The 72,089-nt window shown below is 35.5% G+C and overlaps 1 protein-coding gene and 1 pseudogene across 7 annotated transcripts; one reads left to right on the top strand and one right to left on the bottom strand.

Moving 5' to 3' along the window:
- The first annotated feature begins 19,088 nt into the window (after nt 1-19,088).
- LOC147401606 (uncharacterized) lies at nt 19,089-40,105 on the top strand. Of its 7 annotated transcripts, none has more exons than XM_086442935.1 (13): nt 19,094-19,360; nt 20,255-20,308; nt 20,530-20,798; nt 20,871-20,945; nt 21,237-21,295; nt 21,425-21,560; nt 22,972-23,068; nt 23,472-23,535; nt 24,706-24,804; nt 34,933-35,022; nt 36,903-37,057; nt 38,510-38,611; nt 39,664-40,105. In XM_086442935.1, exons 3-13 carry the CDS (start codon nt 20,546-20,548, stop codon nt 39,809-39,811), a joined length of 1,278 nt encoding a protein of 425 aa, XP_086299061.1. In that variant the 5' UTR covers nt 19,094-19,360; nt 20,255-20,308; nt 20,530-20,545; the 3' UTR covers nt 39,812-40,105. The 7 variants fall into 7 exon arrangements, 6 of the variants coding, with proteins under 6 accessions (XP_086299062.1, XP_086299061.1, XP_086299058.1 ...); XM_086442932.1 differs by having other exon boundaries at nt 19,095-19,360; nt 20,255-20,405; nt 23,469-23,535; XM_086442931.1 differs by having other exon boundaries at nt 19,096-19,360; nt 23,469-23,535.
- A 4,237-nt stretch (nt 40,106-44,342) lies between these two features.
- Nucleotides 44,343-45,506, bottom strand: LOC147401605 (NDR1/HIN1-like protein 6 pseudogene; annotated as a pseudogene).
- Between the last annotated feature and the right edge of the window lie 26,583 nt (nt 45,507-72,089).

Below are 72,089 nucleotides of genomic sequence, written 5' to 3'. Positions count from 1 at the left end.
ATTACTCTTTCACTTCGAGTAGGTAGAGTAGAACTTCCTAAAAAAGAAAAAATTAGTTCATTACTCTTTCACCCTGGGCAGGTAGAGTAGGACTTTCAAAAAATTAGTTTATTACTCGTTCACCTAGGGTAGGTAGAGGAAGACATTCAAATTTTGCTCAGATTATGCTCACTTTGCTCAGATTATGCTCAGTTTATGCTCAGATTATGCTTAATTTTTTTTCTCAATCTTTACTCAGTTTCACACAATACATACACTCACACTTGCACTTTTTAGTCAGGGAGAATTCTCTAAAATTCAATGATCTGACACTGTCAGTGAGAGCTCACGCTCAAGGACCTGAAAACTTTTTAGTTCGGGGAGAGCTTTACCCTCAAGGATCCGAACACCCCGACGAATTGCTAAATCAGGCTGCAAAATGAACTGTCATTAGCTTTGGCATTCAGATATCACACTATCTACCAAAATAGATTTGCTATCTAGTTTGCTTCAACCCTCTGCCAAAAAGGGGCATCTATAGACACCCAATTTTTGCATCTGCTTGATTAATCAACTCGTCAACCCGATCGCAATGATTCCCAATGATAGATGTGTATTCCATTGCTTTATTTTGCTACCAGATATGTTTAAGAAATCCAGATGAGGTATCTCAAACTGGCAAAACCTTAGAAACCACGCTACGCTAGGAAAATACGACTCCAGAAACATAAAAATCATCATCTTGCAGACCAAAAAGAAGTTTCACGATAAAAATCACTAAAAATGATCAAATTACCAAAATACCCCTAACATTAAAATATCCCTAGAGCCTACATTATGCTTAGAAAAATCCTTTCAAGCATATAAAACAATAAATCAGAATTAAATAAATCATTTCGTCAATTTTCACAGAATTTGCAAAATTACGAAAATGCCCCTCATAAAGTTCACGACCATTTCATACAAAAAAATTCATAAATGACACAAACCAATATTTCCATTGAATTCCTTACAAAAAATCGATTCCAAAACATCTTAGAACATTAAAAATCGACTTAAAACGTGAAAAGTCCTCTCTAGGGGCAAAACGGTAATTTCACAATTTTCATAATTAAAAATTTCGAAATTAATAAATAAAATATTAAATAATTAAAGTGAAACATTAATGAAATTAATTTAAAATTTTAAATTAAAAAAAATCGATCAATCGGACTCTTATGGAAAATTGTTGAGGGTTCGTGAGATATTTCTTGAAGGACCCCTCCATTTGGGGGTCCAAAGAATTAAAGATATAATTAAGGAGGGTTCTCCAAAAAATTAAAGTCAATCAAGCAAGACTAAGGTCAAGGTATTAAAGTCAATCAAGTGAGACTAAAGTCAAAATTAAAGTCAATTAAGCAAGACTGAAGTCAAGATATTAAAAGTCAATCAATTAAGACTAAAGTCAAAATATTAAAAGTCAAACAAATAAGACCAAAAGTCAAAATCATAATAGAGTTCTAACTAAAAAATAATTCTAATTAAAACACTATTCTACCTAAAACAATTCTAACTAAAACACAACTCTAATTAAAAGAACTCTACTTAAACACTAACTCTATCAAAATCAATCCTTAAAAAAATCTATAAATAGATGCGCTCACACCTTATTTTCGTATCAAATCATAAACCCTAAGAGAAGTAGGTCTAAAAGCCCCTTAGCCTCTCATAAACCCTAATTTTGGAGCCCCAACTCCTTACCTAACATCCCTCCTTCGATTTTAGCCTAAAGAACACCTAAAAGCCCTCAAAAAACACTTCAAAATCCATTAACAAACTCGAAGAATTCAGATCAAAGAAAGAAGAGATACCTTGCCTCGGAGATCGGAAATCAAATCCGGAGACAGAACGAAGCAAGAAGTACGGTACAAGGAGCAATTTTTGTCGGATCTGAGGGAACAAAGTCTTTGCTATCGGAAAGGTATAACTTCTTATTTTTTTAATTTTATTATTATCTAGGTTTTTTAGCAATGTCACCTATTTTGAAAAATTAGTAGAGACCGATTTTAGCGGGGCGGGGTTGGTGCCTAACACCTTCCAATCCCGTAACATGATCCCCGAATTCAATTTTTTTCTGTTTTAGATTAGTCCTTTTATCTATTTAGAGTCATTGATCGGTTCCTAGACCGTAATAACTAGGTGGCGACTCCCAAACCTCAAGGGTCAAAAGCGGATCCGCGCACCTCGCGAATCGAGGGCGCTTTCACTAGGTCTCGTGTACGTAGAAGAAAAATGGAAATTTTTTCAAAGTCATCGATGTCACGGGTTTAATCATTTATTTAGGGGAGCGACTCATTAGTTTTTTTGGCGATCAATGATTCATCTAATTCATTTTTTTCTCTCTCCTATTTTATAAAAAAATCTTATCGAACGAATTCATCAAATTTTGTAATGGTTAAATAGATGTTTGAATCAACTCATTGACTTTTGAGGTATTTTAAATCAACTTAATTGAAAAAAGTTTGTCATAAAGTTTAACATGAGTTGATTCAATGATTTTCATATAAGTGGAGGTTTTAGATTTAATTTTATAATTATTAAAAAAAATTATGTAAGTTACCTCATTGATTTTTCATACACTTGAAGGTTTTAGATTTAATTTTATACTTATTAAAAAAATATGTGAGTAACTCATTGATTTTTTATACACGTGGAGATTTTAGATCTAATTTTAAACTCATTAAAAAATATATGCGAGTTAACTCATTGATTTTAGTACACGATGAGGTTTTAAATCAAATTTTATACTCATAAAAAATATGTGAGTTAACTCATTGATTTTTTAGTACACGTGGAAATTTTAGATCTAATTTTATACTCATAAAAATTATATGAGTCAACTCACTGATTTTGGTGCAATTGGATGTCACAAAGCTAACTTTTTTCTTTTAAAAATAGACATGAGTTGACTCGGTGATTTTTGTATACATGGCACTTAAATGAGATTAGTTTTGCGTACGAGATATTCAAATTAATTTCAATCTCTTTTCCAAGATTTGCCATTTTGTTGTGTATTAATGCATAATTCGTCTTATTAATGTGTGCCACATATAATTAATCAAAGATCATGACTTTTCATAAATTTCCTAATGCAAATTAACAAGAATATTTTTTCAATTTGGAAATTATGACTGTAAAATTTATTTGGTCAATGAGATGTACAATGATGATGAATTATTTGGCCGATTCAACATGAAAATAATGATTATTGGACCCTAGCTTAACTCTATTCTTTACCTGTTGACCTTAGGATTTTCTTAAATCGTAGTAGAGATCGATTAATTCGATTGGATAAGTTCAGTGTCTTATATCTTTCGAAACCCGTAACTTGACCCCTTGCCCATTTTTCTTACCCGTGAATCGATTCAGATCCATTTTTGAGTTACTTTGATTCCTAGACCTAAATTAGGTGGCAACTCCCCATTCTTTAAAAATCCTCTAATTATCCATTAGATATATATATATATATATATATATATATATATATTTTAGTAAAAAGTGTTGAGGTGCTTTTATGGTGTACATTTACACCCAAACTCTTTGAATGGTGGTGACTCTAAAATCCAAGTAGATTAACTCATATCTTTAAAGATTTCGAAGCTCTTGTATCTACAACCACATTGGCAATCCAACACCACATCCCTTTAGATTTCATGAAAAAACTCATATACAAAAAAATTGGATTTGATCCAAGGTTTTAAAAATAGACGACTACCGAATTTCCACGAAGCTCCAAATTTAAAATTAAAATTCAACTGTGAAAAGTAAAATATTTTTTTATTTTTGTTTAAGTTCATAAAATTGTGTCCTCTACAATTATATATTCTAAGATCATGTTTTTGAATGCAACAAGGTGAGATCAACAACCCTTATTAATAGTTGAAATCTTACTTAATAAAGCTAGTTGGATTCTATTTGATTCACCATTACTCATGGTGTTTGAGATATGAATGTATCAATGATTTTTATAAATATTATAAGTTCGTTTTTAGTTTTCCAACTTAAATTAGAGAGATTATTTTGTCACACCTACTTTTGCTAATGCCACCTCAAGTATGTGTGTGTGTTAATTCGTTGGTGATATACATATGAATTGGTGTGGTGTTAACAAAAATTGGTGGGGCAATAGAATCTCTTTAAATTTAAAAGGTAAGTGATGTAAAATTTATGATAATATAGAGTTGTTTAAACTGAACAAGATGTCATTTTGGATTTGTTCGAATCGGGACATAGAGATCCCCAACTCATCAAACATCTTAGGCTACACCTGGCATCTATTATGTGGTTTGAAACAATCTTGGAGATGTCACAGATACGATAATCAATGGTATCGATTGTGATTTTTCGATGTGGACCAACCAATAGATGTTATATTTCTAGTTTGACAATTTGACGTGGCGGCACCAAAACGGTCAAAACCCAGTTTTGAACATATAACGCCCAACCGTCCCTCGTGAGTCTTGTGAAGGCGAAATCACATGCCCTAGAAGAAGAAGAAGAACATTGGACACGTGTTATACATCTCTCAAGTTATGAGGCATTGATGACGTCATTTTATAACACGTGGGGGCCTTAGGATTCATGGACGGTGTTGTTTGTTGGTTTTGCTCGGCTACTTCTCGTTTGGTTTCCAGGTTCGAATCCCATGCGTCTTGACTCACCAAAACTAAACTACTTGAGATATTTAGGTTTCCCCCCCCCCACGTCATCTTCCAATATATTGTTCCCAAAACTTTACCCTTTGTTAGTAATTTGTAATACAGCAAAATTTTGGATTATAAAAATCCAATCAAATATTTGCAAAACATTAAATATATGCAACATATGCTTTATACATATTTCTCTCTGTCTTGTACATTATTTTCTTAGTATTTTATTAGCTAATTTAATTAAATTGACTCCTTAGGAGTTACAAGTGGTAGGGTGATCAAAATTTTAGATCTCCACTTGAGACAATAATTCGTTAAGGAGAGAAAAAAATTAAAAATCTATTTTCTGTGTTCTCTCAATGAAAATTTAAGACAGAAAAATATGTGTTATATCTTCATTAAAAATACTTTTCTTATTAATTTCATAAGATTTCAAGCCTTAATAAAGGTCGTTGGACTCAAATGAATTATTACATTGAAAATCCAACACCATAATTCTCTATATTTTATGAAAAAATTGAGACTAATCCAAGATTTTGAAAATAGGCTATTATTAAATTTTTATATTTAAAATTAAAATTCAACGATAAAAATTAATTTTTTTTAATTTTAAAATTTTAAATTCATAAAACTTAATCCTCTACAATCCTGTGGCATTGGATAAGTTACTTGGATGCGACAAGGTGCCCTGAAAGCTTATAAGATAGTAAAACTAGTTTGGAGTTTGGACTATAAATATGTACCGTACCACGTAAGGGAGAGAGAACTAAACAAAGGAGTTGGAGACGGATGTCAGCTAGTTTTTAAAGAGCTTCTCTCCGTTGGTAACTCATGGTGAAGATTGACGTCAGGTGGTACTTGAAAATTTTGACTTCTAAACTAACAATTATTGTACTTTTCGATCGAGTAATACATTTATTATAAATATTTAAAAAAAATGTTTACTTCGATTTCTCACTAAAAACCCGAATCAGTCAATTGATTTGGACGAATAATACTTGGATTTAAAAGTACAAAAAATTCATGAATGTTTGACGAATTAAACAGGGTGATTGCACCTAACAAGGCTCTACCCCCCCCCCCCCCCCCCCCCCCCTCCAAAAAAAAAAAAATCAAATGGCACATGTCACTTTACCTCCATGAATTTAGTAAAAGATTAGAATATTTCATGAGATAAAAAAAAAATTATGTTTATTAAATATTTTCATCAAATTTTACAAAATCCAAGTGAGGGATGTGTTCTAGATGCACCCTAAGTTTTGGGGGTGATATCTTAATTCTAAAATCTTTCTTTCTTAATGTCTCATCATCCCTATAAAAGGGCACTCTAAAATATCATAAAGATTGATGATTCAAATCGTTTAGATCAGTCATTCAATTTGTTGATTTCGACAATTCAATTGTTTATCTCGATGATTCATGTTGAAAGGTTGAGATTGATGATTATTGTTGAAACAAGATCAAGAATTTATAATATTTGTTTCGACAATTGGAACAAAGGTTGATCTCAATGATCTAAATTGTCGATCTTGATAATCTGAATCATCGATTTCAACAATTGAAAGGAGGTTAGGGGGTATTGAGAAAGAGAAAGTTTACTAAAGTAATGATCAAGTATAGGAACGTGCCACATAGACATCGTTCCTATGTATAGCAATGGGACACCGTCGTGGATCTGAGTAGAAAGGATACCCTATTTTTTTTTAAAGCCAAAATAGCGTCAATTGCTTATTTTCAAGGTGTATCTAATGCATGCTAGGAGACATGTTAAAACAAACCAATAACTAGAATAAATGGGTTTAATATAATAAAAATATATTTTAATTAATTAATTCAGAACACAATAGAAAAAATATGAGTATGGTTGATTTTGCCGACCCTAAAGAATTGGGATAAGAAATTATGAAAAATGATAGATAAAATTAAAATTGGATAGATCACCGAATGCCAAGTGTATGAAAGAAACTGGCTAGTCTCCAAAATATCAGGAAACCACATGGCGTGCTGATGCGCCACAAGCCCTTCATTAATGGGATCTACATCACTAATAAATAAATAATAAAAAATGATGAACTATTTTGTGACTTGGTCCCATAAATACAATAATTGTTAGATATAATAAACATAGATCTTTATTTAATTAATATTACATAAATAATATAATAATAATGTGAGAATAGTACTGTTGGTTGTATCTTATTTTAAAAATATCCTCCATATCACAAATCTTATGAAAAATTATAAAATTTTACTTATTTAATTTAAACAAGAAAAAGAAAAAGAAAAAAGGGAGTCCAGAATATTGTTAACTCGATTTGGAAGCATAATGAAAAATGATGAAATCCTTATTTTTGTTAGGTTGAACCATGTGATCTTAGGTCTCATTTGACACAAACGTGCTTTGAATCAAAGTGCAAAAAATGATAAAAATAAAGTTTATATCTATATGTTATCAATTATACTTAACCAAACAAATTTATATACATATACTATTATATTTATAAATTTAATTATTTTTCAAGATATTACAATTTTGTGTTGCTTTTAAGGCTGCAGTGAAAGCCACGATAGGAGGCTTAGTGGCACTTAGTCCCACCTCAAAAATTCTCTCTATCACTATAGGTGACTTGTAGGGGACATAAATGACATTTTTTCGAAAAATCTCGCGAAAGACCCATATGGATCCCAAAATCACATGGATTCATTCAAAAATAATTTTATAAAACAAAGTGTGACCCAAATGCGAGTTTTATGAACTAACTCTATGAATGTTGATAATTGTTTATTGTTGATTCAGATTTACGTGAAAACAAAAACCATTTGTTGCGTAATCACTTATTTTTTAGGAAAACAATACTAATTTTCTCCGTGTTGTTATGAGTATAAGTCTGGTTTAGTCAGAGGTTGTCAATAAGGAAATGAGTTCGTTTTTATGGAAATTAAGAAGTACGTTGTACTAAGATATTAATCTCGACTCGTAATTGAGGATAAATGGTATATATGAATCAAGGAAACTAGTAAGCATCAGTGATTACCCAGTCTTGGTCGAAAATGTCCCATGTATTTGATGACAGTGTTAGATATTATCAAGTCAAGGAATTACTAAGGGTTAGACTAAGCCTGTTAGGTTACTTCTAAATAAGGAATCCTATGTGGAATGAATAGTATCGGGGTTACTTCTAAATAATCCTATGGATGTATTACTTTGGGAATAGATAGTACCCAGGGTCATTTACTTTTGGGTGAAAAAGTATTTGGTGTTCGTTTACGTTTAGGCTAGGGAGTGCTAGTTATTTTATGATTGGATCAGGGAGTACCCAGGATGAATTTATTTACTTTCGAGTTATAATAGAAAAGGAAAGTGAGTACATAAAGTAATGTACTTTTGATTTCACATACTAGCTCGATAGGCAAGACGAAAACAGTTGTCCTTGTGATCGTGGGAAGTTTATAGTAATCGACCAACTGACCTTCGTAAAGAAGGTCCTCGTTGGAATTCTAAGCTTTGCACCGTGTCTAGACCTAGAGGAGGGATGAATAGGTAAATAAAAAATCCTTTTAAAACCCTTAACTTATCTAGGTAAGTCAATAGATGAGATAAAAAAACCTAGATAAATTCACCAACCAAGAAGCTAACCTAGGTCTTAAGATTATGCTAAAGCAAGTTAGTACTTAGAGATGCACAAATTTAAATTAAGTCATTTATGGTAAAGCATACAACTTTAAAACATGATGTAGACATTTTGCAAACATTTGATATGCAAGTCATGGCATTTATTCAAAATAAGGGATAAAATATAATCGTAAAAAAAATGCAAGATTTATAGTTGTTCGACAACTTGCCTACATCTACTACCAAGCACCTACTCTAGGGTCTTGGGTTTTTCTAACAAATGAGGTTTATGGTTCACCTAAACCTCATATGATTTGAAAAGAAATCTTCTTCCTCAAACTTGTGGATTTTGTCCCTAGGGAATTTACAACCTAAGGGGCTGTTCGTTTCAATTTTAGAAGCCAGCTCTTGTTGCTTTTTTGGCTTAAAAGCCAAATAAGCCATAGAAGTAGCGTTCGTTTCGATTATTTTGGCTCAAACGAAAATAAAAAAAAGCTGAAAATGAGCTCTTTTCAAGAGTCGTCTAAATGAGGCTTCGATGTTTTGCTTCTGCGTAAAGTCGATCACCGAAAACGGTTTACATTGAATGACTAAAATACCCTAAACCCTCTTTCGTTCTCAACCTTCAACGATGCAGCTCGTCTCTGTCTAAATCCTTTTTGTTCTCTTCAACGAACAGTTGCAGCTCATCTCAATCTAAACCCTTTTTCATTCTCAACCTTGAACCTCTTTCATTCTCAACCTTGAACCTCTTTCGTTCTCAACCTTCAACGAACTGTTGCAGCTCCCAACCGAATCCCTTCCCCGTCTCTGTCCTCGCAGCTCTGTGATTTTTTTCTTACCTATTTCTTTTCGCCAACGTAGAAGTGGATTATATAAGGAAAAACAAAAAGAGGGAAAAAAAACAAATCAAAATCAAAACAAAAGAGTAGCAGATCTAGGGTTTCTAGATCAGTTTTTTCGAAATGATTCTCAGTTGCTACTGTTGCAGAAACCTGTTGAAGGTTGGGAAAGGTAAGTTTTCCAACCTTTTGAAACCCTAGTTTATTTTTTCATTTTTTTTGCTTGTGTAATTGCTTCGTTTTTTTTGCTTCTGTAATTGTTTGGATCTTATTATAAATTTTTTTTAAATTTTGTTTACTAGTATCTTTGATTATTGGATCATGTAAAGTTTTCTTTTGAAATCAGAGTTTGATTGCTAGGAAAGGTAGAAATATTTTTTACCTTATTCTTGTTCGAATTTTTTGGCTGAAGTTTTGAGTGAAATACATGTATAGGTAGGATTTTTGTGACATTGGTGTTATGAGATTCTTTAAAATAGTTTTTTAATAAGAGATAGCAAGAACATACATGAAAAACACTAACACCAATATGGTTTTGGTTAAATGGGTATCATTGACACCCCTAATGAAGCTCAAAAGAAATTGTTTATTGAAATACAATTTTGAATATGAATTTTTCGGTGAAACTAAAGAGGGCTATGGTATTGGATTGCTGCTTAGATAATTCATTTGAGAAAACTGACCCATAGTAAGACAATTTGAGTTGTTTTTTTTATTTATTATTTTAACTTGATTTTAATTAGATTCCTTTGGAATGTTTTCTCCGCCTCCAATAATATTCTTGTATCGTACCGCGGGGACGTTACCCCCGCACCCCCAACCTATTAATTGTTGGTACAGCAATAAAACCTCTTCAAGTATACATTGGTGGGCATTATCATCATATGAGCTAATGTTCTAGATTTTTTTAAAGAAAAATATTTTGATTTAAAAAAATCTAGAACATTAGCTCATATGATGATAATGCCCACCAATGTATACTTGAAGAGGTTTTATTACTGCACCAATTTTCTTATGTAACAACCCAATCAACAGAAATTCATGGAGTGTTGTATGCAGATAGCAATTATACATTTCTAATCCCTACATAACCATGTGGTTTGTAAGAATGAGCTTTTATAGTAGTTATATGAGAGATAATTTGGGTTCTTGGGCAATCAAGGCATATTTTCTTGATGATTCTTCCTGGTAATTTTGAATTATTTTGACTTCTTTTAAAAAAAATTGAATTTAAAAAGAACAACAAAGATTGAAGTAAACAATTTTTGTTGCCTAATTAAATTCTCATAAATTTTGTTTGCTTTAAAGCAATGAATGTTGTGATTAAGGATAGCTCAATAAGAATTGAGTAGTGTTCTCGTTCCTTGATATTATTTTTAGTGATAGCATATACAGATGGACTATCTATTTTTAGCATTTATGCAACTTTCTTTTGGGAACTTATGAATTTTAATTGATCTTGGAGATATAAGTTGAAATGAAATGCATCCCGATTCATTTGATTTGTTTAAGTTGTCAGATGCCGAGACAAAAAGTAGTAGAACCAAAAGAAATAGAGTCAAAAATTGATTCCGCAAGATGGACACCCTATCTTCATAAGATTTGGGTTGATATCTGTGTGGAATTGGTTAAGAAGGGAAAAAGGCCCGGTACTTTATTGAATGTATTAGGATATTCATCACTAATGAAGCAATTCCAGACAACAACGGGCCTCAGTTACACTAAGAAGCAACATAATAATCATTGGGATAAAAGTAAAGCTATGTGGACTAGATAGATTAAGTTAAAAGCATGTAGTGGTGTGGGTTACGACGCTGTTAACAATAAGGTATTAGTGAGTGATGACTGGTGGAACTCTTGGTTGGAGGTAATTTTCGATTAGTTTATCAAATAGGAAAGTCACATTTACCTATTCAAATCCATTAAAGAAATTTATTTATTTTATAGAAAAATAAAATTGATGCACAATGGCGTTATGAGGGACTGGAATATGTTGAAGAGTTGGACATACTATTCGGAGGGACAGTGTACCACCTCCACCACCACCTACACAACTTGGTAGCATTAGGGAGTGTATTGGTCCGTTGGATGCAACAACAGAGATCATCCCTAATAGTGATCGTTATCGATTTACACTGAAATTATTTAGTATGAAGAATGAGTACAGACAAATTTGGTGCATGTTGCGAACCGATGAACTCCGTATTGGATGGTGAAATGGAGGATGATCAAATTAATCATTCTAAATAATATTTGTGTAGTTTTTGATATATATGTTTATTGCCATCTTTCATTGATGGTTATGACTATATCCCACCCCCCTATGGTGGTATGTTATTAACAATATGTATATTTTTTTTAATGTTTTGTGTAGATTAGGTAGTATGCCTGTTATATGATGAATGTTAAACATGTCTATTGTGTTATCTATAATGAAGTAGTATTATGGTTTGAATTTATATAATTTGTAATTGGGTATTTATACAGACTTATGAATTCCGATGATGAAATTTTCACGCACGATGATATGTCCAGTAACGATGATGTTCATGACGTGAATACTGTAGATGATGATCTATCGTTAGATATTTTGATAACAGGTGCTGTTGTTGCAATACAACAATACGCTGACACCTTTATCTATAGGGAACCACATAGGAGTTCTGTTTATACTGGAGCAGATTATGTGTGTCATATCATTGATGAAGAGAGTAAAACGTGTAATGATTTATTTAGGATGGAACGACATGTTTTCCTAAATTTGTGTGACATATTAGAAGGAAGGGGTTTGTTAAAAGTCGAAAGGAAGATCTCGGTCCAAGAATAAGTTGCAATGTTTGTTTATACCGTGGGTCACAATGAAAGGCACAGGGTACTGAAGGCTAGTTTTAGACATTCATTATATACAATTAACAAATATTTTCACATAGTTCTAAGAGGCTTACTTGAAATTTCAAAGTTTTTTATCGTTCTTCCTAATCTCAATGAAGTCTCGATGCATGTACGAACCAATAAAAGATATTGGCCATATTTCAAGGTATTTTCTTAGGTGGTGTTTGTTTCCGCTTCAAAACGCGGATTTCAGTGCGTTTGCGCTGAAAATCTGCGTTTTGATCCGAAATTATCGTTTGTTACAAATTTGCGTCATGAATTTGCGTCACGAATTTGCGTTTTTAAACGCAGATATGAAGAGCTGGTAAAAGGCGCTTTTCCAGTTTGCGTTTGCGGGAGATACTAACACCGAAAAACGGTTCAGCTAAAAAGACCGAAATGCCCCCGAATTTTTCTTCTCTACTTCTCTTCTTCCCTTCTCTGCAATAGAACCACACACAGCAGCAGCTCGTTTTTTCGCACACAACAGCACTCATCTTCTCTTCTTCTCCTCTGTCGATGAAGTGAAAAAGCTCTGTTTGATTTTTTTTAAAAAAGAAAAAGAAAAAATCTCTCGCTTTCAATCATCGCAAATTCATCAATCCAAAAAGAACTCAGTCTCGTCCAACGGATCTTGAAAAGAAATGGATCATACCTTCGAAATCAAGAAACTCTAATGGAATCTCCCTCGTTTATGTTTTTCCTGCATTAAGCGAAGTTAAGGTTCGGTATCGGAGAGTTCGATGTTGTTGCATCCATAAGTGAGATGAGGTGAAGGTTTCTATAACGTTTTCTTGAGATCTCGTTCAACTCGCAAGATCCATAGTCATGAATCGAGGAGTTCGATCTCTCTGTAGATTTTTCCCCTAAAAGAAATAGGAGATTTGTCAAAAACGATTTGAAAGGGGAGGAGTTTTGTTTTGTTTTTTTTTACTTTTTATCTTGACACACCAACTTTTGTTAAACCTCAAGGGTTGAAAAAAAAAACAAAAAGAGAATTAAATGTGTGATCGGACTACAGCAGCCTTTTAGAAGAAGAGGTCTTCTTAAATTGTTTTTGTTGTTGGAAACGTGAAAGACGAGATAGTAAAAAGAAAATCATGTTAAAGTGGAAGGATCAATGGTATTTGATTGGTGTGTGGTGTTGAATTGAATTGCATACGTGTAAACATTTAGATCATAGTTATGTGGTTTAGTTTAAAAAAAAAAAGATGAAAAGATTGGGGTTGATCCCATACATCTCAATACACCAAGACTTTATATGTGAAGGTGCTGTTGATCAAAGAAAATGAGAAAATGGGAGTTTGATCTCATACATCTCAAAGTTACTAGGTTGAGTATGTAATTCAGGTACACAAGTTTTGATTTAAGATACTTTTTGAGGATTGATTCCATGTTACTCAGATATACAAAATTTGAGTATGCATCTTAGCCACTACAAAATATAAATTTGGATACTTGGAGGGGCTTAATATATATATATATATTTAATGCAATTATATATTTATAAAGGTATTTTGATAATTTTTTATGCATTCTAGGTGCATTATCAACATTGCATATTATACAGGTATTTTATTTATCAGGAAAATTTCATATCCATTTTTAAAAGGAGTTGTTGCCGAAATTTCTCTAGAATTATACATTTTTTATAATTTTTTATAGAATTATAAACTTTTTATATATATATATATATATATATATATATATATATATATATATATATATTTGATATAATTAAATATTTATAAGGGTATTCTGATAATTTTTTATGCATTCTAGGTGCACTATCAACCTTAAGGGTATTCTGGTCATTTTACCATAATACAGCAGATTCTAGAAGCTGTATCAAACAATAATTTCCAGATTTTGGTAAACAGCACAGCACTTTTACAAAGCTCTACCAAACAAGTTTTTCAGTGTTTCAGCTTCTAACAGTAGATTCTGACAGCAGAAGCTGACAGCAGATTCAAGCAGCTGAATCAAACGGGGCCTTAGTGATTTTCCTTTATTTATCATTATTTCTAATAACGTCAAATATCATTATTTATATTTGAAATATGTAAATATAAGGACTGTGTTGGGGCGATTGATGGGACACACATTAGTGCACATATCCCGTTCGTGCATCAGAATAGATTTCGAGGACACAAAGGCATAACACAAAATGTTATGGCTACTTGTGCTTTTGATATGACATTTACACATGTCGTAACTGGATGGGAGGGATCAGCTAATGATTCTCGCGTGTTCCTCGACACTATTACGAAGTCATCGTTACAATTTTCACATCCTCCTCCAGATTAGTTATTTTAAAGTTAAGATAAAATGCAATATTAAAATACAATTTCCACATTTTCGTTCTTAATATGTTATTTTCTTTTTTTAAGACAAATATTATTTAGTCGACTCTGGATATCCATTGATGGAAGGATACCTTGCACCTTATCGAAGTGTAACATATCATTTACAAGATTCTAGAAGAGAGTCGAGGTCAAGAACAGATAAAGAATTCTTTAATTATATGCATTCTTCACTTAGGAATGTCATAGAGCAATGTTTTGAAGTTTTAAAGGTAAAATGGTCAATTTTGAAGCAAATGTCACGTTACAAATTCGAAACACAACGAGATATTACATTGGCTTGCATGACACTCCATAATTTCATAAGGAAGCATGCAATTGCAGATGAAAAATTCTTACGTTTCGAAGAAGAACAAATTGTGGAAGATGAAGGGGGTACACCTGAACATGATAATAATGGTGAGCCTGTAGATTGTCGATCTCGTGTTACCATGGAGAGGACAAGGACTGGAATAACTAATGCATTATATGCTGTTTATAATAGAGCTTAAGAGCTTTGATCTATTTTAGATTTGTTCTTAATGAAAATTATATTTCTCTTTTTGTATGACATTGTAATACTTTTTATTTGATAAAATGTGATTTGTGTATGGGATGTTGGAATGTGTATGGGATGTTATGCAGAGGTTGGATTGTGTATGGAATGTTAATGTGTATGTGATGGTATGTGGAGGTTGGATTGTGTATGGAATGTTAATGTGTATGGGATGGTATGTGGAGGTTGGATTGTGTATGAAATACTAATGTGTATGGGATGTTATGTGGATATTGGATTATGCATTATGCAGGTATTTTTTTTTTTAGGAAAATCTCATATGTCCATTTTAAAGAAGAGATGCTGTCGAAATTTTGATAGAATTATAGAATTATAAATTTGGTTAAAATAAAATAATTAATTTTATAATTTTATAATATAAATTTATTATATATATATATATATAGTGTAATTATATATTTATTAAGAGATTCTGGTCATTTTTTGTTATAATGTTAATGGTAACATTTCTCTTAAAACAATTATGAACTATAATGACTTAAAACATATTGATGTACATATTATGTATTTTTTTTAATGTTAATGTGTATTAAATATTGTGTGGATGATAGATTATGTATTATGTAGGTAATTTTTTTATCAGGAAAATTTCATATGTCCATTTTAAAGAAGAGATGCTGTCGAAATTTCTATAGAATTATAAACTTTATAAATTTATTAAAATTAAAAATAATTATTTTTATAATTTTTTAATATAAATTTATTATATTTATATATGTATTTAGTGTAATTACATATTTATTAAGGTATTCTGATAATTTTTTTATATATTATGGGTGTATTATCAACATTAAGGGTATTTTGGTCATTTTATCAGAATCTAGTAATAAAAAAGCTGTCAATCGAACATGCTTTTCTGGCTTCTGTGCTTATGTAACGAACAAACTTCTGCTAGATATGACTTTTCAGGCTCCAGGCTTCTGCTTCTTCTAGAAGCTAGCTTCTGGAGCTGAAGTTGACTTCTGTAAAGAACAGACCTTAATTCTCTTGTGTAGAGTCCTCAAATCTATCAAGAGCTCAGTTTTGACTTGGAACCAAGAACTTTTATATAATGAAAAAAAATTGAAAATAAACTTAAAAGGACTTAACACAACTTGATCGATCTCTTAATTAGATGCTTGAGTTCTTCATGTCCTTGATGTTCTATTCTTCTTTACTTTGAAATCTTTGCTTCAAGAAAATGTTCCATGCTCCATTGAGGTGTTCCAATATATGTGCAAGGTAAGGATGAAAAGATAAAAATGGTCAAAATAAGGTAGGCTTAGGTTGAATATGGGTTCAACTATGGTTTGGACCTTCCATGACTAGATGGTGCTCTCCAAATGTTATGAGGGGAGAGCCAATGTTCTCTAGGCATTGATCAAACCCAAAAGAAGCTAAGGCCTCTCAATATAAAGAAAAAAAAGTGGGCAATGACTATATTTTCGATGGCACATAAAATCAGTTTGGTGGCATGGAAATTTGCAACGTTTAAATTTTTGACTGTTGGGCACTTTCGGTGGAACGAAATGTCCATTCTATGACACCAAATGGACATTGTCTCTATTAACCGAAAATACTATTTTTTCGGTGGCACTTTGGTGCCACTGAAAATATTGTTTCCAGAATTATAAATAGTTATATTTCAAGCATTTTATGCTCCTGGGAATTCTGAAGATTGAGCGGGTTGAGCAATTACATGATTTTACTAAAATTAATTAACCTAAAGATCATCTTGGTGAAGGGGCATAGTCTAGGTGGTCTTCTTACCTTTTTGGTCTAGAGCACACATATGAAACATTTTGTCGAAGTGTCTGACCTTGCGTGTTGTTGTCAATGTCTTCACATGTCTTCTAGTAGAGTAAAATTGACATACACCAAAATCTCAGGATTGACAAAAATAAGGTACTAATACTTGTGATCGTGAGACCCTAGTCAATGGCTAACTTGAGTCATACAAAGGGATAACCACTTGCGGTTAGATTGACTGTAGAATCAAGCAATAACGTTGTAATCCCTCATCAATAAACTTCGGTTCTCCTACTGAGATTGAATTCAGTCGTAAAATCCATAGTACTTATTGATATACAACATCATCATTGTCTACATTATAACGCCTACATCGTGGATGTGTTTTTATTTGTGATTATGAGTTACGAAGTTTCAATTATTTACTAAGAATGTTAGAAGCTAAAACCTAGAAATTTGATCTAGGGAAATTGGTAACCAACTACAATAAGTAACAATGAATTATGGAAAGGTACAAATTCTAAAGAGTTTAGAGTTTATAAAGAGTATTTGGGTTCAGAAAGTCAAGGTAGATTGTTTGAAGTAATGTATAGCCAATTATGGTAAATTTTATGATAATATACATCTATTCGGATTTTGTCGATAAACCACATTATAATTTGTTGAGTTTTTCTTAAGTATTAATGAAGTTATATTGATAATGGATCCAGTATGTTATGATTTTTGCATACTTATTCGTCCATCCTACAATCATTATTGTGTTCCTTTTCTATTGGGTAACATACTTATTATTTACTTATTCTACCCCTCAGTTGCAGGATTTGAGGGTGCATTTTGTTTCCAAAAGAAAAATTAAGATGCTTGCATGGATTTTTGCGCTCTGGAAGATTTTGCAAGAAGATATTTCAAGAGTATTTATGATGAAAATGTTGTTGGATATGTGGGCTGGGTAACCTTGGAAGAACAAGATGGTGGGTCTATAGATATGACTACAAAGTTGTGGATTATAGTGGAGGTTTAGTAGTAATGTTGGTTTATGTAGATAGTTATTTGTAAAAGATCTTAAAGGTTACTGGTTCTTGTGTATTTTGACTATAAATATTGAACTAGTGAATTTAGTGTTTCCCTCTGTGTTTTACCATTCCTTGTGGATTTGATACTATCGAAACCAGTTTTGTTTTACCATCATTAATGAGTCATGTGTCAATTTCTATAATAAGATTGTCAAAATGTTATGTGCTCAGTCATGTCATAGGAGGGGGTGTAACAAATTATTCCTCAAGATGTGCGCGAGAACCTTGACTTGGGTTCAAAACTCACTTTCACTAACTAATTATTGTTCACTAATCTTGTTTCCCTAGCAACAAAAATTATGATTGAATAAGAAGGTTCCAACTTCCAACATTGGTCAAAGTCTACGAGCGATGATATCACGACATGGGTAAAAAAGTCATCTTCACCAACTAATTATTTACCACTAGCTCACTTGCATATAAAAAAAAATTGTTGCAATGGACTTTAAGTAATTATGACATATTTTCTCAATTACTTATCAAAATCCTATCTCTAAATGCATAATCAAAAGTGACATTATTATTCATTTTGCTACTATTATATATGTATTTTGGATATTTCATAAAAAATTATTTATCGACAAAGCAACTCAATGCTAGTTAATTTTTAAAGCGTCAAACTCAACACTTGTTGATATTAGACGCTTTTTATTTATGATAATTTTAATTAGAGCAAATTTGTCATTTTAGTATATATATATATATATTAGAAATTTAGTGAAAATCTATCCTTAAATAAAGTAACTTGATGTTTTTGGATTTTCAAAGCATTGAACTTGATGTTTGTGTTGAGTACAAGGAGATAACCTTGACGTTGAGTGCTCATTGTATTTGAAGTAACTTGGTACTTTTTTTTTTTTTTTTTCCATACAATCCAAATAATCCTATTCAATTTTTTGGGAAACCTTAAAATCCAAAAATAATAAAAAAACCTAAAGAAAAAAAACTATTTTCCTAAATTAACAACTCTTACCAAATGTAATTGGATTGGACTCAAGAAATTACAAGCTAATCTTGATTGTATAGATGGAAAATCAATGATTGAGAAGAAGATATCATTGGGACATACATATATTATGTAAAATCCCAACCATTGGATGTCGTACTTACATATATTTATTTACAACTTCACTCGTATTTCTTTATTTATATACAAATGGTTTGAAGTTTGAAGCTTGGAAAGCAGGGGTGCCATTTGGACGCTATTAAGAGCGCTAAAGCTGTTTGTGTTACTGAAGATTTTGGAACACAAATCTCGAGGATCATGAAATGTTCCGGTTCCTAAGATCGACAGTTCACCTGAGCCGACAGTATCATTTTTATATGTTTATATATATAGCGAGAGATGTGAGAGACTGAAGGAGAACAATTTATTTATCAAATTCACTTCTATTTTGACGTTGTTGAAGCTTTGGAACATCCACACCTCTCTCTCTCTCTCTCTCTCTCTCTCAGTAAATCTCCATTTCTAAGGAATGTTTTTGTCGAGGACTTCTCTTAGTTTCTTGGTTTTCTGAGTTCGATTCCATCTCTTTTGTTAAGAAATCTTAGGGAATTCTGAATTTTACTGACTTAGACGGCGCTTTGGAATCTACGTTTGAAGCAAAAGATTTGATGGGAAGTTTTGGTTATAGGGTTTTAGAGAAGGTAAGAGAAACGGTTTCATGGCGGAATTTCGATAAATCGGATAGATTTCAGTATTAAAACGTGTGTATTGAGTCACTGTACCAGTAGAATTCTTCCATCGATCGTTTAAAAAAAAAAAAAAAGTTTTGAACTAATTACGTATTTTTTATATTTCAAATTGCGGTATTTGAAGTCGGGAATTTTCAGATCCTGCAGAAGGTTTTTGTCTTGTAGACTTGCTGTGAATTTGAAGTGAGAGAGGGTATATGACCGACCTGTTTGGATCATCATCTTCAAGAGCTAATTTGTTTGAGTAAACAAAAAAAGTTATCTTTTCTTTTCGTAATCCAAACAGGTCCTTAAGTCAGATGTCCTTGATCTTATGTTCTAAGCTTTTTCATGCTTCAAGAATTTGTTATTGAAAATCTAATCTTTTTAGTTTTTATTTGTTGGGCATTTGAAGCATGCCTTTACTCTTCGATTTTGATTGGTTCTTTTAGAGATCCTCTTCGACCATTCTAAGTTTTTTTTTTCGAATCGTGTTCTCTTTAGAATACGAAATAAAAGACGTTTTTTTTTCCTGCTCTGACTCTGACAGGATTCTCTTTAGTAAAAACTACTTTTTGAGGTTCTTCATCTTTTGCTTGAACTTGCTTTACTTTTAGTTTTCTTGCTGTCTTCTAAGACGCGTAATGTGGGTTTTTGGTTGGAAGAACCTTTACATTTGGGGGTTCAATTTGCAAACTTTGTTTTAGCTTCTGTTTGCCTCAAAGTAAAGCAACAAAAAAGTTTTTTTTTTTTTTTTCACGGCTTCCCTGTGTTTGGGTTTGGGTTTGTGTGTGTGATTCCCTCTTCTTCTTGTTCTACTTCTGACTTGTGGGGTACTTATATTTATATTTATATTTCTATATGCAGAGATCAAGAGAAGTTCAGCGGACATCTCGGTTAGCCTTCTGTTAAGGAGACAAGGTTAAGAAATCTATAATATTATATCGTATCTCGATAATTGATTGTGATTTTCAGCATTTTGAATTTCAGTTTTCCTCACAGATCAACATAGGGTCATGTGAGTGAGCTTTGTTTGTTGAAAATAATTTTTTATTCATTATTCTATAATGGGTGTGCTTCACTCCCAATAAATCTGTATTTATTTTAGAAATCTTACATTTGTTTGAATTGTGTGATGGCAGAAATAAGTCCCAGGATATGGGATGCTTGGTATCGACACCAAAGGATACCAGTGGGAATAGAAGAAGGCCTGGAAATGTTGGGGAAGTTGCCGTGTTTGTGCCTGGATTACGGATTCCTCAGCCCGTTGACTTCTCTCTGCCACTTGGTGATTGCTTGTCTAAGACTTTAGTGGAGCGTCTCTCTGCTCTTAGAACTCGAATTGTTGTCATGGCTGCCCAAGAAGCACCGAAAACTACAAAACCTAGAAGAAAAACAGCTACACAACACGGTTAGTTGGTTTGTATAGAAGATTCCAAACTCAACAATATTTATCGATCTAAGATGGAATTGTTGTCTGCAGGAGGGTCAACATTGGCTGATCTTCAACAGGCTCTTGAAGACTACTTACCAGTTCTGTTGGGATTAGTTAAAGATGGTAACTCAAAGCCTTACATGAAAAAGGAACCATTTACCATTTTATTTGTTGTTAAAAAAAGATGAATGGTATCATACTAAATGCATAAGACTGGATTATATGTGTGGACATGGTGATTGAATGAAGATAGGAGTGCCAAATGTTGGGTGTTGATTCTTTGTTCGTCCCGATTCTTATATAGATATATAACTCATTTCTGTGGAAAACATGGATATCATCATCATTCCTATTAGCATGTATGCTCTATTTAGAATAAATCATGATGGGTGCGTGGTTGGCTGTATTTTGCAGAAAGTCTGCTACAAGAAAAAGTACAATTTGTTTGGGTTAATCAGGAGGATGATACAGAGGTGGGGATATGATGCATATCCATCATTTTTTTTTTTTATAAATTTTTTATACAGTCGCATTTTATTTTTGTTTTTGAATCTGAATCAGTTTCTGAGACCTGCCTGTGTTGCTAATAATTGTTTTTGCAGGAAACAGCCATCTCTAATACCTGGTATGAGGTATTGTCGGTTTTACATTTGATGGCCATGCTATCTTTATCACAGGCCAATTTGTTACTTCTTCCTAAAACCTCTACTGATGGTTATCAGCCAAAAGTGTCAGAAGGTGGGTATTACTTTTAAGGCTTTATATTGCAGATTCTCTCTCTCATTCATTATGCTTGGTATATTGAGCTATGGACGCATTGTATAATATATTTCTAGGACTAGTTTGACTTATTTGATGTATCTAAAGTACTTCTTCTTCTTAGTTTGCGTCTTATTAATTGTATGGAAGAGTAGAAGACAGAAGTCTGCACCTTCTCCATCAAATGATTTGACATTCTTATTTCAAATTTGTTCCTAATTATGGCTTACTATTTTGGAACCTGTTTGGACAGGTGGTCCTATTTTTGAATCTTCACCATCTGCATTTTGGAACTTGTAGAGGTTTCTTGAATACATTGAGATAGCTGATGAAATGTAGTAAGAATGTCTAATTTTTCTTTGAATTGAATTAGGAAGTCTAGGAGAAGTCAATCTATAAATATAGATGTAAACATGTAGATCTATTAGTTGGACAAGAGTTCTTTTGGGGTTTGAAAACCTTATGAGAGTAGTGGATTCTACTGCCAAACTGGTGGATTCTGGTTCCCCCATCCACATTTGGAATCAGCCCTGTTGATCTGCACCAATTTATCTGAGCGAATTATTTCATTTTTGTATCTTTCGATTTTAATTCTAATGTACCGTTGCTTTGAATTTGTGTTAAATGTTTTATTTACCTTTATCATTTCCTTTGGTTCTAAATGGCTTATTGTAGTTTTTTCTTCTCCTTTTGGAAAAAGAAAAGCTCATTTCCCCTTTCACCTATCATCAATGTATTACTCATTTGCTCCTAAGAGACACGCCCTTGCTACTTAATTAATTATCATGGTTGAGCTTGCAGAAATTATATAGTGCTTATATATATATATATATATATATATTTTTGATAAGTAGATCAATTGTATTAAAAGAAGGACCGGTTGAGGTGACCAGCCAAGGCATTCAATTAGAAATATTAGTAACCAGCAAAAAACAACAAAAAACAACAAAAAACAACAAAAAACAACAAAAAACAAAGCACTAATTTTGACACATAGCATCCCATCTGAATATAAAATCGTCAAAGAACACCCCTTTAAAATTCGCCTCCATTTTGCTCCAAAAAGACATGAGGCCAAGGACCTCCCTGATAATATCTTGAAACCCCGTTACCTTCCTCTTGAATACTCTTCTATTTCTTTCTTGCCACACCACCCAACACATAGCAAAGGGGGTAATAGACCATAAGTATCTTTTCTTACCCACGAAAGGATTTTGGTTCCAGATTTGAAAAAGAGATAAAACTGAGTTAGGAAACACGCATGAGTTAGTTTCCTTCATTTTCTACCTTTGTTCTGTGCAATGTGGAATTAATTTCTTAGCGCCTTTACTTCAACGGATCCTACTACAAGTTGTCATTTTTCTTTTTTTCTTTTTTTCTTTTATAACAGAGAGTAGGCGTACTGCTATTGATGTTTTCTTGAAGGGAGCAGGGTATTTGGATTGTGCTCTCCGGAATGTTCTCCCTCAGGTGCCCCTTGAACTCAGGTTTGTGGTTTGCTCTTTCTATCATCCTCAATAACTTATCAACAAAAAAGTGACTCATCTTCGGTGTCAACCTTAGTCAATAATAGTACCTTTTCTTAGATGTTATTAATATCATAGTTCAAAATTTCGTGCCATTTCAGCGGCACATTCCAGTTTTGGCCAAAACCAGCACGAAACATTGATTTCAAATCATTGAATGTTTCTGTTTAATTTTTTCCCTTGAGTTGAACATTGCACCAAACCAAGATTTTACACCACCTTGATTAGTGTCATTACTCATTAGAATTGGCATTCGTGCCTATTAATCTTGTATGATGTTGGGGGATTTGAGATCATTAAATCATCATCTTAATCCTTCACAAGATTTTTCTGACTCATCTGAGTCTTTCTGCAACTGTAGTAGAGATCTTCCAGTAGATCTAACAGAAGAAGTGCTCCGGGCCCTTTGTCTGCAAGCACTAGGCCAGGTATTTACTTATTCACTAACATCTGTTGATCTCTGTTATTTTTAGTTAATTTATTTTTCTGAGTCTATTTCATCATCCATTGATGTCTTTGTAGTTCAGTTCTTTTCTGATTCTACCATGTTCTTTCAGATTTTTTTTCATTTGATGAAATTAATTAATAGTCTGGTTTATATGAATCGGCCCTGCCCGTGTACATGGTTGACTGCACTTTGAAGTGCTATTTTTGACCCATGTTTCATGCTATATCAGGCATTTATGTTGTCTATTGGTTTTAAAATTGAATGTTTGCATACTAAGATATTTATTATGTAACTGAAGCTCTGGCACATTGGTTAAACAATTTCTAAATCATAAACCATATAGAGCCAAAAGATATCTATATGGACAATAGTAAAATTGCTAGATACACCACATTGTGAAACTCAATGACTACTTCTTGGACAGAGTGGATTCTGTGTTACTGATCTTCTATCACTGTTCTTTTTTGAGATCACTATCTTTTATCACAGTTTTTGAACAGTTCATATGATTTTTTGTTTATTAATATGACTTCTTGAACAAAATTGATACCCAAATGTATGTATTTATGTTTGAGTGTACATGTTTATTAATGTAGGTATGTATCTGGTGTTGGTGGCATATTTTTAAGTATTATGTTCCCCTTAAGATTTAAGGTTCACAATATTGTAGAGATAGTAATCATTCTGAAAATTAATGGATAACTATGAGACATAACTGGGTGATTGTAAGAGCCCATATTAAAGTTATGTCCATTCATGTCAGAATGGGTTATTTCCTGATTGTTTCATCTGATTGAACCATCCGAATACCATTTAAGTGATGGTTCTTGATTTGTTGTCATTTCTTGAAATTTCTATTAAATTTTTTTGCTAGCTAGGGATATATATTCGATTTCTTGATAATTGCTTCTTGTCAATGGCTAAACTTCTAAAATGTCAGCTTCACATATTCCTATGCTAATTCATAAACTTTCTATGATCTCTGTCTACATTTAGCTAGAGGCAGTGTACGTGCAACTTTCTTGATTTTTCAGAAACAGATAAATTGTTGACTTTGCAAATAGATCACAAGTACTATGGGGCATACAAAAACGTTACTCAGGAACTCTTTGACTTTTTCTTTGATTCTTTTCCCCCACATCTGATATAGGGTGTTGATATTCAACTCGGGCTGGCAATTGATAGTACGAAGGCCACACTGGCAGTGAAACGGAGGCTTGCATGTGAGATGGTTAAATACTGGAGTCAGGTATTGATGCATTCACTATTTATTATTGTTGACAGCATCTGACCAATCTATGAGGTTTTTGTACCTCCATTTCTTCCATTCTTCACTACCCTTCATCATATCATTTGGGATCTTCTGGATTTATTTATTAGTTGCATCCAGTGTTTTTAAACGCAAAGGTGTAAAGTTGGGCTTGTCACTAGCCAAAGCCTTGAGGGATAAGTCTCTAGGCATAAGGTATAAGCCTCACGAGCATGCATTTTTAAATATGTAAGTAACTAATTATACAAATAAATTTATAGAAACAAGTTCTTGTAGAGATAAAATCAGGGGAAAACCTCAAAAAGAGAAATGAAAACATTATTACAAATCACAATTTCACATTCTGATGTTTAAATCAAAATTCAAATTCCAAACTCAAACTAAAACTGAACCACATACGTAGCCTCCTACCTCGGACTTTCCAAGCTTCAATTCCTCAAAAACAAAAAATAACGATTAGACTGGAACAATCATTCAAACTAAAAAAAGCATAACATCACTTTATTAACTCTAGAAGAAGCAGAGGAGAAGGTTAACATCACTTTCAACTAGGCTTGTAGAGATTATGGCCAAAATAACTGATTCAAGATGTATTTGTGTGACATTTATGAAAATATATGTTACAACAGGGGTAATTGTGTAATTATAAGGACTATTGTTATGACACCACAAAAACTGAGGGGGAAAAGTTAAACACATCCCTATAAGGCGTGAATATTGGTCAAAAGAGGTAAAAAAGGCATGTGCCTTGTCACACTCCAAACTTCTACACAAATCCCCATGATTTTGTGTTAGTTTTCGAGGTGTGACACACATCCCCACATATAAATTCTGATATTATATAAAATGACCAAATGATTGATTTGATTGTAACATGATATAAAGCAATACAATATACACTTCAATTAAAGAACTAAACAAGAGCGGAAGCTCACATAACCAGAATCACAATCTATATAAACTGACAGAGAAACTGGACACGTATATATATATTAAAAAGTAGTGTCACATACTGTGACAAAATATACAAAGCTGACTACACAAAACTATACAAGTTGAGGTAAACTTATCTCTCAAAACTATATATGGAATCCTAACTCATACTCTCAACCTCTAGGATAGTCATACACAACATCCTCTTGCTCATCATAGACCTCTACATGATCCTCAACATACTCCATCATCACGGGTTCGCTTGCAGGGTGGTAGGATGAGTAACGAGAGTTACTCAGCAGGAATTCATCTTTCAAACATATAGTTATAGCATGCATGATTAATTATTTTAAACATTAAAGCATCCAGTTTTCTTTAATAATAATTATCGAGTAACTAAAATCTTATTAAGTATAATAAGATATCAATTAAACATTTTGATCAACAATTTAAATAAACAGGATTCAGTTATTTCATATACAAAATAAAATATATAATACAAACATGGCTGTGTAGTTGATAAGAGAATCAAGATACACGATTGATATACACCTCAGTCAAGGTAACTGATTGTCCTAATACTTAGCCAGTGTGAAACCCCACCGTTCTTTCTTGATTTTGTGGCTAGTTAGTCAAACCACACTTGGGTGACTATTTATCCGGTTCAGGTTGAGCGTTGACCAAGATCCCTGTACAAGGATCAATTATGTTGGTCATTCGTTTGACTACTGCAGACTTAAAGTGATCACTAACAAGTCCAGGAGAAACTCCCCGCATTTAAAACCAATCTGGCATACAATGTGAACCTTGAAAATCTCTACTCTCTACAAAGACTGCTTTTACAGGCAAGTTCTTCAGTAAAATAGAGGGGAATCTCCCAAATCTCACGAGTGATACTATTTTCTAGGGTGTCCCATACCACCAAGGATACTAGACATCTCAAGTGTTATACTAGAGTAACTAGTCACTTTCGGAATACATAGCTACGAGTTACTCTTTCTAGACATTCATCAACTTTTTACTGAATCACAAAATCATTTTTATAATTTTTTATTTACAACATATTTTGATATTTTTATGAAAATACACTCAAGTATGTGCGATGATCCTCCATTTTTTTCCACTCATATCATGACTCACATGGCATAGCCCAATGGCATCAAATCATTCCCTCACCAATATGACTTACAAGGCATCGCCCAATATCATATAAAAGAACACCTAATGGAGTCACCTCACACATACCCAAACATGTCGGTCCAACCTACCTAAGTTGCTCAAATAACAAATCCAAGATTAATAAAAACTATTACCTAAATCTGAAAGTTTCTGCTCATCACAAAATCTTGGACTGCGTAAAAATCCATAACTTCACTAAGTCCATCATGTCTAATAAAATCAATAATGAAAATCTAAATGTAATTTTCAACTATTATCTTCCCCAAAATTGTTCTACTAGATATATGTTAAATGTAACATTTTTCTGAAACTTATTTTTCAATCCATAATTGAAACATTAGTTTAGAGTTCTTGAGGTTTTAACCTAGATAAAAAACCTGAAATTTGACAAGTTACAAGGCTGGTTTTTGCCTTAAAATTTTTGTTGTTAACCCCCAAAATTCAGAATTCTGATTTTCAGTCTTTGATACTTTAAAAACCTAATTTATTTTCAACTTATATTCGTCCAACTATTATATACTTCTGATTTAACATAGAATCCGTAAAAACAGCAACATAAATGCATGGATTTTTAATGATAAAGTGAAATATAACAAAACTACTACAACTATATATGCGAATGGATAAATTCCTACCTGACTTTTTCCCTCAATGGTCTTTACTATTTCTTCTCCAAAACTCTTAGTGAACTCAGATTCTTTGGCTAAAAAAATCTGATGAAGCTTTGTATACTGAAATTGGTGCTTAAGAACACCCTCTTGAAGCTCTAGTCTTGAGGAATAATTTCCTTTTTTGCTTGTCCTTCCAATTCTTAGTTTATGTTGTGGAAATAGTGAGTTGTAGGTTTAAGGTAGTTGAAAGATAATAGGTTTGTTTCTAATTTGGGCTGAGAAAGGTGAAAAATCTGTTACCTAACATGAATTTTATATTTAGTGTCTTAATGTCAAAATTTGATGTTGTATGTGTAGCAAAATTAATCTAAAAAGGCTTACAACTTCTAACTAAATGACACCTCTCAAGCTAGGTGTCAAAACTTATCTTGACTCAGCATAACCTGGTCAATCTGGTCAATTGAGTCAACTCAGTTTGACTCGGTCAAGTCAAACTTTTCGGTTACCCCAACTAGTTTAATCGGTCTCCGATTTTGATGATCTAATATATTTTTATCAGTTTTTCGAGATGATTCTAATGGTGTACTCTGTTTGCTCCGAATTTGTTTATATAAAAACTCATTTTTTGAACTTCTGATTGCATGTATTTTGAGGTTTTCCTAAGTTTTCTGTTCGAGTTGGGATTTGAGTGTGCTTATAGTCTAAACTTTGTTTCTCGATACCTTCGATCTCAATGGTGAAGTCTGTTTACCCTTAAAATCTTTCTATCACTATTTGGATATTTAATCATTAATCATTCAAAATACTTCATTGAAATTCTGCGAGATACATAACTATTATCAAGTTATTACATGCCTCCCTAAGGCATAATTTTTTCTAGTGCCTCTTAAAGCAATGAGTAAGCCTTTGAGAGAAAAGCGCCTCTCTTTGTGTTCGTAGGACATTTAGTGCCTCGTCCTAAGGTGAGCTTCACGGTGTAAGCCTCCAATACCTTTGAAAACATTGTTTTTATCTGTATTAAGACAACATATCTAGCAAATTATGCCAGCTCAATAGCTTTATATTCCTCATTGTTATATAGTTTTTTGATTGTTTATAATAATTATTTTTTATTTACTCTTGTCATCTAAGAATGCATTGTCAAGTCCCATGTATGTTACCTATTTCATCCCTTCGAGTTCCCTAACATTTTTTTGTGAAGCAAGTGAGGTTAGTGGTAAGTGTTTACAACCATTCACCCCAATAGACCGATCTGATAGGGAAGGTACAACTATGAATATAAGAGGGTCATGGGTAGAACTGGGGCACAATACGTGAGTGTGTGACACTTGGGAGCGGAGGTGGATAACACAACGCTCAACACTTCCCCTCATCCTTAAGGGTGGAAAATTCCTTCAAGGAGGCTCGAACCCATGACCTATACGAACCTAGTGCTATGATACCATGTTTTCAACTATTTACCCCAATAGACTGCTCTGATGGGGAAGATGCAACTATGAATATAAGAGGGTCACGAGTCGAACTGGGACACAATACGTGAGCATGTGACACTCAAGAGCAGAGACAAATAACACAACACTCAACACTGCCCTTCACCCATAAGAGTGGAAAATTCCTTCGAGGATACTTGAACCTGTGACCTATACAAACCTAGCGCTTTGATACCATGTTTACGACCATTTACTCCAATAGGCCGATCTGATGGGGAAGGTGCAACTATGAATATAAGAGGGTTACAAGTTGAACTGGGGCACAATATGTGAGCACGTGACATCTGGGAGCGGAGGCGGATAACACAACACTCAACAATAAGTAAATAGAGGTGTGTTTTGAGCCCAGGTGGTGTTATTAATACTCACATACTTTACCTTAGCAAGTCAGCACCTTTCTTGAGATGATAGTATATACTTTGATCTTTTATGACTTCAAATATGATGAGTTTGGTGGAGTTATTGATTTCATGCCATCAACTCATGCTCGTTGACGTCTCTGTTTTGTTGAGTTTAGTCCCACATCGGACACAAATTGCCTTGTCTCTCTCCTTATAAGCTCTTGGGCCTTTCTACTCATTGCCAATTGGTTTTGAGTTGGACCCCCAAATTTATCATGGTATTCAAGCAGGCCTTTCTTTCCTCCACTTCACCTAATTCATGCCTCCATGTGCTTTGGCCCAGTCCGTCCCCCTTGTGCGGGGGCGTGTTGAGTTTAGTCCCACATCGGACACAAACTGCCTTGTTTATCTTCTTATAAACTCCTAGGCCTCTCCACTCATTGCCAATTGGTTTTAAGTTGGACCCCGAAATTTCTCTTGTTTAGGTCTGGTTTTTCTTCACATGTAATTTTTCCTACTTGATGTACTCTTGAATCCTTGTTTTCTATTGTGCAAGATATATTATTTTAGTAAGTTTGGGATTCCAAATTTTGCCTTAGTAGAGAGCCAAAACAATCTTGAGCAAGTAGAAGAGGAGAAGAAGAAGATTAGGGGGAGAGAGAGAAAGAGGGCCGAACACTTTCTTAATACTAGGGTTCAGTCTCCTCCTATATGTTAAAAATCAACAAATAATAAAGTATGTGGGGCCCATCTGATTACATTACAAAGGCCCATAGGGGCTGTCACACATAGCAGTAATAGCCCTAGGGCTGTCGCATAAACACAAATAACCCTAGAGCTATTAGAAAATAACAAAATTCTAGCACTCCCCCTCAAGTTGTAGCATACATATCAAAGATGCCTAGATTAGTACATAAATAAGAAAAGGACACGATATAAGGGTTTAGTGACAAAATCAGTCAACTGATCATTCGGCTTCACATAGGGGGTGACAATCTGTTTATACATGAGTAAATCCTGAACAAAGTGACAATCAACTTCGATACGCTTGGTGCACTCATGAAAGACAGGGTTGCTAGAAATAAATATGGCAGCCTAGTTGTCACAATACTTCTGCATAGGTAATGAAACATCAACATCCATGTTGCGAAGAAGAGAATGAACCCATAACACCTCAGAATTAGTGTGGGCCATTGCACGCTATTTAGCTTCAGCACTAGAGCGAGCCACAATGTTTTTCTTCTTATTACGCCAAGTAACAAGATTTTTACCAATAAATGCACAGTAACCAGAGGTGGATCGACAATTAGAATGGCTCCTGACCTTGTCATCATCAAAGTATCCAGAAATATTCAAGGAAAAGGAATGACTAAATAGAGACACTTTCTAGAAGCACCCTTTAGATAATGTAGAATACGATAGATAACTTTCCAATGAGGCTATCGAGGGGTATGCATAAACTGACTAACCATTCCCACAACATAAGTAATGTCAGGACGAGTAACTATGAGATATAAGAGCTTGCCAACCAATTGCCTGTAGTCCCAATATCCTTAAAAGCTCCCCCTTATTCATCATCAAGCTTGATAGAAGGATCCATGAGAGTATCAATTGGATGAGATCCCAGAGTGCCAGTCTCAGATAATAAGTCCAACATATACTTGCGTTGTCATAGAGTGAGTCCATCCTTGGAACGTGCAACCTCAATCTCAATGAAATAACAAAGTAGAACCAATTCTTTTGTATGGAATTGAGTGCTCAAATGATCCTTCAACTGAGCAATACCAACAGAGTCACGATCAGTGACAATACTATCATCCACAATAAGAACGACAGTACCTGAGGTGGAATGTCGAGTAAATACATAATGATTAGAGGTGGAACATTGAAAACCATACTAAAGAACCATAGATCTAATTTTTTCAAACCAAGCACGTAGAGACTGTCTCAGTCCATACAATACCTTTTTCAACCTACACACAAGATGTTCTTTCCCTTCAATTACATAACCTGGGGACTGATCCATATACACTTTCTCCTGTAAATCTCCACAGAGAAATGCAATTTTGATGTCTAGTTGGTAAAGTGACCAGTTAAAACTTATCGTGACAAATGGAAGAATTCTAACAGAGTTGAGGCAAATAAAAAGTGAAAAAGGTCTCACAATAATGTACACCTTAATTCTGAGTATACCCTTTTGCCACCAATTGAGCCTTAAGGCGATCAATAAAACCATTAGGTTGATACTTTACTGTGTACACTCAACGACAACCAATAGTGGTCTTCTTGGAAGGAAGAGTGGTGAGATCCCATGTTGGATTATGATAAAGGGCATGTATTTTGTCATCCATAGAAAATTTTCACCCAGAAGAAGTCAGAGGCTGACGATAAGTGCTTGTAACAAAAAATAGTGGACATCAAGAATGCTAAGGAATAAAAAGTTGAGGAAATGCGATAGAAAGATACAACATTAGAAAGAGGTGGTTAATGCAAGAACGAATACCTTTCCGCAACGCAATAGGTAGTGTGGAAGATGAGGGTGTTGTAGGAGGATTTGGAAGATCCTCAAAAGAGGTAGAAGGTGGAGGGTTGAGTGATGCTGAGAGTGTTGATAAACCTGCAAACGAGGAGGAGAAGAAACTCGAAAAGGATCAGTAGGCAAAACGAACTCCTCCGGACGAGAATGTACCAGATCAGAATTGATCTGACAACCCAAAGTGGAGAAAAAAGATGTTGACTAAAAAAAGGTGATATCAGCACTAGTATAAAACCGACACCCTATAAGGTCATAACAATTAAACAATGATAGTCCTTTTGAGTCCAAGAATAACCCAAGAAGACACACTTAACAACACGAGAGAACAACTTATCATGACCAGTTCCAAGAATGTGGACGAAGGACACACACCCAAAGACACACAGAACAAGAGATAAGGACTTCGCCTTAGGATATATAACAAACAGAAAGGTGTTTGGCTACCCAAAACAGTTGTAGGAACTTGATTAATATGGTAACAAGTAGTAAGAACATCATTGGCCTAATAAGGTTTAGGAACTAACATGTTAAACAATAAGGTGTGAGTGACATCCAAAAGATGACGAAGTTTACGTTCAGCGATGCCATTATATTAGGAAGTTTGTGGACATGTAGTTTGATGGATGATACCATGGTCTCTGCAAAAATCAGACATACAGTTTTAGGTATGTTCAAGAGCATTGTCAAAACGAAATTTTTTAACACAGCGTTCAAACTTAACAAATATCTTATTATAAAAAGCTAAGAAAAATTTGGGTAGTTCAGAACAGTCTTTCATTAAAAAAAACCAAGTCATTCTTGAGTAATCATCCATAAAAATGACAAAATAAGAAAAATGAAAAGTACTTTTATTCTGTTAGGACCCCAAATGTCTGAATGGATTAAATCAAAATGACTTAACTGACGACTCTCTAGACTAGGAGGAAAACTACTATGGTGACGCTTGCCTAATTGACAAGGCTCAAATTCTAATACTGAAATATAACTCCATGTGAGAACAGCTTGATGCAACTTCTGCAATGACGGGTGACCCAAGCTATGATGCCACTGTAGAGGAGAGACGACGACACTCAAAGCAGAAATTGTTTCGTCATAGTCCAAAAAATACAGCCCATTTTTTTCATGTCCCGAATCAATCATCTTCTTCGTCTTGAAAAGCACAAGAGGTGGGAGAAAAGGTTACAAAATAGTTTAGTGATTTTGTTAGCTAACTTACACATAGAAGATTAAAAGGAAATTTAGGAAAAAATAAATCAGAAGTGAGGGTCATGGACTTGGTAGGATGAAAATCACCACTCACCAGTGCCAAGGACAGGGTGTGAAGAACTATCAACTAAAAAAATGAGATCTAGATGAATAAAAATTAGAAAGGTAAAGGAGATACCAGACTTGTGAGCACTAGTACCAGAGTCAATGACCTAGGAAAATGAAGGGGATTGAGCAACAACACAAACAAAATTACTTGTATTGACCATAGTTGTTGTGGGAGCAGATGAAGGAGAAGGTAGACTTGAAAACTTCTGAAGGATCTAACTAAGTTGAGTAGTAAATTATTCTAAGACTCAGAAATAATCGGGGGTCTAGAAGCAAATGGTTGAGTGATAGATGCGGATGACGTATTAGCAGATGCATTGTGGGCATGGTCACGATATCCCCATTTGTCCCAACAATAATCCTCGGTATGTTCTGTCTTATCACAATAGTTGCATTTCCAATTGGACCTATTAGTACCACGGCCAAAGACAGTACCACCACACCACGGGTTCCACCATGATTATCACTACGATCACACCGCGAGTACCGCCATGTCCATTATGAGGAGTACCACAAGTACCATCACTAGTGACTAAGGCAAATGACTCCTTAAGAGAAGAAGGAGTTGAGTACGTAAGTGAGGCCTTCTGAAGGTAAGAATAAACATTTGTTGTAGTAGGAAGTTGTTTACTAGCCAAAATCTGATCTTTGAAGATACTGTACTCTGAGTTAAGATTGAACAATAACAGTGCGACTTGAAACTCTTCCCGTTGACATAGCTTAAGTTCCAATTTAGTGCTCAAGAGGTGGATAGAGCAATAGTTCTTCCCAGATACCTTTCATATTGCTGTAATGTTCATTCAGGGGTTTATCACCTTGTTTGGGTAAATTAAAAACCCAATTTCGACCAAAAGAAACTGTCTTGGACACTACCCACCGTGATTAAACCTTCTAAAAGGTCTGAAAAACAGCACCACACTGCCCCAAAACTCATTCACAACCAACCACAGGCACACAGCCACGCCCTAGATACACATCTAAGGTTTATCTTGCACCATCACGGCGAATTGAACTTCTTTTCACCTCAAAATTGCAGAAATAAGGTTCAACTGTAGAAATAAGGGTTTAAGAACCAAAAAAATGGGAGAAAAACAATTTTTTTTGCTATGATACCAAGTAGAGAACCAAAACAGTCTAGAGCAAGTAGAAGAGGAGAAATAGAGGAGAAGAAGATTTGGGAGAGAGAGCACCGAACACCTAATACTAGGCTTCGGCTTCTCCTCCTGTATATTAAAAATCAACGAATAATAAAGTATGTGGGGCCCATCCCATTACATAAAAGATGCCCATAGGGGCTGTCGCACATAGCAGTAATAGTCCTTGGGCTGTCGCTCAAACACAAACAGCCCTAGGGCTGTTAGAAAATAAGAAGATTCTAACAGCCTCATTCCTTACGATTCCCTTGGGATCAATCTTTATATGACTATATTCTTTATGTGAAAATTATAATTTATCTTTATTGACAATCACTATTACATGTTGCCGTGTTTGTCATCATTTTTTTTTTGAGTTGGATTCATGCTATGTATAATTCCCATCATCTGGTTGCCATGTGTATCTATAAAAAGGAACAATTCTTTATCTGATCGAATCATCATCATCAGTCCTACACCTTATCCCAGTTATTTTATCTGATTGAATATGAAGATGTTTTTGTACATTGTAGAGCGCAAGGAAATTACGTGCTTTATTGATTTATGCAGGCTCAAGATAGCATTATGAACCTTCCCTTAGCAAATGGATGGGGAGAAAAACATCAACTTTTCGTCAAGTGGAAACATGTTGAAGCAAAGGTATCATGTGTGATTTTTCTATTATTTCCTTTTTGATCCTGTCATACACTATTTGGATATCTTTATGTTCTTTGTCATTTTTCATTATTCATTCCTTTTCTTTTCCTGATTTTATGATCATTGCTTGCGAGGTATATTGGTTTTTCTGAATGGGTTAAGAATTTTATGCTCCTTGCACTCTATTTTATGGAAACTCTTCAAGTTCCAAACTTGGCATCTGTGACACACATAAACAAGATACCATTTTGTAACTTCGATGAATAGCATATGAGGGACAGGACTTAGTGTTGGAAGCCAATAACCAGGGGCCAAATTATGTCTGTACTCTACATAGGAGAGGGGCATGCAATAACTTAAGCAATGTTCCTTTATTTAAATGAGGCCCCAATTATATGAAACATTACTAATGCATGTGGTGAATATATCCACCTATACATGTCTTGTAAATAACCTCTCTATGACGTGGCATTTCATTCAATGCTACCAACAACTTCAGCGTGGTAGAATATTATGATCTTTTTGTGGAAAATCTGGATTTAATTTTGATGAGACCTTTAGTGTGGTTGAGAATTCATATCCTTTTAGACTTAACAGCAGCTTGAGTAGAGTGGGTAAAGGTGAACTTAGATAAATAAAAGAGAAAAGAGAAAAGAGAATGCTTGGAATGCACATAAGATCTCCCTTTGTTAACCTTCCATGTCCAGGGACTTCACAGGCATGTCATTGTGAAATGTTGGCTGGTGCATTCTGAGGAACCCATTCCTTTTGTATAAATTAAACAAATCCGTTGTCCGTACTGAACTTAAAATTTGTGATCCCTAGAATTTGTTTTCTTTGATCATGTAGCTTTTATCATGAAACAGTTAACTTGTAATTTGATGGAAATAATTAGAGATGGTTCTTGTAAAGTCATTGGGAGGGAAAATATGATATTGTTCTTGACTTGCGATGGTTTGGTCATGTACTTGTGTGCAATGAAGGGTGGTTACATCCCAAGTTAGAAGGAACATACTTGTTGAAGGTTCTAAAAGAGTGACAGGAAGACCTCAAAAGAATGTGGATTGAGATAGTGGGTGCGGATATGATCACTCTACAATATGATGTGAGGGTTTAGACTGAATTGAGTGGAGTAACAAGATTTGTTCAGCCAAACCCAAATATTTGGGATATCGCTTCAACAATGATGATGATGTTGATCTTATGTTTGGACTTCAGACAGATGGGTGCCTATATCAAATGGAAAATGCATCATTTAAGGTCTGAGTGCAAGGCACTCCAAAAAAATGTCCCATAAGCACTTCCAGAATGACTGAATTTGTCATTTTCCATCACCCCTCAACTTCTTTCAAGATCATATCGTCTACTTCTCTAGATGATAAAAGCAACTTGCTTTCCTACTAGTAGAGACATTTGCTGAACCTACCTGTTTATGGTAGTTTGGATTCAAAGTTTACAGATTTTCCATAATAACTGAAGTTTGAATCTATTCTTATTATGCATTTGAGATGTGAATATGATGAATGGAAATTTTCAGAAACTCCTATAAAAGTTAAGCGATTGATTAGTGTTACCTTTCCTTCAATAAGTAAGAAAAATAAAGCTGTTTTCTTGAAACTTTTTGTACAACTTGCTAAAGGTATTTTATTTTTGTAATTTGTTTTTCCTGATATATAATTGAGATTGAACACCTTAACCCACATGAATATTAAGCACTATGGAAAAAGGCCCAATCTTGTTGTTTATGTTTCTTGTCATATCTTTGGTTGTTTTTAACATGTGTGTTTACCACCACACACACATGCACACACACACACACACACACACACGTGTTGCATTTTAGTCAAGTGACACATCCAAATAGGCTTGTATTTATTTTTCAGGCTGCAGCATATTATTATCATGGTTTAATTCTGGATGAGGGAAACACGGAGAAATCTCATGGGATGGCTGTGGCAGCTTTGCAAGCAGCAGAGGAGTTTCTTAATGAAAGTAAGAAGGTCTGTGAGGCTTTCAACACGACTGCTCCTATCTCGAGGTAATCTAACATGTGCATGCGTGCGTGTGTGGGTGGGGTGTGTGTTTGTGGAATTTTGATGCTTTGTGAGTCTACGATAACTATCCAATGCTTTCATCTAAGACTTAGCTGTAAATTTTGTTGCAATTTTATCAATTTTCAGTTGTAATAGAAGAGACAGATAAACTAAGAGAGAATATAATATGCTTAATAGGAGCTATAAGAATGGTCCCTTCCCGTATGCTGTATTTCACATATGGCCTGACCTAGATAGCTCAACTGGTGGGCGACAGTTTGGGTGCTGTACTTTAAATGTTGAACTGGTAAGATGATCTTAAATGCCCGTCTAGAGCTAAAACTTGGTTGGCTTCACAGCCAGAAAAATGGTCCCTTAGCTATTTGTCGGGGTTTGTGGAGGGAAAGAAATGGGAGAATCTTTGAGGACAAGGAGAAACAGCTTTTTATGTCATTGTTGATATTGTTGGTCTTTTGTTTCTGTGGGGCAAACAATTCAGAGCCTTTAGAGGAGTGGCCAACCAATTGAATAGTTCAGACATCAGATCATTAAGTTGGGAAGCCACATTCATTGTAGGGTATGTTGGGAGCATTTTCCTTCAAACTCCTTTGAGTCATCATATTCTTATAAAGTAATCAGTGTTTTAAAACTGGGAAACCTTGATTGGATTATTAGGATATTGCTTAATGTGTATATAGGATTTGGTGATTCATGATGAATTTTAATGTGGGATTTGATGATAATTTTTTGATGTTATGGCCATTAATTTTTCCAGTAGGTGTGTCGTTTTGCTCAAAAGATGTGTTGATGGTTAGACGCTTTTTAGCATCATAGCATGCATAATTATGTGTGGAACATATTATGCTTTTTTTATTTTTTTATTTTTTATTGTTCATGCACAGATAATCAGTAGTGTGTTGTTTTTCCTGAAAATATATTGAAAACTTGGAATTTAATAGATCTTTTTACTTTTTTTAATCATTCCCTCCCCCCCCCCCCCCCTTCTTTTTATTTCTCGGTTTTCCCATTTTTCTGAAGTTTCCCCTTTCTGTTTAAAACCTTAAAACCAACTTGGTGACTCTGTGAAATCCATTGACTGGGTTTACTAACCCCATGCGTGTGTGCTATTTGAACTGGTATACTGCTTGTAAACAATACTCGGTCTACCCGATGGGTTCTTTAGATGAGTGTCGAACAGAGCATAAATAATTATTGCACTGTTTGGTGTAATTATCTTATGCTAGAATGACCCTTAGTAGGTTGCAAAACTTGATCAAGTGATGAGAGGGTCTTTGAATCATTTTAACAAAAGATTGATCAATGCTAGAGAGGAAAATGTGTTCTGAAACCCTGAAGCGTAAAGCTAGGTTTTGATCCTTCTTGGACCATTTTCGTTCATGAGTTGTATTTTTTTCCCCATTTGTTTCAAATCTTTTTAACTAACATTATCCGTGCAGGAATCCCCCTCTTTGGGGAACCATGAAGTATCTCTCTGAGAAGATCCCAAAAGATGCTTCTAGCAAGGTGCGGATCAACCGGGATCTCTACGCTCACGAAAAGTAAGTAGGTTCCATTTCAGAATTAATGCTTAATCTCTTAATTTATCTTTCCATTATTTTCTTCCCAAGCTGGATGGGGGGCTTGGTGAAACCATATCCTATTGTTTGGTGAGCAGCATTTTGTGGTAGTCCACCATTTTTTACAACATGATTTGTAATGATCACATGAAGTCCCTAGTAATTTTGAGTCACGGGGGGGGGGGGGGGGGGGGGGGGGGGGGGTACGGATCACCCATCTTAATTCTCGTACCCTACTTTTTCTCTTAATCTATCCTATAATCTACATTTTGGCATGACCCCATTTCCTTAATCCTTTTAATCACTCAGATTATGAGCTGAAGACACACAAACATGGCCATTTGCTCTTGTTATGTATATACACAAATAAATGTATATAAATACGGATATACAGGTAAAAAGTTTTGTACTAGCTTCGAATTTCTCATCTGAGAGTGAAATGAGACAATGGTCTTGGATGTTTCAGGATTGCTTAGTAGAGAGTCTTGGATTTTCTTCTGACCATGACAATGCCTCAAGATGAGATGCTAAATACATATATGCAGTAAACATGTTGCATGTGTATTCTAACGTTAGCAATGCACATTAGCATAAACATATAGTATATCTATTGTTCGGAGTATTACATTTTCACCATTCTCTTTGTCAGACAATTTATACATCTAATATGAATACTCCGCAAATTATTGTTCAATTGGTCATTCATAGTAGGATGAATTTACATATACATGTTTAATAGGATCGAGTAAGTTATCACATTTTGTATATTGTTTAATATGTTCATATATGCATGAAAGTACAAATGCTTAGATTTTTATATTCTACATGTGCACATTGAACACATGCTTGTAGCATGTTAATGGGTGCATTTAGAAATTTAGCATTGATCTTCTTTAAATATTATTGTGTACATACCTACACATAATTTAGATACAAAATTTCATACATATTGGAATACATACATGCATACATACACATCTGCACGAGTTGCCACTTGTGCTCCTGACCAATTTTATGGGTACTGTTGGTTGCAGGATCATAGAGACAGCACCAGCATTGCCAGATTTCGCTTTGGCCCTGAAACCCGATGAATATCAGCTTCCCCTGGTGGATCCCTCATGGAATGAGGAAACTATTGGGGATCAAGCTGTTTTCAACCAGCTAAAGCCAGAGAGAACGTAACCAAGTTGATTTCTCATATTTCAGCAGTGTGAAGGCATTCTCTATCGTGGGGAAAGGCCAGGTGTCCTCACACTTGTGTATTGATATCCATGTTGACAATCAATTCTTTTCTCTTTTCTTCTTCTTCTTCTTCTTCTTCTATGAGATGAATATGGTTGTGTTGTGTAAATTGTAAATTAAAAAGAAAGACCCCCATTTTCTTCACCAATTGTGGAATAAAATTTATGGCCTTTTCTGTTAAGCCAGTAATTCTGTTACTCTCTAATCCTAATTTTATTTTGACCTTTCTACGTATAGTTTCCGTTTTAAGCTTATGTACCATTTGACGATCCTTGAGATTCACAACACACAAATCCCTTGTATCATCAAATAATCCAGACTGCCTCTGTCACGGGTACGCCAGTATTATTTGCCCATGTTTATTACCATAATCTGACCTATTTTTGCCGTATTATACCAGTTTTAAGACTGTCTCATAGGTTAAATCATAGTTCCTACATGCGTGGTACACAATATGTTAATATTCAACCTTTCTTGCTTCATGGATGACTAGAGGAAATGCATAAAAATTTTGATCCTATATTCCAGTGGTTGAGGTAATGTCATGAGAGTTACCTGACGCACCCAAAACCAATTAGTTGGTTTTGGGTCTACAATTATAGACACGATCAATTTTTAGTCCGGTTCTGGATAGCTATTTTAAGGACCCCAAAAGAATGGGGGCTCATTCGGGTATTTGATGGGTACCCTGCCAGTAAATTTATTTATTTATAACATGTATACAAATAAATCAGTAGTTTAATTAAATACTAACAAAGGAATATCTTGAAGTAATTGTATTTGAACTAAAGAGAATGTGAAGTGTTTAGTTTTTACTTTTTCTCTATGTGAGCATCCATCCATCTTCTAATGTATAATACAATTTCAACAACAAATAAGTGATTGTATTGTAATTTTATATGATTTTATTCTTAAAATTTTGATTTGCTTGAAGAATTCATTGTAGATCTTAACTTTCAATTGAGGAATTAATTACAAGTTAAATTATTACATTTATAAATGATTGTCCATTTTATTTGATACTTATCTATTTTTCTCATTCAAAAAATATTATCTATCTTAATGAAAACTCGACAAGTATCCAATGGGTACTAGGTATTTGTAGAGTCGATTCTAGTTCCAAAGATCTCATGTCTAGTGTAGGCACGTGAGGATTCAAAACTTTTCAGAGTTTTGATCTCATCTACAAATGATTTTTGGAGTTGCAACCATTCAAAGAGCTTGGCTATGAATGGATACCACTAAAATGATCTTTCGAAATTCTTTTTAAGATTTTACTTACTCACTTTTTATGATAAGGGTAAAGGTATACCTAGAGAGTTAGGTAAAGAGGTTCGATTGAGGGACAAGGAAGGTGTTAGGCACCTTGTCCCTCCCATCCATTGATGGTTACCAAAATGATCACAAGTTGAAGCTATAAAATTATTTTATTTTTGTTTTTTGAAAGTAGAGGAAATGATAGAAGTTAAGAGATAAGAGAGCCATAATTGATTTACAAACTAGAGAAATGAGAAAATGAGCAAGCCATACACCAAAGTGTATGCTTGTTGGATTTTTTTTGTGAACTTGGGATTATGATGAAAATCCACTTAGATTTCATCATTTGGGGTTCTCAAGCTTCAATTCCTATCTATGTGCTTCCTTGGGAGTCTATATTTATTGGTTTGATCCATATGTAATGTTCATGAGTTGAACATCATGAAGGGATCAAAACCTTATGCATGAGAATTTTGTCCATCGGAGGACTACTTTTTGTTGACTCTAAAAGTTGGATATAGGGCCATAGGAAACCATATCCTTACTTGTAACATTTTAGAAGTGAGTGTGTGCATGTAATGGCCTTATAAAGAGAAGATTGCCTCCGAAAATGTTGAGTGATTTGCTATCCGCCTTTATTCTCGGGTGTCATATGTTCATGTATTGTGTTCCAATTCGACTCATGACCCTCTTATATTCATAGTTATTCCTTCCTCATCAAATAGATCTTTTGGGGTAAATGATTTGTCAACATGGTATTAGAGTGTTGGGTTCATATATGTCACGGGTTAGAGTCTCCTCGAAGGTATTTCCCACCCTTATGGGTGAGGGGAGTGCTGAGTGACGTGTTATCCACCTCTATTCCTTAGTGTCACATGTTCATGTATCGTATTCCAATTCAACCCGTGACTCTCTTATATTCATGGTTGTGCCTTCCTCATCAGATCGGTCTTTTGGGGTAAATGGTTTGTCAACACAAAGAGAGTTTACTCTTTAACTCTTATGCCATAAGAAAACAAGAAAGTTGTTATTCTAGGAATTTAAATTCCAAGAAAAGTAAATAAACAAAACATCTATACTATGAATTTAAAACTTACAAAGAAAGTAAATGAAATAAAGACATCTAATGCTATGGAATATAAAATGCTCTTAAGGATCTTATTAGAGAGTTATAAGGGGAGATTACCTCACTAGGGGGGATTACACTCTACCTCGAAGCCTTCATTTTAGAATCTAAAGAACTACATTAATAAAGAAAACTTGAAAATAAGGAAACAAATGCTTACAAAGTAAAGAGGGGGAGAGTGAGAATGGGGAAAGTAGAGGGAGAAGTGTGTTAGCCCCACCTTGGTCTTCTTCTTCTTAGGTTTAGTTACTTGGGATGGATGAGTGGTTATTTGGACAGAATTTGGGGAGGTTGGGAAGTTTTGAAAAGAGATTTGGATAAAACTTTAGAACTCAAATTCTTATTTTATTCCATTTTCCCCAGGCATGGGTCTTATTTATAGGTTTTTGGGAGACTCTTGGGGATAAATTTATCCTCAATCCTAGAGTTCGCAATATTCTCACCAAAACCACATAAAATGACCTCATTTACCCCTCATCAAATTGGCTTTAATGATTTTTTACACACCTATGAGTCTAAGCAATCATGATGATTACAAAATAAGATAGTAAAAGCCCACTAGTTTTTAGAGAATTCTCGAGGGAGGTTAAAATGATCTTAGACCCTAGATTTTGAAGAAAAATAGGCCAAATGACAGGTAAATCGATGCTTGATTTTTGTATATTTTTGACTTTCTACCAAGTTAGATTTCTATCGATCTAGGGATAAGAGTGTCTTTGTACACAAATTCTAGAACTTTCTCTTAGGTGGGCAAAATTGTCATAGCCTCTTGTGCTTGGTTAATTTACATTGGACTCAATAGAATTGACTTTGAATTGTGAGAAAGGTTGGGGGCACCTAAGTAAATCACCTCTAATTTGATCATAACAAGATGTGGTTAAGGAGGTAATTCAACTCAAGTGGGGACCAATAATTGACTTGGAGTCAAGATTAAAAGATGTAAAAGTCTAGAAAGGCTATGCTTTAAAGAATGGTGAGGGGCTAATGCAAGGTTATGGATTGGAGGAGAAGGAATTTTCGTGAAAAATAAGCCATTAAGAGGGGGTTTAAGGAGTCATTTTCCCTAAAGCAAATCTGTAAGCACATATGCTCTAACAAACTCCAACTGAATGAGCCTTCGGTTGGGGGTGCTGGAATACAAATTTTGTCGGATTTGTTGACGTACCCAAGGTTCCGTGCAAAAATTTCTCTAGGCTATGGGTACACCAAGGCCTAACTTAAATGAGCTTGAAAATTGATCTGGGGAGTTGGGCTCCACTCGATCCATTTTAAAGATTTGACTTAGGCTTCTCTTTTAACTGAATTTCGATAGTTTCTGGGCTCGGTCCTGATAAATTGGGATGTCTACACCCATAATTGAAGTGGATAAGAACCGGAACTAAGATTTTATTTAAGTTCCGGTTCAAGGTATACGTGGAGTTGACCCTTGACTCCCAAATGTTATCTCCAACTCCATGTTCCCTTTTTTGCCACATGGCCACGAGTACTATTTATAGATTCTCTCTTAAAATTGAAATAATTCTTTTAAAAACCTACTTTTTGAACTTCATTACAAATTCTCCATTCACCAACAATCCATAAATCTTTGCATGACAAGATTAATCTTCTTTAAATCGTTGAGTAAGCAATTACAAAAAGACAATTATAGGGTGTAATGATGTTGGACATTAATATTAATATATTACCCATGTTTTAATTGGATCATTAAGATATTGCTATTGTAATATCTTTATTCTCTTCGTTCACCATCACACTAAAAAAAGAACACAAAATTGACCAAAAAAGTTAAATCTTAATTTATTTATTTTTAAAGTTAGGAAATCTATCTTTTACTCTGATTATACTATTTTGCATCGACACCAGCCTTTGTGACCCAACGTGTCTGTTTCAGACAAAAAATGCTCCAGACCATATTCACTACATAACACAAATAATACCAAATCGAACCAGGATACGATGGTGATCCAATTATAGGTTTGGTTCATAAAACATTGATTTAAATAACAAATATATATATATATATCTCAACAAATAGGATGAAAACATAATATATAGTATCCAATTCTTTCATGGAAAAAATAATAATAATAATAATAAAATTGAACCTATTAAATCCATAATAAAACATAAAATGGTAACTCAAAGCTTAAACCTAAACTTACAATTACTTGTTCTAATGCTAATAAGATTATTAGCTGTTAGGCTATCCACCACCAACTTGCACCCAACCAAGAACCTCACCTTCCTAAGCTTCAACTTCCCAAGTTTCACCCTTACTGGTACATCAACTCTTAGATTCAAAGGTATACTCCCCGTCTGTTGTTGCTCCGTTAACACACTACTTAACAAACTACTTCCATACTGGGTTTCACCTGTTAATGTCACATCAAGCACCGTTGTGTTCTGATGACCCTGATAGAATTTTGGTAGAGACCCTTCACATAGTTTAGTATTTGTGTAATACACACTTAGGCGGCTTCCTTTCTCGTAATATATTCCAATTTTTTTGTTCGGGTTCTTTGAAGTGATCGTTACATCAAATCTTGCATTGAGGCTCATATCGGTGTTGAGTCTGAATTCGGAGATTCTTAATCGATCAATTGAGTATTTTGGAAGCTTTGGTTCGAAGACAAGGTAGAGAACAATGGCCGCTACCACGATGATGATCACTTGGAGTAGAAGTAGGCTTACAGTCCAACACATACACTTGCAACAACAACTTTTCTTCTTTGGAGGTTTTGTGTGGATCACGGGTATAGTACGACGAAATGGAGTATAATATTGTTGTTCAATTGGATCACCTTTTTCCGACTTTCTTGATTCATGAGATATCAAAGGTGTCGTTGGTGGTGGTGGTGGTGGTGGTTCGACGTTCATCAAGGGATGGATTTTCTGATGCTCTGCCATTGCTAAGGATTGCTTCTCTTAATGTTGCTCCCCAAAAATGGCTTGTTTTCTAAGCTCTTTGACAAAAACGACATATAGATGATTTACATGAGATGTCTTTGTTTCAAATAATAGAAACTTATTTGACTTTTTGGTGTTGGGAATGGAATGAGTGAAGAGAAACTCACCTTCCTCACCTAATATCATTAGAGGTGGTTTAACTAAGAACCTGCCTTTAGTATATAATTGTGAGAAACATTAAACTAAATTACTATTCTCAAATGCTTCTTTAATTTAATTGCTTGTATTTTCCTTTTCCTTTACTTGGACAAAGTCAAATTATGTTTCATTCCACGTCAACACCCTAGATGTGTACCACGTGGACAAGCTTACGTCGGGTATTTGGTGCGAGGCCTATCAATGGTTTAACTCTTTTGGACAAGGTAGGGCTGCCAATGGGCCAGGTTTGGTCCTGGCCCATTTATAGGCATTGTTAAGTTATCAGGCCAGGCTCGAGAACTAGGCCTGTCGAGTAGCCTAACCAGGTCCAATAACTTATATTATTATAATATTATTTACTATATATTTTATTTTATTTTAAAGTATTTATCTATATGAATTTTTTTAGAATTGCTATTGGCACCCCAACTTTTATTTATTACATCCCAATTAAAAATAAAGAAAATGGTGAATCTCTCTTTCATGCCCTGAATATGACCAAATTCCACATTCAGTACATTGTCCATTATAATTCTCAAAACATACATTTGTTATTTTTATAACCTATGAACTTATGAATTGGTCACTTTTAATATCTACGAATTCGTAAATATACCAATGAATTCATTGATTATAAAAGTGATGAATTCACTCGAAATGCATGTTTTGGGAATTAAAATGAACAGTGCAACGAACACTAAAAAAATGTGATCTTTAGCGACGGATATTAGAATTGTAGCTAAAAGCCCACAATGGCGATAAAAATACTATCCATCACTAAAAACTAATCAATTTGACAATTATTAGCGACGGTCTTAATTTTCTGTCGCTAAATATTTTTTAATAGCGATGGTTTATTTATTTTCAACACTATAAATATTATTATTAACCTTTTAGCAATGGTTTTGTTAACCGTCATTGTAAAGGGAAATAATTGCGCAACGATCTTAACCCTACACATGTCCAAGCCGGCTAAGTGGTACCTGACACAGATCAACTTATGAGGCCAGATCAGCTTATAAGACGCTGTCCAGCAAGCAGGGTAGGTCAGAACGGAGACCTCCCTAGCCTGGCTAGCAGGGCAGCGTAACGATAAGCAAGGCCAGTCCTGCCAGGAAACAACAATACTGTTGTGTGCATGTAAATCTCGGAGGAGATCTCTGTAGTGAGGGGTCCGATTGGTAAATTGGGGGCTTTTAGGGAATAAGGAGTCACCACCTAGTTTAGGTCTAGGAACCATAATGACTTCGAAATGGATCGAGTCGGTCCACGGATCAGAGAAATGGGTAAGGGGTCAGATTACGGATTTCGGAAGGTGTTAGGCACCGAACCCACCCGATCGAGATGATCGGTCTCTACTACGATTCAAAATATGCTACGGTCAACGGATAGAGACTAAAGTCAAGACTATGGTCTAATCATCATCACCATCACCATCAAATTATATCGAATGTGCTAAACGAATCTCAATGCCAATATTCCACAAATATTACACCATATCTTGAATTCCGTACAAAAATGAAAATATTTGAAAAAACCTTAGTCTTAACCTATACTCCAAAATCCATATGGCAACATGTGAAAATTTTTTGAATAGACCAAAAAAAGGAATTTGCAAAGGTTTTCTAAAATGGAAAATTGAGAACATAAAATTCATAATTTGGGAATTCAAGGAGTTTCTAAATTGAAAATTTGAAATTTCCTAAATTGAAAGTTTATAAAAATATGAGAAGCTCCCAAATTGGAAATTTGGAAAAACAAACTTCCCGAAATAGAAATTTCCAAATAAGAAAGTCCCAATTTAGAAATTTGTAAAAAGAATTTTCCAAGATAGAAAAATTATCAACATTGGCTTTCCCAAATTAACATTTTACAAATTAATTGTCCAAAAATGGAAAATCATGATTTTAGGAAGATTACTAAATTGATGAAAAGTCCATAAATTCCCAAAATGAACAAATTATGATTTTTCAAGAAAGCTCATTTTTGCCACGTGAATTCTTCGAATTTCGCATAGTCCTATGTCCACAAGATCAATAAGTCAACTCAAATCCTTTTGTATAAACAAAATCCGACTTTAAACCCCCAATATACAAACAAATCAGTGAGTCGACTCATGGGACAATTTTATTAAAAAATGATTTTGAAATTCCAATGTATATAGAAATCAGTGAGTTAACTCACGTGGCAACTATACTAAAAATTAATTTTGAAATTCTAATACATATGCAAATCAATGGGTTGACTCACGTGGCAATTTTATAAAAAAATCAAAACTTGAAATCGCAATATACATGAAAAAAACAGCGAGTCGACTCGTGTTAATTTAATTAAGAAAACAATTTTGAAACTTCTAATGCACATGAAAAAAAAACAGCAAGTCGACTTTTGTCAATTTCATTAAAAACGATTGTGGACTTTCATGTACAAAAAATCAATAAGTCAACCCTCGCGCATATTATTAGAACATTGACTTTAAACTTTGGTTTTATGAATGTGAAATGTGCATCCAACCAAGGTCTCCAAAAATTCTAGCACAAAAAAAAATTCCAAGTAATCTACACGTGAAACAAATCATTAAAAAATAATGACTAAGAAATTTACCTTGAAAATATAGTTGTTATGGGTATTCCTTTAGAGTGCTCGAGTGCCCACCAAGCCCTGAGAAACTTGTGAGGAAGACCCAAAGCTAGAAGTTTGTGACGCCAAACGAGATAAGGTAGAGCTGAAAAGAGCAGGTATGCTGGTAGAACGTTTTGGGCTGTTGTTTATGAGGTAAAATGGAGTATTGGGGGCTGTTGTAAGGGCTTCTAATCGATGATTAACATCGCCGTTTGTTGGGGCGTTTCGGGTTATTATAAAGGCTGTTGATTAGAGATTAGGATGGCTAGTGAATGGGGCGTTTGGGGGCTGTTATGGGTTGCTATAATGGCTGTAGGAAAGGGAGGACATGAATGGGACAGCAAAGGGGTGCTGTTTGGGGTTGTTAATGGTGAAGAAGGGCTGTTCTGGGCGTCTAAGAAGAAGAAGAAGAAGATGATAGAAAGTGATGTTGATGAGGGAAGGTGAGACCGAATGGGCTATGAGGGATCAATTTTCAAGAGTTGGTGAGGAGGGTTGGGCACGTTAATGGCTGAAGAGGAGAACTATTGCTGATTTGGGCATGGAATAGGAAGGAATGCAACTGCGAAGAAGAGGAGGAAGAAGGTGATTGACTACTGTTTTAGAGGCCAAAGTTGGGGCTACTGTCAATGGGGAAGGAGATGGTTTGTACCTCCACTGAGTGTTAATGGAGGAGGGGGAAGAAGAAGAAGAAGTTTGTGTTTGGTTGGGTGATGAAGACGATGACAGTGGCTGTGATGTGTGAGGCTGCTAGTTGCATGGAGATGATGAAAGGGGCTGATAGAAAAGACGAACCCGGTAGCACTCCTTCCTCTCCTCTTTTCTTTCTTTTCTTTTTCCCTTTTTCTTTTCTTTTGTTTTTCAGAAGTTTGCTCTTTATGTCCTTGCTGCCGTGTGTGAGTTGTGGGAGCAAAAATTGAAAGAGAACAGCCTCCTCTTGTCCAAAACGTCAGACCTCTCCCCTTTTAAGAGAATGTCAGCATTTCCTCTTGGTTTGTCTCCTCCTTCAAGAGAGAAAGCTCTCTCCATTTATAGCATTCTCTTGCTATTTTTTATTTTATCTCTTTCTCTTTTTCATTTATTTCTTTTCCCTTTTTGTTTGTTCTACTTTATTTGTTTATTTATTTATTCTTTCTTTTATTTGGTTATTCTTTGACCAAACCAAAGAGGGAATATCTCTCTTTTAAAGTTTAGAAAGAATGGGATCATGATCCCACGCTTCACAACACGTGGCACATTGGTAGATTAAATTTCGATTTTTAATTTTGGTTGATGGTTTGGGTTACAATTTTTAATTTTGGTTTGATTTTAATTTGATAGATTAATTGGGTTTCACTTTTAGATCTTGATTGATTGATTAAATTAAGATTTTAATTCGATTGGTTAATTATGTTTTGATTTCGATATTGATTGGTCGATTGAGTTTAATTTAAGCTTGAATTTTGATTTTTTAATTTGTTGATTGGCTTTAGTTGGATTTTGATAGAATTTTAATTCGGATTGATTAATTGATCTTTAATTTGATTTTAAAATTTATTTTTGATTTAATTTTGAATTTTAATTTGAATTGATCTTAAATTTTAAGTTGTCGATTAAATTCTAATTTTAGCTTAATGGTTATTTTCAATTTGAATTTTTTTTATTTGATTGTAAATTTTAATTTAATTTTGATTATTCGAGGTTTTTATTGAAGTCTTTTTAATTCTTTAATTGTGTTTTCCTAAGCGTCAAGGTTTCTAAGAGTCGGACATTGAGGGGCGTTACGCTCATTTTGCGATTTTTCATAAATTCCTTCGATTTCATCGATTTAGGTCCCGTTAGACTCAAAATCATGTTTTGAATGCAACAGAGGTACTTTCAAAATTTTTCGAAGGTTCGAAATTCATGAGGGGTATTTTTGTCATTTTATCAATTTTTGTCTATTTTGGCGTGAAGTTTCTTTTAATTGCAACGTGATTATTTCTAAGTCTCGAGGTTATGTGGTCCTAGCGTAGCGAGGTTTCTAAGTTGTCCAAATGTGTAGCGAGCCTAAGTGTACGTACTTGCTAAATCGAGTGTATGGGGCAGATATCCTAAGCGTGCATAATTCTATGTCGCATGTCGAGGAGAAATAGTAGAATAAAATTAGAAGACAAAGGAAATTGAAGGGAGACTTCTCACAAGCTTTCGAGTTCTTTTGCGCTCATCATTAGGAATCCACAGCAACCGGGTGACGGATCGCCAAGTCAGGCGGATGCAAAAATGGGGTGTCTACAGTTCGATCGATCTAGAACATCCTGATTAGGTAAGCAATCTTGCAGAACCAGCAAAAATCCCATGATTGCAGCCTATAGAGGGGGAAACCCTAGGGTAAGGTAAGAGGTTAAATAACACAATAAACCCTATTGAAAATGGGGGGACTAGAGAGATCGAGAGCTAACTAGTACTAATTAATGTTTCGTTACTTCTCTAACTTGAGCGTCGGAGTGTCTATAGCAGGTACCAAGCCACCGTGAGGAAAGAGGCGCTAGGAACGACTTCTGATTAGTGCGGGTTGAGACTGTCAGAGCCGTCCACTAGATTTCGACCGCACACAATTGGCATCGTCTGTGGGAACACCAGTAGCAAATTGATTTCAGTTGAAATAATGGTGAGATCCACAAGAACAAACGAAGTCAATGTGCCCCCACTAGCAGCTCCGACCGTAGACGCGCATCCTCTGACGATGTTGGAGGCTATGAGAAAGCAACAAGATGAAATGTAGAAGAAGATAGACGATTTGGTAGAATAGAACCGGAACTTGAGTCAACATCTCAACGACTGGCAGCAGGCAGAATGAGATAACATGCCGAAGGATCCTCAGGCGAAAATAAGGATGACCATGCCTCTAGTACAAAAAGAAGCACGCTGTTATTAATCCTCATAGGGGAAGATGGAACGGAGGTTGCTACGGTAGTTACTCGAACTGAACCCGTAGTAGGTTTAACTCGAGAAGAGGTTAGAGAGATGATTAGAAAAATAAAAGGAAGTAATGAAGAGTGTTGACGTGGGCACAACAACAACACAAGCCATTTGGGAAATTCAAAAGTCTCCCTTTTTAATAGAAATTTTAGTCGAAGAGATCCCTAAGAAATTTGTGCCACTGCGGTTTACCCCTTATTCCGGGACGAAGGACTCGGTGGTGCATTTGTTTCACTTCCGATAGATGCTTGCATTGTGGGAAGAGAGAGAAGGGTTAATGTATAGTTTGTTCCCTTCGAGTTTGCAGGGAAACGTTTTGACCTAGTTTCACAAGTTGCCATGTGGATCCATTAGATCATTTAAAGAGCTCTGCATTGCCTTCGTCGCACGGTACATTGGTAATAGGAAAAGTGGAGGAAAGGTTAACGCCCTACTTAACATGATGTTAGGATCAGGAGAGAGCCTCACAGAGTTCACTAGGAAGTTTAGGGAAGAAACAATGTCGCTAGAGAGTTGTGACGAGCAAACAACAGTATTGGCGTTCAAAAACTTCCTATCCTCTAGCTCAAGGTTGTATAGATCCCTCGTGAAGAAGAGGCCGGAGACTTTGAGCAAGTTATTTGAGAGAGCGGAGAAGTACATCCGCTTAAAAGACGATCCTCGAAGCTCAGCAGAAAAGAGCAAGGTCATACATATTGTATAAAAGCTTAGCAAATAGCACCAGTCGCAATGACAAGACAGAAAGAATTCGTTTGAGCAAGATGGGGAGAGGAGAAGGACTGGGACATATTTCACTATGCCTTTTAGTGAAATATTGCCCCTTATTGCTCATGAACCGTATTTCGAGTGGCCTGTGCTGCTTCCTCGAGACCAGATCAATCAGGACGAGAGATATTGTGAATATCACAAGGTGTGGGCGCACATCACGAATAGATGCCAAGTTCTGAGGAGATTCTTGTAGAAGCTGACAGAACAGGGCAAGTTTAGAGACTTGCCCAAGAGATAGAGGGAAGACCTATTTCAAGATAGAAATTATAGGATAGAACAGCTTCCAGTAGAAGGGCAGGATGGAAGGGCAGCTGTGATACATGTTGTCCTTAAATAGGAGAGCAGTAAGCCTGGACAGGCCAGATCTAGTGAACTAGTAAAATGGAGGAAAGCTGAGTATCTGATTCACGTTTTTACAACAAGGAATGGACCTACCAAACTGGAACCTTTTGGAGAACAAACGGTGGCATTTACCGAGAAAGATTTGGAAGGGGTGGCAAGACCCCATTATGATGCGTTGGTAGTAACTTTGCAGGTGGGCACCTTCACGTTAAGAGAGTGCTGATAAATAACGGCAGTTCAGTGGACATCTTGTACGCTTCAACCTTCTTAAAAATGGGCCTCAACAGGAATGTGCTTTTCCCAATAGGAGCATCGCTGATCGACTTCGATGAGAGATCCAGTTAGTCTTGGGGGGAGATAGTGTTACTAGTCAAAGTAGGACCGGTGACCTTAATGACCAGGCTCGTGGTCGTTGAATCAAGTTCTCCGTACAATGCCATTTTGGGGAGATGGTGGATGCACGAGATGAAAGTAGTTCCGTCCACATATTACCAGGTTTTCTGATTCCCCACACCGCAGGGGTTGTGGGGCATACGGGGTAACCAAGTAGTGGCGCAAGTGTGTGCGTTGAATAGGGAAGAATCGTTTAAGGATAAAGTGTAGCAATAACAATTACAATAGGGGGTAACCAAACAAGGTGGACCCCCATATCTGGAAGGTATTCAGATGGTAGACGTAGAAGAGAGAAAACAGATAGGTGTAGGGGCCGAGCTAGAGCCGGAAGAGTTGAGGGATATAGTGGAGTGTTTAAGGAGAAATCGAGACATCTTTGTTTCGTCCATCGAGGAGATGCCAGGGATTAACTCAAAGGTAACTGTCATCATCTGAATGTCGAGCCAACCTTCAGGCCAGTTAAGAAAAACCAAGGAGACTAGTGCCATGGTTCAGAAAAATGGTGAATGATGAGGTGAACAGGTTGATCAGGGTTGGATTTATAAGAAAGGTGCAGTTCTCGAAGTGGATAGCAATTCTTATAGCAGTACCCAAGAAGAATGGGAAAGTCAAAATTTGTATAGACTTTACGAATTTAAACAAGGCTTGTCCCAAGGATAACTTTTCAATGCCAAGGATAGACCAGCTTGTAGATGTGACTTTTGGCCATGAGAGATTATCTTTAATGGACGGTTACTCAGGCTACAACTAGATACAGCTTAGCCCGAAAGATCAGGAGAAAACAACATTCATTATAGAGTAAAGACTCTATTGCTATAAGGTGATGCCCTTCAGATTGAAAAATGCGGGGGTCACCTACTAGAGGCTAGTGACAGAGCTGTTCAGAGATTTGTTGGGAAGAACAGCAGAGGTGTACATAGACAACCTGCTAGTTAAAAATAAGAAGAAAGAAGACCACGTCAGAGACTTAGAAGAGGTATTCTCCAGGATAAGGAAGGTGAGAATGAAGCTCAACCTAGAGAAATGTACCTTTGCGTTAACATCAGGGAAATTTCTAGGTTATCTAGTCACTAAGAGAGGAATCGAAGCCAATCCAGATCAGATCAAGCGTTGTTAGAGATGCCCTCCCCAATGACTCAGAAGTAAGTCCAAAAGCTCGTAGGGAGAGAAGTTGTCTTAAATCACTTTATAGCCAGATCTTCCCATAAGTGCAGGCCCTTGTACCCGTTGTTGCGGAAGAATTCCAGGTTTGAATGGACATATGAGTTTGCAGCGTTCTTGAAATTGAAAAGATATCTCGGCAAGCCACTCATACTCTCCAAGCCAAAGGTAGGAGAAGAACTTGGGGTGTATTTGGCCACTTCCGAGCATGGACCCAGCTCAGTTCTGGTCAAAACTAGGACAACAGAGGAGCAAGCCATTTACTTTTTGAGTAAGACCTTTATAGATACGAAAATGCATTATACGATATTCAAAAAAGTAGGGTTAGCCCTGATCTATAAGGCATTACACTTGCGACCGTACTTTCAGGCACACCGGGTGCAGGTTATTACAAAAGTTCCTCTGAAATTTGTGTTAGGGAAAGTAGAAGGATTAGGCAGAATGGCCAAGTGGGCAGTATAGTTAGCAAAATTTGGCCTCGAATTCAAGCCTAGGATTTCAGTGAAAGGCCAAGCAGTAGCTGACTTCTTGATAGACTTCCCGGTGGAAAAGAAAGTAGACATGTTGGTGGAAGAGTTGGAGCAGGCGGATGACGAGCAAGAGTTGCAAAGTAGATTGGGGTGGAAGGCTTACATAGATGGATCATCTAATTTTGAGGGGTTAGGTATCGACGTAGTACTGATTACCCAAGACAAAACAAGGATAGAAAAGGCCGTGACTCTAGGATTTAAGGTTTCGAATAACGAGGCAGTGTATGAGGCCATGCTGTTCGGCCTCGAATCCTTAGTAGGTCTGGGAGTAACTAAGGCTATGGTTTACAATGACTCGCAGTTAGTGGTCAACCACATTAGTGGGACGTATGAGGCCCAGGATCCTTGGATGCAGCTCTACCTTGAGAAAATCAGAACTACTATACATCGAATGTGAGGAATCAAGGTTTAACACATATCACGGACATATAACAGGCATGCAGACATTCTAGCCTACATCACTACGATGTTGGCTGGACAGGACAAGAGAGAACTACCGTTGAGCTACTAGGAACGCTTGTCAATAGACGAGCTTGGGCTACCTAGTTTGGTAGCAGTTGAAGGAGACCAGGGATGGATAAGTCTGATCCTAGCCTACTTACAGTAGGGGGAGCTGCCCAGCAACCTGAAGGAGGCCAGGCAAGTCAAGAGCAAGGCATAGAGATCCACAGTCCTAGGTGAGACTTTATACAAGAAGTCCGTGGGGGGCCATTCTTGCGATGCCTGGCTCCGAAGGAAGCAAAAAAAGTTTTAAAAGAGATCCACGAGGGTGACTATGAGAACCACTCAAGGGGGAGAACTTTAGCACATAAGGTACTCTCTCAAGGTTACTTCTCGCCCTACTTGCAGAAAGATGCAGTGTTGTAAGTCAGGCACAGTGATAGTTGCTAGAGTGTAGACACCCCATTTTTGCACTCGCCTGATTAATCAACTCGTCAACCAGATTGCAACGGTTCCCAATGATGGATGTTTATTCCAATGCTCTATTTGGTTACTAGATTTGTTTCAGAAATTCAGATGAAGTATCTCAAACTAACAAAACTGTAGAAATCACGCTACGCTAGGAAAATATAACCATAAAAACCTAGAAATCATCATTTTTCAGACAAAAAAAAAATTTCACTATAAAAATCACTAAAAAATTATCAAATTACCAAAATACCCCTAACCTCAAAACATCCCTAGAGCCTACATTATGCTTAGGAAAACCCTTTCAAACACATAAAACAACAAATCGAAACCAAATAAATCATTTCGCCAATTTTCACAAAATTCAACAAAATTATGAAAATGCCCCTCATAAAGTTCACTAACCATCTCGCACAAAAATTTCATAAATGACACAAACTAATGTTCCCATTGAATTCCTTACAAAAAATCGATTCCAAAACATATTGGAACATTGAAAAATGACTTAAAACGCAAAAAGTCCTCTCCAAGGGAAAAACGATAATTTTACAATTTTAATAATTAAAAATTCTGAAATTAATAATTAAAACGGTAATTAATGTAAAGTGAAACCCTAATTAAAATTAAAGTCAATCAAGTAAGACTTAAGTCAAATCTTAAAATCAAGTCAATCATGTAAGACTTAAGTCAAATCTTAAAATCAAGTCAATCAAGTAAGACTTAAATCAAAATCCTAAAGTCAAGTCAATCAAGTGAGACTTAAGTCAAAATCCTAATCAATCTAATAAGACCAAAGTCAAACCCTAAACCTAATAGAATTCTAGTTAAACTCTAAAACTACATAATGTAATTCTAATTAAACACTAACTCTATAATTCTAATTAAATACTAACTCTATCTAAAAAGCTCTTAAAAATTCTATAAATAGGGGTCTCTACAATCCATTTTCGTATTCAAGAAAAAATTCTAGAAAAAGTAGGTTAAAAAGACTCCCCAACTTTTTCAAAACCCTAATTTTGAAGTCCTAACTCCTTACTTAACATCCATACTTTAACTTTAGCTCAAAAACCCCCCCAAAATCCTTCTAAAATACCTAAAAATCCATCAAAAAATAAAAAACACTCAGATTTAGGAAGAAGATACTTCATAGAAGATCAGAAGTGGATCCAGTGACGGAAACAAAGTAAGGAATCACAAGCAAGGAATCTCTCCACCAATTCTGAGGGAACCATTGTTGCGATCATCAAGGTAAACTTTTTATTATTTTTATTTATTTATTTTAGGTCCTTTAGCAATGTAATCTTCTTTGGGCAATAGTAGAGACCGGCGTTAGCTGGGCGGGGTTGGTGCCTAACACCTTTCAACCCCGTAACGTGATTCCCAGACCCGTATTTTCTTTCGTAGATTAGTGTTATTTACCTTTTAGAGACAATGTTTGGTTCTTAGACCGTAATAACTAGGTGCTGACTCCCAAATCTCAAAAATCAAAAGTGGATTTGTGCACCCAGCGGATCGAGGGCGCTTTCAGTGGCGACTCCACCGGGGATTATTAAGGATCAAACTTGAAAACCCAAGTATGGGAACATTACCATTTAGACCTAGTTTTTTATGTTTGTTCTGTTTATTTTTAGTTTATTTGATTCGTTTATTTTTGGGATTGTATTATATTCTTTCAGCATCATTTTTAGCGTATTATTAAGAAATATTATTTGCTATGATTCAATTTAGGGACATTTTGAATGACCCTAAATAATGCAGGATTTCAAAAGGATTTGACCCATTTTGGATTATTTTTGGGTTTGTATTATCCTTTATTGGTACCCTTTGGTTCAATTTTGGATATTTTGGATTTGACATATAATTTTTTCTTTTTGGTTCAATCAATAGTCATTTAGAATGACCATAAATAATGAAATATTCAAATTGACATATGAATTGAGGACGGAATGATGGTGGTTGAGATAAGAATTATGATTATTTAAAAAAAAAATAAAATGTTGGATAAATTTTTTTTAGCACGTTACTGGGCATAGGCAGCGAGTTGTGAAAATAAATTATTTGTTAGTGATGTAATAGGAAATAAAAAAAATTACCTTTTCTAATGTTGTTCGTGACGATAAGAGAATTCAAAAAAAAAAAAAAAAGACAAAAAAAAAATAGACGTTTTAAATAAAAAAAACTTAAAAAAAAAAAAAAAAAACGTTAAAAAAAAAAAAAGTTAAAAAAAAAAAAAAAAAAAACGTTTAAAAATAAAAAATATAAAAAATAAAAAGTTAAAAAAAAAAGAAAAAAAAACGTTTTAAAAAAAAAGTTTAAAAAAAACCATTAAAAAAAAAAACGTTCAAAAAAATGTTAAAAAAAAACGTTAAAAAAAAAAAAACTTTTAAATTAAAAAAAAAAAAAACGTTTAAAAAAATATATAAAAAGTAAAAAAAAAACGTTTTAAAAAAAAAGTTAAAATAAAAGAAAAAAAAACGTTTTAAAAAATTAAAAAATAAAAAGTAAAAAAAAATAAAAAAAACGTTTTAAAAAAAAAGTTAAAAAAAAACGTTAAAAAAAAACATTTAGAAAAAAATTGTAAAAAAAAAAAACGTTTTAAATAAAAAAAACATTAAAAAAAAAAATAAAAAAACGTTTAAAAAAAAAAAACAGTTAAAAAAAAACGTTTAAAAAATTAAAAAAAAACGTTTTTCAAAATTAAAAAAAAAAATTCAATTTTTTTTATTTTAAACAATATTCGATTTTTCAAAAAAAAAGGGAATAATTTTTTTTAAAAACTGAATTCAAATTTTCTTTATTTCTTTAAATTGAAAAAAAAAATCGGTTAAAAAAAAAAGAAATCGCATACCTCCTTATGCTCAATAATTATCAATATAGCCTCAATTCAATATTCATTCAAATATCAATTTGTTTAGGGCTACCCAAAAATAATCATTGATTGGACCATAAAAATAAAATAAAAATAAAAAATAAAAGTTATGTCTGTTTCAATGTTGGATTTTATTGATAATTTTTCTGTGATACATTGATTGATCACCCATCTACTATGCCATGATCTCTACGTGTGTATATTTCAATGTGGTTGCTTTGATTTCAATATGATGGTTTGTATTCTTTGATTAATATGATATCCATATGTTGTAATGATATGATCAGGCCCATGGGCCCATTTGTTGGGAAAATGCCACGGGCACACAATACCCTGTTTTGCACACACCACTTGCACGTTTACTGTTTTGTACACTTGCATGTCCCAATATAGCCAACGTGGCACTAGTGCGTGGTCCGGTCTCTTCGGAGATGCGACGTCATTCATGAAAACCACAACTCCAGTCACGTACCTTAGGATTTATTAAACTGGGGGCATTAGTACTGTCTGATCAGGTGACTCTGAATGGTATATCGATGCACCCAGGCTGGAGTGACCTGAGCCTTTGACCTATTATAAGCCACACGATCACATGTCCCGTTTGCAACATATTATTAGTACATAGTAAGTCTCCTTGTGGGATGGCAAACCATTTATGAAAACTACAACTCTTGACTCGTACCCATAGGTATATCAAAGATAATATAAGTACATCAATTGCACTTCTTAGTCAAAACCAGTGCCTAAGCGAGATCCTGCTCCAATGTACTACGGTACTAAGAGGATAGACTACGTCTATTCTAGAAAAGAGGTGATTTAAGAGTGCCTTTACTTAAGCATCGCGCGCCACCTCTGATCTGGGGATTAAATTGATTGTTTTTGGCTTTAGAGAAGTGGGTTGAAGTTTTAGATTATCTCCTATACGGTATATCAAATCAAGTCACCACGTACCGTCTGATTGAGTACGCTCGAGAGGTATATAGGTGTACTTGGGCAAGGGTGGTCAGATAAAAATGCATTGCACATAATAAGCTTAGAGTCTAGAAACCTCTCCTATAGGTCACGACTCGAATTTATCGTGGGTGTTCCCGGATTGTTTATTGAATGGGACCTTGTGAATGATGAATGTATATGAATGATGATATCAGAATGTATGGTTGTCCTCAAGGATTAAAGTTTTTTGTTTTACCTGATTAAAATGGGTGCCTCGACCCAATAAAAAATCCATTTTTTACAATAATTCATAATGACCCAGTCCATTTCGATCCAACAATCATGATGGGCCGGGCCATTTAAATCAAAATGGAAATCAAATTCTTTTCTAAATTCGAGTTTCAACTCATTTTAAAAGAAGAAAAATATTTCCTGGAAGAAGAATATTTTCTAGGAAAAAATATTTTTCAAAAGAAAATACTTTCCAAAAGAAAAGAAAATGAAGGAAAAATAATTTACAAAAGATCTATTTTTACATGAAATTTTTTTGAAATATGTTTTTTACAAAATATCTATTCTTTGCATGGACCTTGGAAAATTACCAAAATATATTTTTTTAAAAATAAAAAGAAAATGATTGCAAAAAATAATCAGATTTGTGAAAATTTTTATAATAAAAATATTATTTTTCAATGATTTTTAAGAGTGCAATAAAATTATTTTTCTTCTGAATAATCATTGCATGAATGAATTGTTTAATGGATTGGTGCATAGAATTTGATAAAATCTCAGGGTTCATTTAAAATGTTATCAAGGGGGTAACACTGAAATTCATAATCCACATTTGATGGGGTAACAAGCTTATCATTGTACCTAAGCTCAATCTCCATCGTTTTACTAGGATCAGTAGTCCGGTCAGTTCGAATGAATGTCAACACCAAGTGAATCATCAGAAATGACCCCAAAATCTTCAAAATTACATAGTTGTTCCCTGAAGATCACAAGTCCTCAGTCTTGCCGGTTGTAAGCAATGTCCCAAGTCCTCAGTCCGTAATCAAGCCCGTTGTGGGTACTTATCTTGAGTTTCCATGAGTTATGTTAGCCTGAGTCCAATTTTTTTTACCAATCCATCAATGTCATGTTTTCTTTATATTGAGTCTACTCTTTTCTTGTTGGGTCGAGTTAGTTTATCGAGTCTATAGAAGTGTCTGTCGCCCCATCTGAAATTGACCGGATAAAGAAAGTTTTTGAATACCTCGAGTGCATTAATGGATTAACTAATAGTTTAACTTCAATGATAGATAATGGTTGGGCTCAATCTTTAATCGAGAAAGCAAAGGTCATTGACTTCGGACAGAAAATAATTCCTAAAGAGAATCAAATAGAAATCATCTTATCCCTAGAGGAACACGAAGGGACAATGAATTTACTTAGAAATTTCAAAAGACTTGTTCGCGTGATTTGATGAGGATATGTTAGGTGCAAACTTGGGTGTTGTCCGACATGGAATAGATACTCGCTCAATGAAATGAAAATACCAATAAAATTAAAGGAGATATCAATGTTGTCCTTACTACATCTATCATAAGTCGATACGGGATATAAGAATAAAAAAATATATATATTTCCCTACACGAAAAAATAAATATGTTGTCAAATAGGGAAGAAAGTTTAAAGAAAAATAAAGAAATGCCACACAAGGGGCATTCAGGTTTTTGAGCCTTAGAATTCCCTTTTTTTATACCTAGTCCTAAGCCTACCCATAAAAGTCCTCCTAAGTACCGTGTGAAAAGTCAAGGAAGATAGCAAAGCATGATTAGACAATAGTTCCAGAAGTTCAGAAAAAGAAAAAAATGGGGCCTGTTAAGTTGAAAACTCGAAAGGGCGACTTAGGCAAAAATTAAGGCAAGCTCGCAAGGTTGAAAATCCGAAAGGACGGTCTTCGCAATAATTAGAGCAAAGAAAAAAGCCTGCTAAGTTGAAAATAAAAAAGGGGCGATTTAGAAAAAATTAAGGCAAGTTCCAAGGTTGAAAATCTGAAAAGACGACTTTGGCAACAATTAGAGCAAGAAAAAAAAGAAAGCTCGCTAGATCGAAAACCTGAAAAGACTATCTAGGAAAAAGTTAGAGCAACAAAGAAAAATAGAAGAAAATCTCCATAGGGTTGAAAAGCTAAAAAAATGTTTTGAGCAGAAACATCTGAAATCTGAATAAGCAAATTCAGTACTCAGCTTAAACAGGCAAAGTCTCAGAAGCCACAAATATCTTGTCTACGATTGATCTGAAAATTTTTTACTTCCCTAAGTGAACCAAAGGGAGAATGGTGAATTCTATGATGAATCTCAAAAGGAAATGTTTTGTTCTCTTGAGCCTGACTCAAAATCTTCAATATAAAAAATTAAAATTAAAAGTTGAATCTTTATTGCGCTTGTGGTAATCAAATATTTCAAACCTTTATACAAGGGGCATTTTCTTTTTTCTCTGATATGTAGTTTCCCCCCTTATACTAGGGGCATTTTTTATTTTTCTACAAGATGCGTTCAATACAATGTTTCCTGTCAAACTAGGTGCATTTTTGATTTCAAGTTTGATCAATGTTAATCCTAAAAGATAATGGGAACCCTAAATTTAAGGTTACCCTCTTGATAGCATTTTTTTTAAAACCCTTAAGGTTAAAAAGAAGTTAAAGTTTATAAAATTTTTGAAAGACTTCGAGATTCAATCAGAAGCGTTTTTTATCTCACATTTGGTTGTGCCTAGAGATTAACTCATTACCCTTTCACCTAGAATAGGAGATAGGCCATTATCTATTTCCCAGATTCAATCATTCTTTTCCAAATTCATTTTCAATCATTCTTTCTCAGATCTATTCATTCCCAGATTCAATTATTTTTTTTCCAGATTCATTTTCAATAATTCTTTCCTAGAGCTATTCATTCCCAGATTCAATCACTTTTTTCCAAATTCATTTTCAATCGTTCTTTCCCAAATTCATTCATTCCTTCTCAATTTTACTCCGCCAGATGCCGCCGAGGATTTTCTCGAAATTATGCTCATATACCACCAAGGGTTTCTCGGAATTATGCTCAGATGCCGTTGAGGGTTTCTCGGAATTATGCTCAGATGTCGCCGAGGGTTTCTCGAAATTATGCTCTGATACCGCTGAGGGTTTTCTCAGAATTATGCTAAGATGTTGCTGAGGGTTTTTTCAGAATTATGCTCATATACCGTCGATGGTTTTCTCAGAATTATGCTCAGATGCCGCAGAGGGTTTTCTCGGAATTATGCTCAGATACCGCCGAGTTCTCGAAATTATGCTCAGATGTCGCCGAGGGTTTTCTTAGAATTATACTCAGATACCGCCGAGGGTTTCTCGGAATTATGCTCAGATGCCGTCGAGGGTTTTCTCAGAATTATGCTTAGTTTATGCTCAAATTATGATCAGATTATGCTCGGTCTATGCTCAATTTATACTCACTTTATGCTCAGATTTTACTCAGTTCTCACTTAAACTCTTTGAAATTTATCTTAGATTTTAAGTTTACGTATTTGGACATGTGTTTCGTTAGTCAAGGAGAATTTTCTAAAAATTCAAGGATCTGATGCTGTCAGTGAGAGCTCGCGCTCGAGGACCTGACAACTTTTAGTTCGGGGAGAGTTTTTCCCTCAAGGATCCGAACGTTCAGACGAATTGCTAAATCAGGCTGCAAAATGAACTGTCACTAGCTTTGGCATTCGGATATCGCACCATCTACCAAAATAAATTTGCTATCTAGTTTGCTTCAACCCTCTACCAAACATGGACATCTGTAGACACCCCATTTTTGTACTCGCTTGATTAACCAACTCGTCAACCCGATTGCAACGGTTCCCAATGATGGATGTTTATTCCAATGCTCTATTTGGTTATTAGATGTGTTTTAGAAATTCAGATGAAGTATCTCAAACTAACAAAACTGTAGAAACCATGCTATACTAGGAAAATATAATCACAAAAGCTTAGAAATCATCATTTTTCAGACAAAAAGAAGCTTCACGGTAAAACAATAACAAAAAATGAACAAATTACCAAAATTTCCCTAACCTCAAAACATCCCTAGAGCCTCTATTACGCTTAGGAAAACCCTTTCAAACACATAAAATAACAAATCGAAATCAAATAAACTATTTCGCCAATTTTTACAAAATTCAACAAAATTACGAAAATGCCCCTCATAAAGTTCACTGACCATCTCGCACAAAAAAATTCATAAATGACACAAACTAATATTTCCATTGAATTCCTTAAGAAAAATTGATTCCAAAACATCTTGGAACATTGAAAAACGACTTAAAACGCAAAAAGTATTCTCCGAGGGCAAAACGATAATTTTACAATTTTAATAATTAAAAATTCTGAAATTAATAATTAAAACAATAATTAATGTAAAGTGAAACCCTAATTAAAATTAAAGTCAATCAAGTAAGACTTAAGTCAAATCTTAAAATCAAGTCAATCATGTAAGACTTAAGTCAAAATCCTAAAGTCAAGTCAATCAAGTGAGACTTAAGTAAAAAACCTAATCAATCTAATAAGACCAAAATCAAACCCTAAACCTAATAGAATTTGAATTAAACTCTAAAACTACCTAATGTAATTCTAATTAAACACTAACTCTATAATTCTAATTAAACACTAAGGTGCTGTTTGTTAAACTGAAAAAAATTAAGTGCTGAATAGCATTAAGCGCTGAAACTTATAAGCGCTGAATTTAAGTGCTGAAAAAGTTATTTGTTTAGATGCTGAATCATGTTTGTTACACATTGCTGAAACTGGTAAATTGTCTTTGTTACCCTTACAATCATATTATACATTGTTTGCATGTTTCAAATGCTTATTTATTATCAAACACAATAAAATATATTATTTCTTATAAAATTAAAATACAATTTATTTTTAAATAATAAATAATACTCAAATCTTCAATTTATAAATAATAATTTCTATTTATAAAAACCCACAAATTTCAAATTAAAAATAATAATGTCATACAAGTCACCAAAATTTGAAATCAACTTTAAAAGAACTTAATTTTGGATGAATAATTTTCGATGGAAATGAAGGATGTGTAATTATAAAAGCACCCTATGAATTAATAAGGGCAACCCATGCTATAGCAATTTTTTGTTTTGTTTTATATAGGTTAAAGTTTTTGGAATGAGAAAATTTTTAGTGAGGATGGTCTATATGGTCTAGAGATCATCCTCACAAAAAATCAGTCTATTTTGAAACTTCTAACTCGTCAAAAATTGTTAAAAAAAAAAGGGACAATTTACCGTTCTTGAACTTGTTTTGATAGGGTTAGAAGTTTCAAGATGTGCTGATTTTTTGTGAGGATGATCTCCTCATTGTAGAGATCATCTTCACCAAAATCAACTCATTCCAAAACTTTTAACCCATATAAGACAAAATAATTTAGCTATGGTGTGGGTTTATTAATTTGTGGGGTGTTTATATACTTATCCATGGGATATAAGAGGTAATATCCTTTTAGGAATAAGGGCATACTTTTTCATGCTAAAAAAAACAAAGGGCATACTTGTCTGTGTTGAAAAAAGTGAAGTGCTTATCGCTTCAGCACTTTTTTTCAGCATCAAAATAGTGCTGAATTTTTTTCACTTATTTTCAGCAATAAGTGCTGAAAATATAGAGTAAACAAACGCGCTATTTTGACAAAAGTGCTGAATTTAATTTTTTTCAGCAATAAGCGCTGAAAAATAGCGCAAACAAACACCGCCTAACTCTATCTAAAAAGCTCTTAAAAAGTCTATAAATAGGGGTCTCTACAACCCATTTTCGTATGAAAAAAAAATCCTAGAAAAAGTAGGTCAAGAAGCCTCCCCAACTTTTCCAAAATCCTAATTTTGAAGCCCTAACTCCTTACCTAACATCCATGCCCCAACTTTAGCTCAAAAAATATCCCAAAACCCTTCTAAAACACCCAAAAATCTATCAAAAATAAAAAATACTCAGATCTAGGAAGAAGATACTTCATAGAAGATCAGAAGTGGATCCAGTGACGGAAACGAAGTAGTGAATCACAAGCAAGGAATCTCTCCGTCAATTCTGAGGGAACCATTGTTGTGATCATCAAGGTAAACTTTTTATTTTTTTTATTATTATTTTTATTTGTTTTAGGTTTTTTAGCAATGTAATCTTCTTTGGGGAATAGTAGAGACCGACGTTAGCTGGGCGGGATTGGTGCCTAACACCTTCCAACCCCGTAACGTGATCCCCGAACCCGTATTTTCTTTCGTAGATTAGTGTTATTTACCTTCTTGAGTCAATGTTCGGTTCCTAGACCGTAATAACTAGGTGGCGACTCCCAAACCTCAAAAAGCAAAAGTGGATCTGTGCACCCAGCGGATCGAGGGCGCTTTCACAGAGGTATGAGAAGATAATCTGGTAACCAGCCGTACAACTTCACTCCCTCATCAATCTGTGGCCATTCGTCCAGTAAGGGATTGACTTAGTAGGCCCGTTGCTTAGGGCACCGAGAAATTTTACCTTCTTGTTGGTAACGACAAATTATTTCACTTAGTAGGCAGAAGCATTCCCTTTGGTCAAAATTCAACAGCAAGAAGTTCAGAAGTTCCTCTAGGAGAACATTATTTATAGATTCGATTTGTCGCGCACCATGGTTTTTGATAATGGAAGGCAGTTTACGGGGGAGTAGATAAGAAAGTTTTACAATGAATATGGGATAAAATAGGTGTTCTCTACACCTCAGTACCCTCAGGGTAACGGGCAAGCCGAAGCAATGAACAAGGTGTTGATAGACATTTTAAAGAAGAGATTAGGGAAAGCCAAGGGCAGGTGTACATCAGTCTTGTATGGAGTTTTGGGCTTACAGGATAACTATTAGAACATCCACGGGAATGTCCCCATTTGCCATGGCTTACGGAACGAAAACTGTGATTTCAATAGAGAATAACTTTCCCACTACGATGACAAGAGTGGTGCAATCCGAGGGAAATAGCCAACAGTTGGTTGCATAATTAGACCTGTTGGTAGAAAAATGAGATGCAGTATTAGTCAGACTAGAGCATTACCACAAGAAATTGTAGTGTTATTTTAATAAAAAGGTTCATCCTTGACAGTTTCAGGAAGGCGATTTAGTACTGCGGCGAGTATTCCAGAACATGGAAGAGTCAAATAGTGGCAAGCTAGGAGCAAATTGGGAAGGGCCCTATAGAGTGGCAAGAGTAGGACAGAAAGGAATTTAGTACTTACTCACAATGACCAGTCAGAAATTGCCTAGACCGTGGAATGCTTGTAATTTAAAAAGATATTATCAATAAATATTTTGCCATGTTTACCTTTCAGATGTGTTTACAGGGCTACGTTGAAGAGGGAACAGATCCTCTATAGCGATCTTTTCTTGAAGAGGGGGATCTAGTTGGGATCCGAGCCTACGTGGGTCTTCTCTGTCTTCATTGGTAGAGTAAGAAGCTGGTTAGGGCCCAATTCTGACACGAGTAACAATAGCCATGTGGATCCAGCTAGGATCCGGACCTACGTGGGTCTTCTCTATCCTTGTTGGTAGAGTAAGAAGTTGGTTGGGGTCCTACTCTATCATGAGTTTCAATAATATTTTAATGGAATCTAGTCAGGAATCGAGCCTATGTGGGTCTTCTCTACCTTCATTGGCAGAGCAAGAAGCTGATCGAAACTCAACTCTGGTATGAGTAACAATAGCCGTGTGGATCTAGTCGGGATCCGGACCTACGTGGGTCTTTTCTACCCTCGTTGGCAGAGTAAGAAGCTGGTCGGGGTCCTACTCTACCACGAGTTCACAAGTCGAAAAGTTAGTCGAATGATTGTAGTTGAGAATGTAAGTAAAGTTAGAGCCTTCTTCAAGGACAGTGACTCGAATAACCATTTGCAGGGTTAGCTTAGTGCAGACTATTTTATAGCTAAGAATGTAAGCAGAGTCAGAGCCTTCTTCAAGGACAGTGACTTGAATAATCATTTGCAGGATTAGCTTAGTGCAGACTGTTTTACAATTGAGAATGTAAACAGAGTCAGAGCCTTCTTCAAGGATAATGACTTGAATAGCCCTTTGTAGGGTTAGCTCAGTGCAGACTATTTTACAGCTGAGAATGTAAGCAGAGTCAAAGCCTTCTTCAATGATAGTGACTCAAATAGCCGTTTGCAGGATTAGCTCAGTGCATACTGTTTTATAGTTGAGAATGTAAGCAGAGTTAGAGCCTTCTTCAAGGACAGTAACTCAAATAGTCGTTTGCAGGGTTAGCTCAGTGCAGACTGTTTTACAACTGAGAATGTAAGCAGAGTCAGAGCCTTATTCAAGGATAGTGACTCGAATAGCCATTTGTAGGGTTAGCTCGGTATAAATTGTTTATTATTAAAAATGTAAAGAAAATCAGAGCCGTCTTCAAGGAAAATGGCTCAAAGAACCATTTATAACATTAGCCCAGTAAAGGTTCCACCAAAAGTAAAATTTACTTTAGGTAGAACCTGAGAGAAAGTAAAGTAGAGGAAATTATGTTTGAGCAGTTTGCAGCTGAAAGGGCTATCTATTGAGTAAATTATGCTTAAGCAATTGAGCAGTTTATAGCAGAAAATGTATGAGCAATTTACAGTAGAGTGTACTTGAGCAGAGTATTGAGCAAAGTATGCTTGAGCAGTTTGTAGTATGCAGTCAGAGTAGGCTTGAGAAGTTTGTAGCGTGCTTAGACTGAGTGTTGAACAAAATATGCTTGAGCAGTTTGTAGTAGAGTGAGTTGACCAATGTATGATCAGTGCATGTTTAAGTAGTTTAACAGTTGAATGGGCTAATTATTAAGGCAAAGCAATAGTAAGTCCTTTAACAGCTTAGTATATGTATGGGTCGTTTCAACCAGCATGCATATAAATAGTATAGTCAACAGAACATAAGTGATAGAAGAGAAGACAAAGAGGAAATTGCAAAAGTGACAGCAAGTATAAATTTTTTTCATTAATAGTTAAGAGAAAATACAAAGGAGAAATCCCGAAAGACAGAATAATATAGAGAACACAAGTATATCAGTAAAGAATAAGTTATCACTTTGGGGAGAGAGGTGGACTATCCGAGAAAGAAGGCTGGATAGTGGAAGCATGAGCGTCAACCTTGGAAACAGGGACAGTAGAAGGGTCTGCGTTAGAGGGATTAGCGGTACCATCTTGGTCCACGTCAATGACAGAAATGAGCGGTTGGATAGGGGGTGGATTGATTGGCTGAGCTGAAGAATTTTTCGTTTGGACAAGATTCAATTCTAAGGTAGCACCGACCTCCATAAGATCACCAGGGACTCGATTAAGGATGGCAATGGGATTCCCCTCCTTATCCAGTTGGAAGTTGGAGTGTGCTAATAACATCTAGTCCAAGGAGCATTCTGGATAGGAGCTACCTCGGGATTATCGTCCAGATCCTCTTCGTTATCCCTGTCCTTTTCTTCATCCTCATACTAAAGCCGAGCAATTCGAAGCCTTCGTAGTAGGTTTTTACAGAGGATTCCTCTACCAGTTGAGAGTATTGGGCCTGTAGTTGTCTCAACAGCTTCCTTGTCTCAGCCTCATCCTCTTTGGCTTGAGTAGTCCTGACTGAATCAACACTTGTTCTTAGGGAGTTTAGTACCAGTTCTTGTTGTTGAACCCTATCTCGAAGCTCCGTTAGCTCTGCACATCTCCGGTGCACTCTCTCCTTATAGTTGACCAACTCCAATTGTAGAGTATCCTGGAGATCTGTTAGTCTTTTGTTGGACGTCTCTAAAGTTAGGTTGGCCTTGGAGAATTGGGTAAGGTTAGCCTCTATCTCCTCTCTAGCTTCCTGGGAAAATTGGCTAGAAGAGGCCAGCTCAGCCTGAAGCATAGTTATTTTCTCGTCCTACTCTTTAGCCAGGGCAACTGCCTGGTTTTCAGCCTCACTCCACTTCAGGAAGGCCAGGGTTTCACAAATGTGAGCCTATGAAGTAAGAAACAATATGTTAGAGCATAGATATTGGAAAGCAGTTGAGCATGGTAGTTAGAGCAGTAGTTACCTGATGAAGGCCGTGGACGAAGTGACCAAAGCTCAGGTTAGCGTTAGCCCGGTCAGCAAAGTTCCAGTCCATAGGGAAAATGGACTGAAAGAGCAAGGAAGCAATAGTTATAGGATCCTTAATCCTGCAACCTTTATTGTGGACGTGACAAGGAGGACGTAAGAAGTTGCCTTCACTCCCATCTCGGAGATAGGCTCTGTGACCCATCCAAGCAAAGGTAGCCTCCTCCAAGGGGGTCTTGCGTAGATGGGGGCCCTCACCCTCATACTCCTCAGATTCTTCCTGACCAGCCGACGCCTTTTTTACGATCGAAAAGGAAGAACAAGGTTGTCATCCTTGGTGGTTGCAAAACTTTGTCCCGCCTTTGCCTGAATATCTTCAAAAAGCACTGTAAAGACATCAATGGTGTAGACACCTCAATTTGGACGGGCCCTCACTCGAAAGGGCCCAAAAATAATAATGTTTCAATAAAAGTGACCAACGGGCCTCAATGGCCCGAATCATCGAAAAATGATACTTTTGCCGAAACCCAAGCCACTAACGCCTTTCAATGGGTTAGTAGGTCCACCAAAAGGGCTCGGCACACTCCCATCTACCCCGCTCCATGCAAAATACCGATTTTCCAACAAAAGGGGGGCCAACGGGCCCCTAAGGCCCAAAACATCAAAAGTAGTAACTACGATTAAATCAATGCTCTTAAGACCACCTCATGATCTCGAGGACTCGCAAAAAGGGTAGTGACCCATCCTACAGTTATTCAACGTCGTCGCTCCGCACTCGCATGCGAAAATCGATAAATTCCCCAACGGGCCCGAAAGCCCGATTCGCCAACACATGGTATTTTGATTAAATCAATGATTTCAAAAAAAATCAAAAAAATCAAAAAAATCAAAAAAATAAAATATGAGACTTGGGATGCCTACCCCTTCATCCAACCTTCATCGTTCCATCTCCAAATCCACAAACACCTTAAACCCACTCAAGGCCCATGAACCATTAACTCATTTTTAGAATTTTTTCACCTCACCCCTAAGCTAAAAATCAATCCTACATCATATTAAATCCTAAAACCAACCTACTTTATCAAAATTCAACCCAAAATAAGTCTTGTCCAATCCAAAACAACCTACACCTCTTATAAGCCTAAGCCCAATCCATAAAAAGCCCTTTAACCACTATCCATACCCCATTCACTATCCAACCCACAACCCAACCCATCAACCCTTACCCACATCAACCAATCAACCCCTCAACATCAAAAGATGACACTTGTCATCACCACCCTTCACCTCTCTCATCCAATCACCCACTCCCATCACCATGCTCTAAACAACCCATCTAACCCATCTCACCTCTCTTCAAAATCACCTCAACCCATACCCTACCCTAACCTAACCTATCCCCATCCTCTAACATCATCAACCACCCACACCTCCACCCATACCCTAATCCATCACCATCATCAACCCCCACATCACCACCCATACCTCTACCCATCATCTTCCTTAAAACACTCCAATAAAATCAATTCAACCCATACTTCATTCATCATCAATCAACTAACCCATTTCTCTCTCCCTAATCAAACAACCCCCATCAACCAATCAACCAATCTCATTCCTCACCCTCTCATCATGATTGCCACATGGCATCATCTCCTTTCTCCTCCCAAAAACTAACTTAACAACCTCTTACACAACCCATCATCCTAAATCTACACACCTCACCTCATCAACCAACCTAACACTCATTCTCTAAACCACTCTCTTACACCCCCCACTCCACCACCAACCATCACTCATGTCAACCCATCAAACACTCTACCCAAATGGGTTTGGGTAGGATCCAACCCATTTGGGCCTAAACCTCACCCATTTTCATTCATTGCACATTTACCCTCCATTTCACCTTAAATTTCACACCCCTCACTCCTAAAACTTATGCCATTATCCCTTCTCTCACATTTTAACCCCATTATACCCCCAAACCCCCTCCAAACACCTATAAATACCTCCCCTCTCACCCCAAAAATGGTTACACCAAGTCTCCTCAAAAAAATCTACTCACCTTCCTTCTACTCTTCTACTCTCTCTCCTATCACCTTCTAAAAAGAAACTTCACTCACATATTGCACTAAGAACTCAAGAGAATTCAAGAAAGGAAGAAGAAGAAGAAGAAAAGAAGATCAAGTGTACAAGGTGGGTTTCAAGCACACCCCCTCCCTTCCTCTAACCGTCTACTCTTCCCTCTTCTAACACCCCCCTCTTCTATTTTATTTTATTTTACCCCTCTTGATGATTGGGCCCCAAGGTTAGGATCACAAGGGTCATTTCCCTTAATGAAATGACCCTATGATCAAACCAAAATCAAATCCCTACTTAGAGAACAAATGTACCCATGTGGCACACTTTCCACCTTCTTCTAAAAATCAAAATGACCGAGTTATTTGAGGTTACCGCCACGTGGCGGGGAGAAAGGGGTGCCTAACACCTTCCCTTTTCTCCAACCGAGCCGCTTGCCCGAACCTCTAGGTTTGATCAACCTTATCCATCGTGAGTCACTAAAATGCCAAAATCTCATCTTTTGGAAAACGTATCTCGGGTGACCATTCACACCCACTTCCAACTTGAATGGTGGCGACTCCAATATTTAGTAGTTGTGGTCGTCATGACGACGAAAACCACGTAGCTACAAATGGCATTAGTAATATCACTAGCAGCAACCGCAGTAGGAGTAGAAGTAGAGACGGGAGCAAGGGAAATAGGCTCCCCAGACAAAAAAGCTAGCTGGTTAGCCTCTCCAGAAAGTGGGTACCACGAGAGGCGTGGTTTCTCTTTTTCTTCCACCTCTTAATTGGGACAGTGGAAGGTGCAGCCCTAGTGGCAGTGGAAAGAGGGAACTTCGAGAGGTCGATGTTTATGGCGTCGGAGGACCTTAGTAAAATCCTAAAAGGAAAACCATGCCACTTAGAATGGTTCAAATGATCCAAGCTTGACACACTGAAGGGAGAAACCGGATTACTGGGATCCCTTCATCGTGGAGCTGACGAAAGTGGATCAAGACCCTCTATGGTATGGCCAGAAGGAACTCGTTGTGTAGGTGGACGAGGGACGTCACCTAGAAGATCGTCCACCATTGCCCTCTTTACAGCCCTGGTTCTGAGGTCCACTACCTCTAGCCTACGATCTTCGGATGTTCTGC

This window comes from Akebia trifoliata, chromosome 5 (assembly GCF_017979445.1).
Source record: "Akebia trifoliata isolate Shusen 1 chromosome 5, ASM1797944v1, whole genome shotgun sequence".
Taxonomy (NCBI): domain Eukaryota; kingdom Viridiplantae; phylum Streptophyta; class Magnoliopsida; order Ranunculales; family Lardizabalaceae; genus Akebia; species Akebia trifoliata.
This window is presented reverse-complemented; position numbering and strand designations above follow the sequence as displayed.

Bases quoted from the DNA above. Each gene is read 5' to 3' on its own strand.
- LOC147401606 (XM_086442932.1), top strand. From the start codon at position 20,546: ATGGGATGCTTGGTATCGACACCAAAGGATACCAGTGGGAATAGAAGA. The intron at 21,561-22,971 runs GTGGGTATTACT...CTTTTATAACAG, and splicing joins TCAGCCAAAAGTGTCAGAAG to AGAGTAGGCGTACTGCTATT. The intron at 35,023-36,902 runs GTATCATGTGTG...TTTATTTTTCAG, and splicing joins GGAAACATGTTGAAGCAAAG to GCTGCAGCATATTATTATCA.